Source organism: Podarcis vaucheri (genome assembly GCF_965113315.1).
Source record: "Podarcis vaucheri genome assembly, chromosome: Z".
In the NCBI taxonomy this organism is placed as follows: Eukaryota; Metazoa; Chordata; class Lepidosauria; order Squamata; family Lacertidae; genus Podarcis; species Podarcis vaucheri.
The window spans coordinates 35,431,439-35,503,527 of NC_138758.1; the positions used below are offsets into that span (position 1 = coordinate 35,431,439).

At 45.4% G+C, this 72,089-nt stretch overlaps 1 protein-coding gene and 1 long non-coding RNA gene across 3 annotated transcripts; one reads left to right on the top strand and one right to left on the bottom strand.

The window, feature by feature from the left end:
* Window positions 1-35,051: 35,051 nt before the first annotated feature.
* On the bottom strand, window positions 35,052-44,237 carry LOC309523821. 2 transcript variants are annotated; one of them, XR_014215644.1, is made up of 3 exons: window positions 40,112-40,285; window positions 38,771-39,613; window positions 35,052-35,179 (listed from the first exon to the last, which is right to left on the bottom strand). It is a non-coding gene; the product is annotated as an uncharacterized lncRNA (long non-coding RNA). The 2 variants fall into 2 exon arrangements; XR_014215643.1 differs by lacking the exons at window positions 38,771-39,613; window positions 40,112-40,285 and adding an exon at window positions 43,824-44,237.
* An 18,249-nt stretch (window positions 44,238-62,486) lies between these two features.
* Window positions 62,487-65,912, top strand: IER5L (immediate early response 5 like). The gene has a single exon (XM_082207938.1). It carries the CDS (start codon window positions 62,744-62,746, stop codon window positions 64,061-64,063), a length of 1,320 nt encoding a protein of 439 aa, XP_082064064.1. The 5' UTR covers window positions 62,487-62,743; the 3' UTR covers window positions 64,064-65,912.
* The last annotated feature ends 6,177 nt before the right edge of the window (window positions 65,913-72,089 follow it).

Sequence of the window (72,089 nt, forward strand, 5' to 3'; positions counted from 1 at the left end):
AGTGGTGCACTGCAAGGTGAAAGCATCCACCAAGATCCAGCAGCTTCTAGCAAGAATGGTGGAGTGACTAACACTGCAGGTGTTGGGGATGGGAGCTTCCTTTGGGGATGTTGTTGTTGCAACTCCAAATGATTTGGGCCAGGTAATATCTGGCTCTGTGGGAGACTGGTACTGCAGACAGCCTGAGTGGTGCTATGATTAATTCTCAGAATAGGACCTGGGAGACCAGGGTTCAAATTTCCTCACTCATCTTGAACCTCACTGGGTGCCCTTGGGTCACAGTCACTGCCTCTTCCCCTAACCTACCTCCCAAGGTTGTTGTGATTAAATGAGGGCTAGGACCTGGAAGACCAGGGTTCAAATCATGAAGCTCACTGAGTGATCTTGGGACTAGTCACTCACTGTCAGCCTAACCTACCTTGCAGGGTTGTTGTAAGGATAAAATGGAGAAAAGAAGAAGAATGATGTATGCCACCTTGAGCTCAATAGATGAGGAAAGGTGGGCTATGAATGCAATAATCAAACAGACAGACAGACAGACAGACAGACAAATAACAACACCAAATTCTGAAAGAGCTGGGATTCATTGAAAACACTCATCTGATCTTCTTCACCTCCTTCCCCCACCACTACAAAAACAAAAACTAGCCAGGTACAACCACACCTGGGCAAGTCTAGAAGCCATGCCTCTCTGTCTCCTTCCAACTATCACCCACCCACGCCCCAAATAGGGAAAGAAATCCACCCAGCCGCTCTTTGTTGAAAGGCTAAAACTGCTCTCGCGGAGGGAGAGCGGTGCGGGTGCAGAAAACCCCCAAACAAAAAATTATGAGCTGCGTTGCAGAGATAAGTGACATCCACCGAAGGATGACACAATCTCAGCTCCTCTATTAATTTCAGCTAATTTCCTGCAAGCTCTTTTCCCCTTCATTTGGGGTTTGCTGCTGCTTCTCCTCCTCCTCCCCGCCCCACAGCAGCAGCAGCCGATACAGGACTGAGAAAGGTTAAAGCGTAACCTTGTCTCCCCGCCTTGTGATTCGTTTCATGCAAATATCTACCTACAGCTCGGTAATTAGATGCATTTCCAGAGAGCCAATCAGCTGTCAGCCTGACAGATACTGATCTCCCCGTTTTATTTTTAGCTCTATGCTTCCCCCTCTAGATCCAAAAAAAATATTCTGTTTGTTCCATCTCTCTCCTCTTATTTTATTTTTCTCGTTTTCTTTTTTCCCCCCACAGGCAGCCTCTTTCTGTGCTGTCCTCCTCCCCGCAGTGTTCCTCGGCACAGGAGAGCCAGGCAGTGAGGCCCCGCATAGTGGGGAGTCCTTCCTCGCTCCCCACCACCAAGGTGGGAAAACTGCCCACTCTGCATCTCCCTCTCCCTGTGAAGGAGGGTGGGGTAAGGCAGCAGCTTCAAGCATGAGTGGCAAAAACGGAGGGCACCAATGGTATCTGTTTAACTACAGCACATGCATGCACTTTTCCTATCGGAGGCGAAAAGACAGGAGAAGAAGGAAGGAAGGAAAAGCATCATAGAGAGCCATACAATTGCAGATTTGGTAGGGACCCAAAGGATTGTCTAGTCCAACCCCCTGCAATGCAGAAATCTCAGCTAATACTACTGCCAACTTACTAGGGAGCTTCAAAAAGGCAGAGATTTTTTTCAGCCCACAATCTGATCCAGGTTTTGGCAGTCATACAGACAGGTGACTTATGAGCCTTGCTAGACCTTCCCAAGTGCTAATATCAGCAGAGGAAGCCCTCTTTTTAGTTCCACTGCCCTCAGAGGCTTGGGAGGGTGGTCCAGGAGATGGCCTTTTCTGTGGTGGCCCCTCGGCTGTGGTACTCCCTCCTAACAGAGGTGTGTCTAGCACCTTCATTTTACAGCTTGTGGTGAATGCTGAAGGTATGCCTCTTTACCCTGGCCTTTTGACATTTGAGGTGTATGTTTTTAATACCCACCTTAAATTGTGTTAAATAGTGTGTTTTAATGTTGTAACCTGCCCTGGGGGTCTTAAGGTGATGAGTGGGAAATAAATAAGTAAATAATGTAGGGATACTCTCAAAAGATTCCCCAAAGTGATGGGAGGGGGCTATCTGGGGGATAAAAGAAATAGTTTTAGCAGAAGGGAACTGCTGGACTCCAAAATCAAAACATCAGGGATGGCTAGTTTGGGCACCATCAGGATCCACCTCCAGATGCAAAAAGGAGGGGAGCATCTGCAGCAGTGAAACCAGAACAAGTGGAAGATCTCCAAGGTGGCCCTATAAATCAACCTCTGCTTATGTAAGAGGAATATGCCTAAGAAATTCTGTGCAGGTGGCAGTATACAGCTCCCGCGCATGACATTAAACACCTACAGGATCATTGGTGTAGCAGGGGGTAGCAGGGGGACATCTTTCCACTTGGGACAGCAATGCCCTCCAGCATCCAAATTTTGGATCAATGTCTTTGAAGAAACATAAGAAAACAGTTAAATGCCCCATCCAAGCCTCCCCACAGCTTTTGCTTTTAAACTCATGGGAAGACCAAATAGCAACTTTCAGGTCTAAGGCACTTCTTCCTTGGACCACAGTGAGAACTTCTTTTGCCCAGGAATGAAAGGTGCTGCAGGACTTAATCCTCTCATTATTTTTATGTACAGTGGTACCTCGGGTTAAGTACTTAATTCATTCTGGAGGTCCATTCTTAACCTGAGGTACCACTTTAGTTAATGGGGCCTCCCGCTGCCACCAATTTCTCTCATCCTGAAGCAAAGTTCTTAACCTGAAGCACTATTTTTGGGTTAGCGGGGTCTGTAACCTAAAGCGTATGTAACCTGAAGCGTATGTAACCTGAAGCATATGTAACCCGAGGTACCACTGTATTGCTTATTTGTGACATTTATATCCCACCTTTTCTTTCTCCAAGGTTGTGTACATGGTTCTTCCTCTTCTTCTGGCCAAGGGAGGATTTGAACCCTGGTCTCCCAGATCCCAGTCCAGCACTCTAACCATTACACTACATTGGCTCAGCTCACTGTGATATGAGATTATGTGAACTCCAGCTACTGCAGAAGAACTAACATGCAAATTACACATTTCTAAAGGTAAGGAGGACCTAAAACATTTCTATGCCATTTGGTGGGATTTCATTTCTGGCGTGTGAAAACTAAGTATACAAAAGTCTCTCACCCCCTCCCTCCGATCAAGATGATTTCAAGATGTGTTTTGCTGCTTTTATTTTTCTACATTATCTGCTCTCTGTTCATTTGGAAAATGCAACTTCTGTACTGCTCCTATGTGTTGTAGCTTTAGTTATGGCGTGTGTGTGTGTGTGTGTGTGTGTGTGTGTGTGTGTGTGATTTTACATTAATTAATTTTTATTACTTTTTTTTTTACTCCAAAAAGAAAATCATCCATGCTACAACCCTGCTCTGTATCCCAGAGAGTTAGGGCTTCACTCTGTGGCCGATTGCCTCGCCCTGAATTCTGCTCCAGAACTCTCAGGATCATAGATCAACTGCCAAGGAAAGAAAAGTAGCTATCTAGGTCAGCCTCCTGCAGGAAGAGTGGTGCACCCAGGCCAGCTAATCAAGACTGAGGAATTGCATGAGGAGGCGGGGAAGAAACCTGCAGGCGAAACTGGTGCCAGGAGCAATTACCATCATCTGCTGCCTCTGTGGTCGTTTCATTTGCCTTCTACTCACTGCCTCACTGGGAGACAGCAGAGGCAGGAAGAAGGACAGCTGCAGCAGCCTGGACGTGCCTCACTGGGGCATTTCGGGGATCCTCCTCAGCACCAAACAGGTGATCAGGACCTAGGACAGGGGTGCTCCAGTGTCCTGTCCTCCGTAAGGAGAGGGGGTATTCTCATGGAGAGAGTCCTGAGGGCCAGGCAGAAAGATGTGGTGGGCTTGAGGTTAGCCCTTAAGCCTGAGCTGCCACACTCCTAATGAAAATGTACAGTCATACCTCGGGTTAAAGTAGCTTTGAGTTGAGCTCACGCATGTGCAGACGTTCAAATTGACAACACGTGCATGTTCAGACGGGGCGAATTGTGACCCGTGCGCACGCATAGGCAGGTTGCGTTCGCTTCAGGATGCGAACAGGGCTCCAGAACGGATCCTGTTCACATCCAGAGGTACCACTGTATAACCATGCTTATGAATACCAGTTGCTGCAAGTCACAGAAGGGAAGAGTTATATTGTGCTCAAATCCTGCTTTAGGGTTTCCCACAGACATCTGGTTGGCCACTCTGAGAACAGGGGGCTGGGCTAGATGGGCCTTTGGCCTGATCTGGCAGGCTGTTCTAATGTTCTTACATTCTTAACTACAGAGATCTCACGTAGCTGGTATCCAGAAGCATTACTGTCTTCAACTGCGGAGACAAAGCATAGCCTTCATGGCTAGGAACCCTCTCCTACTCCATGAGTGTGTCTAATCCCCTTTTAAAACCATCCAAGTTGGTGGCCAGAACTGTGTCCTGTAGGAGCGAGTTCCGCGATTTAAGTTTGTGCTGTGTGAAGAAGGATTTTGTTTTATATGTCCTGAATTTTCCGACATTTAGCTTCATTGGATGTCCATGAATTCTAGTGTTTGGAGAGGAGAAAATATTTCCTCTATCCCCCTTCTCCATGCCATGAACTATCAGGTTGCCTTTTACTCACCTTTTCTCTGAACTAAAAAGTCCAGTGGCCCATCTAGTCTAGTATCCTGTTCTCACAGTGACAAACCAGATGCTTGTGGGGAACATGCAAGAGGCCCAAGCACAAGAGCCCTCTTCTCTCCTGAGGTTTTCAGCAACTGGGATTCAGAAGCATTACAGCCTCTGACCATGGAGACAGAGCATAGCCATGGTGGTTGGTTGGTAGCCATTGATAGCCCTATCCTCCTCCATGTCAAATTCCCTTTTAAAGCTATCCAAGTTGGTGGCCATCACTGCCGTCTGTGGGAGTTTAACTACGTGGTGTGTGAAGAAGTACTTCAGTCTATTCTGAATCTTCCTGTGTGTTTTTTTAGGAGGTGGGAATTCTCAAATAGAGCTTCATAATCCCTTCTAGATTTCTCAGCAGGCACCTGGTAGTAGGTGGACAGTGCAAAGCTACATGCCAACATAGCATTCTGTGGAGGGGGATATGGTGGCTCCTATTAGGAACTGCCAATCACTCCATCTACCCAACCCCAAGAAACTTTCCAATAGAGCAAAACCAGTCACCAGCAGCCAAATGTGGAGGTCCAGACTGGTGGGATATTCCATTCTCTGGCATCTTGTCACGACACCATATAAAGCCCATGGGCAAAGAAAGCAGTTCAGCACCATGGACAGCTCCTAGTGAGCCTCATGCTCCAACAAGGTTGGAAATAAATGTGGGGGCACAGGAAGGAGCCTTATACCGAATCAAACCATTGGCCCACCTAGCTCAGTGTTGTCCACACTGGCTGGCAGCTCTCCACTGTTTCAGAGAGGCAATACATCCATAGCCCTCCCTGGAGACCACCTGTCTCCCAAGGCCTTCTGTTTCCTGCCTAGAGTCTCATAGTCCCTTGATATATGTTGAAGGTTGTGTGTGGCAGTATTGTTTGTACCCACATGAATCAGAAGTAAGGGGCTGTGGTTAGTGGGCTTTATAAGACGTGGCAACTTCTCTGTCACATTGTGAATCTTTGTACCTGGAAGACAGGAGGTGACATCCTGTTACCTCCACACACTGCTCCCACTCAGTAGAGAGTCATGTACTACCAACTATACATCTCTTCCTTCTCTGGGGAGTGGCAGGACTCATTCTGTTCACCATATGTTTTACAGCAGCCTCAATGTATTCTGAGGTCTGCAACTTCTGTCATTCTCCTCTGGCCCAGACTCAGTGTCCAAGGTGAAGGCATGGAATCTATTTTGCACTGACGTTGACAGCATGGCTCCTGACAGTCCTGCTTCTTTGTGTCCTTTTCCTCCAGGGGTTCATCTCCTGCAATGGGTGATCTTCCTCCTCCCTAGGGGCACCCCACCTGCTGTTCCAGGACTGTTCACTCCACTCTATCGAGAAATTCCTCATCTTACCTTGCATCTTGAAGTGTGGATAGGCAGGATTCAAGTTTCTGTACCTTCTCTTCCAGTAAGTAAGGCAACCAGCTTGCACTTGCTGCAGGTGTATTTTAGCACATTCTCAGGCAGGAAGACAAACATGGCACAGGTGTTGCAGGTTACTGCAGCAGCTCCCTCGCTGTATAAGTTGTGGGCCCACTGGATCCTACTTTCAACAGAATATGCATTTTCATTTACCCCAGTACAGTATGTGCATTTTTTAACCCATTTCTCATCCAGAGAACAGCTTTGGGAAACATGGAGAGAAGTGTGAATTGTGGAGGGTAGCTGCATTTTGATTCATGCATTGGTGCAAATAGGGCGACTTAGGCAGATTCCATTGAAAATATCTCCCTTACACCCCCCCACCTCCCCTACCAGACAACACTAGAACTCATGGACATCCAATGTAGCTGGATGTTGGAAGATTCAGGACAGATAAAATAAAGTCCTTCATTCAGCGCAGACTCAAACTGTGGAACTCCCTTCCCTGGGATGCAGTGGTGGCCACTAACTTGGATGGTTTTATAATAGGATCAGACAAATTCACAGAGGAGAAGGCTTGCCAATGGTTACTGGCCACAATGGCTGTGCTCTGCCTCCGCAGTTGGAGGCAGCAATACTTCTGAATACCAGTTGCTGGAAGCCACAGGAGGGGAGAGGGCTGCTCTTGTGCGCAGGTCCTGCTTGTGGGCTGGCCACTGTGAGAACAGTATACTGGACTAGACTGGACCTCCTGTGGTCTGATCCAGGAGGGCTCTTCTCATGTTCTCCTTCCATTGCTGGAAGCAGCAATGTTTCTGAATGCCTGTTTCTGGAAAGTAAAGAGTAGGGGAGTTGCTACTGTGCTCAGGTACTGCTTGTGGGTGGCATGTGATTTGCCACAGTGAGAACAGGATAATGGACTAGATGGCCTCTTTTTGTGTTGTCACCCCTAGCATCATCTTGTGGGGCCCTGGCAGGTAGCAACGTCATCCTGGAGCAGCTTGTAGAGAGCGTGTGAGTCAGAGGATTGAGCCCCAAGAGATTCCTCTTGCGTGATATGCTTATTTCTCTCTACCTTCCTTGGCTTTTCCAATATATATATATATACATACACACACACACACACACACACACACACACACACACAGTATTCCCAACTCCCATATTTCTCTGAGTCACCGACTTGGCATTTCACTTTGCTGGGGCTTGTAATTCTGCAGAGCTGCCTCTTGCTCCCTCCCCTCCCTCCCCTCTTCTCCTCTTGGGGCGGATGAATGGGAGACAGGAAGAGGGCGGGTGGAGCCGGCAATCAAAGACAAGCCTCAGCAGACAATCTGGAAGCTGGATAGGCTTTTGCACCTGAGACACCTGGTCTATCTTGTGGATTAGCCATTTAGCTCGCTCCAAGGACTGGTGAGGGGGGGCGGTGCTGATGCTGCTCATGGGGAGAGATCAGCTTTGCTTGCTTTGTGGCAGCTGCTCTGTGTTTTTGTTTTGTTTTTTCCCCAGGCCAAATGGAATTGCTCTGGGTCTTTGTAAAGAGGAGGAGGGCGCCTGGGAAACCTGAGTGGTGGTTTCCAGGAGACACCCCCCAAAAAAACTATCCAGCCAGAACAGGTGCAGGAAGGAGGAATTATCACCTTAGAACAGGTGAAAGAGTTCACCTATCCCTGTGTGTGTGTGTGTGTGTGTGTGTGTGTGTGTGTGTGTGTTTGCCCCAATGTTCTAGGCTAAGCGATGCAGTTTTAATTCTGCTCAGAAATATGACAGAGGCAAACTGCCTCTAGATCATACCAGTTGCTGAAAATCACAACTGAGGAGAGTGTTGCCATTGCATGCAGATCTTGCTTTGGGGCCTTTGGGCCACCTGGCTGGCCACTGTGAGAACAGGATGCTGGACTAGATGGGCCATTGGCCTGATCCAGCAGCCAGGCTCTCTTTATAGTCTCAGCATTTTGCACAGCAAAGGTCCAGTTCAGGTGAAAAAGATAGGACAAGAAGTGATTGGGGATAGGTCTCTCTTTGCTTGAGACCAGAGCTGAATAACATTTTACAGTATGAGGGCCAAATTCCATCATAGACAACCTTTTGGGGGCCACATGCCAATAGTGGGAGGAGCCACAGGCAAAAGTGGGTGAAGCAATGAATGCAATCTTACCTTTGTACACTGGGCTAGTTTGCACATACATTCACACATCCTTCTCCATCCAGGTGTGACTTTTTAACATTGTGCAGTAAAAATAAGAGGGATGTACCTATATGCATAGGGACGCGGGTGGTGCTGTGGGTTAAACCACAGAGCCTAGGACTTGCTGATCAGAAGGTCAGCCGTTCGAATCCCCGCGACGGGGTGAGCTCCCATTGCTCGGTCCATGCTCCTGCCAACCTAGCAGTTCGAAAGCCCGTCAAAGTGCAAGTAGATAAATAGGTACCACTCTGGCGGGAAGGGAAACGGTGTTTCCGCGCGCTGCTCTGGTTCGCCAGAAACAGCTTAGTCATGCTGGCCACATGACCCAGAAGCTGTACGCCGGCTCCCTCGGCCAATAAAGCAAGATGAGCGCCGCAACCCCAGAGTCAGCTACGACTGGACCTAATGGTCAGGGGTACCTTTACCTTTACCCTTTTACCTATATGCATACCCAACACACCCATCTCTCTTTCTCTCCTTCACCTGGGCAAGGAGAGGCATTACACATCCACTTGCAAGAGCTGAAGTGCACATGCCAGCCAGGCAAAAGCACTCATGGAAGATGAGAAGCAGGACCGATGAGTGGGTATGGCCTGAAAAAAAGTAATGAGGGCTAGATACCCTCATGTAGAGGTAGAGAAGCTGGAGGGGGGGATTCAATTCCTGAGGCTGAGGTTTCCCACCTGTTCCCGAGACCCTAGAGAGCTGTTTCCCGTCCTTGTAAACCAGTAATCTTCAACCTTAGGTCCTCATGTGTTGTTTGTCTGCAACTCCTATCATCCTTGATCATGGGCTAAGCTGGCTGTGGATGATGGGAGTTGTATCCCAACATCTTATGAGGACCCAAAGTTGAAGAACAATGGCACAGATGATACAAGACTAGAAGGCCTCACAGACCAACATGGCCAGTAACACTATTGCATTTAGGAAGCTGCCTTGTATGTGGGAGCAGCCAGGCAGCAGGCCAGACATCAACATGGGGTGTCCTTGGGCCCCAAACAGCCTGATGGGGCTGATCACTGCATCTTTCGTGGGTTCCCAGTTACATTACCTCCCACTTGGATGCTTCAATTTCTCAAATTGCAGATGGACCTTTTGGCCTGATCTGACAGGGCTCCTCTTGAGTCTATGAACGCAGCATTGATTACCTAGGCAGTGAACAGTGGATACCTTTCAGGCTACCTGCTTCCTTGAAATAATAAGAAATAAATGCAAAATATTCCTTCTGTGTTTCTTCTTGATCTTGCTGAGAGGGGGGAAATGCAGAGTCTCCTCCTAGAAGGGAGGGGAATTACTCTTCCCCCCCCTTTCCTGCCTGCTCTCTTTGCTTCCTCTCTTGATGGCTAGATAGGAAATGGAGCGGTGATTTGGGTGTACAATGACACCTGGTGTTATTAGACAGTGCAGGACGTCTGGAAAGAATGGATCTCTTCTCTCTCTGTGTCTGCTGCTGTGTTACCCATTTCTGCTGGCAGCTTCTAAAAAAATGTCTCTTGCAAAGGCTGAGAACCTGCAGAAACAGATGTTCTCTCCATCCTTGTAAGTGACGGCTCAGGAACACAACACTTCAATAACTGACTCTCCCCATATGAACCTACCTGGACCCTGTGGACATCATCTGAGGTCCTTTTTCGTGTGCCTCCTCCATGAGTGGTCCAGAGGGTGGCAACTTGAGAGTGGGCCTTTTCTGCAGTGGCTCCCTGTTTGTGGAATGCTCTTCCCAGGGAGGCTCGCCTGGAGCCTTCATTATACGCTTTCAGGTGTCAGGTGAAAATGTTCCTCTTCAACCAGGCCTTAGGCTGATTAACATCCTATATTTCCTATATAAACAGGATATCGCAGGAGGTATGCAAAGATTCACAATGTGACAGAGAAGTTGCCAAGCCTTAAAAAGCCCACTGACCACAACCCCTTCCTTCTGATTCATGTGGGTACAAACAATACTGCCACACACAACCTTCAACGTAGCAAGTGAGTCTCAAAAAGTCTTGGCGCACAGCTGGTCTTTTTGTCACTCCCTCCTGTTAAAGGTCATGGCTCAGGAAGAGAGAGGAAAATACTGGAAGTAAACCACTGGCTGCACAGGTGGTATCAGGGGTGCCAACTTGAATAAAATATTGGGGGAGCCCAGGTAAGCACTGCCACGCATAATTGATCACTTGACATGGTACACACACACAATCTGAATGGCAATACCTATCAACTGGGGGGCTGACCCCCTCAAATATTTTATGGGGGCAAAGCCCCCTCAGCCCCTAGGAGTTGGTTCTTATGGGTGGTGTCATTAACAAATTGGAGAACAAATTGGAGAACTGGGCCAAAACTAACAACATTAACTTCTAAGGTTTTGCACTTAGCCAGGAAGAACCAGCTGTACAAATATAAAGTGGGGAACATGTGAAAGGGATCCAGGGGTCTTAGTAGACCACAAGCTTATTATGAGTCAGTAGTGTGATACAGCAGGGGGAGGGAACCTAGTGGGATTTTTAGGCTTCATCAACAGATGTATACTGTCCAGATGAAAGGTAGTAATAGTAGTGTTCTATTCTGCCTTGGTCAGGCCACACCTAGAGTCCTGTGTCCAGTTCTGGGCACCACAATTTAAGAAGGATATTGATACGCTGCAGCCAAGATGATAAAGGGTGTGGAAACCAAGCCTTATGAGGAACAGTTGAGGGAGTTGGGTATGTTTAGCCCAGAGAAGAGAAGATTGAGAGGAGATATGACAGGCACCTTCAAATCCCTAAAGGGCTGTCACATGGAAGATGGGGCAAGCTTCTTTTTCCTGCCTAACTGCTTTAAGTGAATTCAAATCTTTAGGACCTGATGAGCTGCATCAAAGGGTAGTAAAGGATGCAATCTCACAGGGCCTCTGTCTATAATTTTTGAGAATTATTGGAGAACAGGTGAGATCCCTGCAGGCTTTGGTGGGCAAATGTAGTCCCCGTCTTCAAAACGGAGGGGGAGAAAACCCAGGTAACTACCAACCGGTTAGTTTGATGTTTCTAAGCAGAGGTTGGAGGGCCATCTATGATGGATGCATTAGTTGAGATCTTCCATTGCAGGAGGTTGGATTAAATGACCCTCAAGGTCCCTTCTAACTCTACAATTCTGTGATTCTATAAATAAATAAATGGGGAATGGGGAAAATGTGCTACTCTGCATTTATATTTAGCCCATCTGCAAACCTTTTCAGTTTTCCTTGATTACTGGGCTCTGGGAAGGAGGTGCAAGGGCTCAGACAGAACCCAGAGGCCAGTAAGGAAGGCAATGTCACAAGAGGGTTCTGGGAGTGTTCAAGGGCCCTCCTGCAACCTTCCCTGCTCCTCACTGGGGGGTGGCAGTTCTGGGGCAGTTCCTGACTTTGCATGATTTTGCCTTTGTGTGCGGACCCCTAAAACTGAATCCTTGTGTAAATAGCACACCAACTATACATGCATTATATCAGAGGAAATGGCTTTGCGAAGTAAATGTGCATGTTAGGCAAAATTGCACAATGAAGACTTTATGGGAAGTTTGCACTAAAATGCTGGTGAGTTTCCATGAGGCCTTTTTTTATTTAAAAAAAATGCAGGCCGATGTGAAAGTGTGGGGAACTGAATTTAAGACTCGGGAAATGAGTAACCAATCTCTGTTGCCTGTGGACTGCTTACGCTAAATTGACAGATTCACCCCAAACTGATGGATTCACCTGAAATAGATAGATTTGCCCATCCCTGCTGCCTCTGGGGTGCTTCAGACACAATACTAACTGCTAGGGCCCTCAAGCTGATGTTTTCATTATCTCTCCATTTTATTTAAGCTAGGGGTGTCCAGTGTCTGTCATCTCAGGGGAACAATTTCCTCTCCAGACTGCAGGCCAAGACCTTGGGCAGGAGCAGTCAGATCCATACCAAACACTGGCAAAGCTCAGCAGTATGAACTTTGCCGTAATGATACCTACCACCAGGTGCTCACTGTTCCACGATGCATTTTTTTAAAAAAAGCCAGTAAAAATATGACAGAGCCAATAAAATTTGAAGACAGATTTAAAACAGGCATACATGATTACAAAGTTGGGGGATTGGCAGTATCTTTATTATAGGAGTGAAAAGTCTCAGTGGGACCTAGGTTCTTCAGCATGCAAAGCAGATGATCTGCTACTGAACAAGGCTAGGGCCAGTTATTTCCCATGAACTGTGTGAACTCAGACCTCCAGACAGAGAAGGGATTGGAAATATGCAGCATCACATGCAGGAGCAAGTTCTTCAGTGCTACATGAAGAAGGACTTCCTTTTATTTGTCTTGAGTCTTTCAACATTCAACTTCATTAGATGCCCACCAGTTCCAGAGAGAAGTAGAAAAACTTTCCCCTATCCATTTTCTCCATGCCATGTATCATTTTATAAACTTCTATCATGTTGCCTCTTACTCACCTCTTTTCTAAACTAAGAAGTCCCAAGCACTGCAACCTTTCCTTATAGTGGAGCCATTCCATCCCCTTGATGGTTTTGGTTGCCCTTTTCCACTTTTACAATATCCTTTTGGAGGTGACATGATCAGAACTGGACATAGAACTCCAAATGCAGTAGCACCATAGGTTTGTAGAACAGGTATTGTGATATTGGCTGATTCATTTGCAGTCCCTTTCCTAAGGTTCCTGCCTGATGAAGGAAAGTCATGAAACAGAGATGAAGACACAGCAGATCTGCTGGTGCATTGACTTTGGGCTGCGCAACAGAGTTTCCCCTCCTGCCCCTCATATGCCCCTCGCATCTCTCAACCCCCAGAGCCAATTTGAGGAATGTGTTGGGGGCTTGTGGGGAGGGGGGAAGGAGGGCACTATCATACAAACTGAAACCCTAGCACTAGTAGATCGACTTGTCTGGGTACCACCTGTACTTGTACCACACTGCTGAGAGTCGTGTGTGTGTGTGTGTGTGTGTGTGTGATAACATTCCTGATCCGGAAAGACAAGGAAACTAATCCTTATGAAAATTCAGCAGCATTTTTGTGATTTTCTTCAGATGTGCATCATTGTAGACAATTTTGCCTATTGTGCACATTTTTGCAAAGCCGTTTCCCCTCACACAATGCATTTTAATGCTATTTTTACTAATGTGTTCATTTTTAATGCACACCTTTACCCCAGTATATGCATTTTTGTACACATTACTCGGCTGGAGAACTGCATTGCAAAATTCAAAGAAGCATGAATTTTGATGGATGGCTGGGTTTGGGTTTGTGCATTGTTTTGGAAAGTGTAAATCCCTACCCTACCCCACCCCATAACCCTACATCCCACAAACATAAAAAACATTTTGTTATTGAGTTTGAGTTTTAAATCTATTTCAGACATTGGCTAGAAAAAGCTAGCTGATGAGCAAAACAGGCCAATAAGCCCTGATGGTGTCTGCTGAACAAGCAACTGTGTGTCTCTGAATATTCTGAATATACAGTGTTTCTTATAATTGTAAGAAATCCCAGGGGCCACAGAATGGCACAAGGCTCGTGCATCAGCTGTTCAAGCTTCTGATTTGCTATCCAGAATAGGACCTTGAGCATCATCCTGTAGAGATATCTGTTGCTGGACACCCTAGTCCATGGGTAGCCAACATAGTGCCCTCCAGATGTTTGTTTCTAAAAAATATTTTTACCAAAAAAATAATCAAAGCAGTTAGCAACAATGATATATAAAAATTATCCATGAAATTTAAAATCAGAAATCAGCTAGCTGCCATGGAAATGTGTCTTCTTAATTGCCTGCACAGACCAAGAGGAATATAAAAGTTTTCAGTGGGAGTTGGCACAGAAGGGACTTGCTGGATCTCTATCTGCAAAGGATTCCACAGGACTGGGCCAATGACACAAAAGGCTCGGCTTCTCATTGTCAAATGAGCCTTGCCCAATTGGGGAATGACCAGTGATGTTCCTGCAAATGATCTCAGTGATTGAGCTGGACATAAGAGTTCATGACAACCCTGAGGTACCCCGGACCTAAGTTGCTCAGAGCTTTATGTAGACCAGTACAGCACTGCTGTGCCACAACTCCTATAATTCCTGAGTACTGGCTACGCTAGTTGGGGCTGGTGGGAGTTCAACATCTGGAAGGCACCTGGTTGGCTACTCAAACTATAATCAGATATCTTGCATCTTGGTATAGGTGAGATGCAGGGGGCCCTCTTTCCAACAATGAATCAACATCCCATGACCAACATCCTTTGGATGATTCTGTTCCATGTAAAGCTGGGACTGAAAACCTACTGTCCTCTAGATCTTGCTGGACGACAGCTCACATCATCTTTTAGCACTGTGTGAAGAAGTCCTTTCTTTTATCTTCCCTGCATCTTCCTGCATTGCAGAGGGTTGGACTAGATGACCCTCAGGATCCTTTCCAACTCTACAATTCTATCATTCCAACCTTCAGCTTCAGTGGATGGCCACAAGCTCTAGTGTTTGGGAAGAAAACTTTTTCCTTTTTCCACTTTCTCCATGCCATGCATGTAGCTTTATAAGTGTCTATCCTGTCGCCTCTCACTCAGTTCAGAGATGCTGCAACCTTTCCACACAGGTGAGTAGCACCCCAGGGTCTTGATGTGTTTGTGGTTTCTCCACCTGCAGTTTACTTTCTGAAAACCAGCCACACAATTTCTCTCATCTAGTTTGGCCTTAGTCGCACACTGGTCTCTCCTCAAATTTTGGCCTTAAGAAGCAGAAACCTGGAGCAGGGAGCTAAGCAGCTGTGTAAGGGCAGACTTGCTTCCAAATCACATTATTGCATCTCTCTCCCATCTTTCCCTCTAAAGCAGGGGTCGGCAACCTGAGGCCCATGGGCCATAAGTGGCCCACGGGGGTCATTTTTTAAATTTTTATTATTAAAGATTTTCTTGTTTTACAGAAGTATGTGTAATGTTTCTCGTATTTTTTCCATGCACCATTTTTACAAATCCATTTCATTTGTTGAGACATTAGGAGGAGAAAAAAAAGAGGTGGAGGGAGGGAAGATGGGTGGGAGTGGGGTCGGGTGGCGATGTTTCTGTTATGCTTAATGTATGTAGGGTTTGGTGTCAGCGTTGCTTGTGCTCTTCACTTGTGTTCCTTTGGTGGTGAGAGAGGTTGGGGTTGGCCTAGGGTGTGGTTGTTTGTTTGTGATTGGCTGTGGTGATCTTTGTTTTCGTGTGTGAGTGGGGTGGGTGGGTGTTTTGGATCAGGTTAGCCATATTAATTTGTATGCTGTTGGTGGATTATTGTCATTGTCTTGTTGGGCTGTGTATGTGATAAAGGGGAGCACAGGGGTCATTTTTAACTGGCCCTTTTAACTGGCCCAGGAGTTGCCCCCAAACCAAGCCGCCCACTCAGCGAGTCCCCACACGCTGTGCTAAACTGGCGTTAAACCGGCGCAGTGCTGGGACTCACTTCTGTTGCATGGAAGTTGCATCTGCGCATGCGCAAATGCCGAAAATTGCATCCTCGCAGGTGCCGGAAATCACGTCTGTGCAGACACAAAAATCCAGCCTACAGAGGGATCTCCGCTGGAGTGAACTGGCCCTAGCAAGTTAAACCTTGCCAACCCCTGCTCTAAAGACTCCCTGCCCCTGGTGCATCCTGGAATAACATCCCCTGCCCCCAAGGACTAACATTCATTCCTACACCACAAGGTAAAATTCTCATGGGTAGAACTATTGCAAGGAAAGCAGATCTTTCTCTCTTGGCCCCTGTGATACGTAGACCCACACCAAATATGAAGAGCCTGTGTGGTGTAGTGGTTAGAGTGTCAGACCAGGAACTGGGAGATCAGGGTTCAAATCCCCCAACTCAGTCATAAAGCTCACTGGGAAAACTTGGGCCAGTTGTTGCCTCTCAGCCTGTAACCTACCTCACAGAGTTGTTGTAGGGCTTAAAGGAGGAGAGGGGAAACCCATGGACACCACCTTGAACTCCTTAGAAGAAAAGGTGGACTATAAATGCAATAATAAATAATGGTTTAGGGTACAGGAGAGTATATTTAGGATTGGGATTGGACATATGCCCAAAGAAGATCCATATATTAGGAAGAGGGGAGAAATTCGTTCTGCAAAACTCAGCTGCACTTCCAAAACCAATACACAAACTGTAATAATAATAATTAACAACAGCAACAATTTACTTGCCTTTCATTCCAAGGTCCCAAAGCAAGATACAACATTAAAACACAAATGTGTGCACCCCACAGAATTCAGTTTTCCCTGTTTTGATTTAGCTCACCAACCCAAAAATGCATGTCAAAAAGCAACATATATCTAGGAAAATTTCATATAAATATGTACATATTAGGAAAATACAATGAAAAGCCTTGTATCCATGCAAAAGTATGGAGGGTAATTTTTTTCTATGTTTCACTCAGATGAGACCCATTGAAATTACCGTAACAGACCTGAGTTAGCCACACCTATTCGTTTCAAAAGCTCTGCTATGAGTATCAGGAACACTGGATACATTAGTGCTGCAGCAGTAAAACTGCTAGCACATTTATAAAGCAAAGCAGGGTCTGTACGGTTTCTAATTGGATGGGGAACGTCAAGTTGAGATTCCTACATTGTAGGGGGTTGGACTAGATGACCCTTGAGATCCCTTCCTGCTATATAATTCTAAGATTCCATGAAAAATGTGTGGATGAGGAGAATGGCGCATGAAAATTCATACGCTTCCTGCAAAAAAATAAAATTATACATAAAACTGCAATGTTTTATGTGTTCAGTGTTTATTTTCTTTCAGTTTTAAAGACTTCACTGGGTGGTCAGAACATTTTACAAACAGCTAAACAAATAACCAAGTGGTAACTTGCAGTTACAGATCTGTAATCCCTGGTTAGAGATTACTTTGGAGCATCAAAAAAGGTGCAATCCGAGATCAGTCAAGGAAATATGAATATCATTTTTGCAGAAGCAAATGTGGGGTGGATTTAAGATTGTAAAAAAGAGCAAAAATTGACATACCCAGCTATCCTTGCCATGCATCCTTAACACACCCCTCTGATTTTTATTTTTTTCATTATTATTGTTATTTTTAATTATCCTCTTCCCTTTGATTTATTACATATTTCTTTCCAGGTGCTCCATATAGCAAGCACTCTCCCTGCCCCGACCCACCTCCCCATCGTGCATCTGCTGGTCTCTCTCTCTCTCTCTCTCTCTCTCTCCCTCTCTCTCTCCCTCCATATATATAAACACACATATGTGATCTGGATTTCCTTTAAAAGCTTGTTCAGAAGATAACCTGTTGGGGGCAACCCTGGTACCCGATGCACGCACTGGGTCTTCCTTCTCTCCTTCCCTTCTCCTTACCCTCTCCTTTGTCTCATGCCCTGTCACTCTCAAATCCACCCTGCCAGCCGCGGCCCCTCCGCTGTCAAGTTCCTGCGCCATCCGGAGGGACTCGAATTTCTGGTTGCTCAAAGATGCCAGCTCCTACTATTCAACTTTGCCACCCCTCCCTACACACACACACACACACACACACACACACACACACACACACACACACACAGCGCAAAGAGCTCCGGTAACCATAGAAACAGACACCAATCGAAGGGATTCCTTTGCAAAAAATAAAAATAAAACAAATTAGAAGGTGTTGCAGCGAATAAAAACCTAAGACAGACTCATAGACAGGTAAGGAAGGGGGGGGACCTCTTTATTTTGGCCATTCAACAGCTCTCCCCCCCCCCAACACACAAAATGTAAAGGTAAACAAACAAAGGAACTTTCTTCTCCCCACCCAGGGACACAGAGCAGAAAAATGGAACCAGGATTACATCCTGGTTCATAAATGTATACTTATGAGCAAGCACCAGACTAGGACCTGGAAGAGACCAGGGTTTGAATCCCCACACAGCCCTGAAGCTCACTCGTGTGTCCTTGGACCAAGCACTGCTTCTCAACCTAGCCTACCTCACAGTGTGGTTGTGAGGATGACATGAAGAGCAGGAGAAGTAATGTACTGTATATCAGCCTGGATCTTTTTGTAGAAAAATGTGGGAAATAAATGCAACAAATAATTTGTGGGGAGGAGAATAAGGTGCCCAGTGAGGTTCATATGAGGTTCATGGGGTGAGTTGAACCAGGTTCTTCTCAGTCCTAGTCCAGCACTCTAACCACTGCCCATTACTGTGTTTTGACTAAAATTAAACCTGAAGAAGAGATCGGCCAAACTCAAAAGGCTTCTCAATACTTTGTGACATTTTGGGAGGTCCCTAAAAGGTATGTTTCTGTCTATGAAATATATAAAGCCCTTCAGATCTTGGGACCAGTTTAACTGTGAGATACCACCTACCCCTATGCACGCCTACTTGACTGATCTGTGGAACTGTCACAATCACAGGTGCCATATCAATACTCATTCCACATTTGTAAGAAGTCAATCTTTTAGTGTGGCAGAGCACTCACACTTTGGAACTCCCTGCCTAGTGACACCAGGCAGGCCCCTTCATTGTGCTCTCTTTGGTGCATGCTAAAAGCATTTTTGTTTAGGCAACCCTATCCAGATACATGGAATGTTGATATTTAATCTGGTGTTTATTTTAATTGTTTTTTGACAATACAGACCCCATCTAGTCCAGCACCCTGTTATCACAGTGGTCGACCAGATGTCATTTATGGTAAGCACACAAGCAGGACCTGAGTTCAACAGCACTCTAGTTGTGTTTCCCACCAGGGTCGGCCTCCCCATGAGGCGGACTGAGGCTGCTGCCTCAGGAAGTGGAATCTCACAGGGCAGCGCCTACTGTATCAATTACATTTCTATGGTCTGAGTCTGCCTTTCAGCAAATACAGCTCTATGGTCTTAACCCATTTCATATGTTAACTTACACTGTTCTTGGAAGTTCTGTTTTATCTGCTAAATCTCCCCACTGATCTTGCTGGAAGCCAACACAGCTGCACAACCACAATAAGCAAGGCTTTGATGGAGGAGAGGCTGTACCTTCCTGTTTTGCCTCAGGTGGCAAAATGGGACTTCCCACCCCTGTTTACCACCATCTGGTATTCAGAGGTAGACTCCCCTTGGGTATGGAGGTTCTATTGTCACAGTAGACCTCCATATGGAGAACCCTGTTGGGTTGGACCAAAGGCCCATCAAATCCAGCACCCTGTTATCCCAGTAGTCAAAGAGATGCGCCATTGGGAAGACCTTAGCCCAAAGCCCTAAACAACTATGGAGCATGTTACCTGAAATATGGGGCTTTTGATGATGCGCCTCTTTACACAGGTATTCCCTGGATCTCTCCACCTAAATATCCTGCTTTAATTGCTGTGGGATTTTAATGAGGTTGTTTCATAGTCTATTTTAATTATGCAAACATATATTTTAATGATCGAATGGAATTGTTGTATTATGAGCGTGTATAAGTTAACATTCTTCACTTTCTAAATCCTTCTTGCCCCAAGGGCAGGGCCGTCTTTACCCGGGGGTGCAAGGGGTGCAGGGCACCCGAGCGCTGAATTCTGGGGGTGCCAGGTGCCCACCGCTGAAGCCGCCTAATCTTTTAACTATCTACCTGTTATGAAATAATAGTTTTGATCAAGCTAGAAAAACAAAATACATATATACCTAGGTATTACCAAAATGTATACCTACTCTTTCACTAAAGAACTTTCGACTTTGTGCGCTCATTTACCAAAGACACACCGTCCCAGCGGCGGCGCTTGTCATTCACAATGGCGGCGCTTGTTAAACTCAACTATGGTGCTTGTCATTCACAACAGCGCCGTGCACACAAAATTAACTCTTACATCAAAATATTATGTGTAAGTGTGGTGTCTGACATAAGCATAATAAAAGTTAATTTGGGGGCTAAACTAAATTGGGGGGCGCTGGGTGGATCTTTGCACCCCGGCGGCGCATATGCTAAAGACAGCGCTGCCCAAGGGCCATATTCCATTCTCAACCACAATCCAGGGGCCACATGATAGTAGTGGGTGAAACCAGAGGCAAAAGCAAGCAGACCAATGGATATAAGTTTCACCTTTGCACAGCAAACGATTTTTTTGCACTTGCTCATGTGGCCCTCTCCATCCAAACTAGGAAGGGGCATGATCAGAGTGCAAGGACACATTTATTTAATTATTGCATTTATAGATGATACACATGGTTTGCGCCCCATCCTCATTTAATCCCCAGAACAACCCTGTGAGGTAGGTTAGGCTGAGAGGCAGTGACTGGCCCAAGGTCACCTCCTAGGGAGAGCTTCATAGCCGAGCAGGGATTTGAAACGGGTCTCTCCCAGGTCCTACCCTGCTGCTCTCACCACTACACCACATCAAGCCAGGCCAAAACACTTGGCATACAAAGGGGACCCAGCTCAACTTGTGGTGTAGTGGTACGAGTGCATGACTAGGACATGGGAGACTAGGGTTCAAATCCTCCACTTGGCCATGAAGCTAACGGTGTGAGCTTGGGCCAGTCTCAGCCTAACCTAACTCACACGATTGCTGTGATGATTAACTGTGGGGGAGAACCATTAATACCACCTTGAGCTCCTTGGATAAAAAAGTGGGATGGAAATACAATAAACAAACATTTAAAAACAAGATTTTCAAGGCAGAAGTAGATATCCCTGACCCTGCTTTAGAAAACAGGTGAAGGCTGAGATGGGTTTCCAGTGATCCAGAGATACTTCCTTTCCTGTGAGTGAACCTCATCCCTCACTCAGGAGCGAACAGAACCCTCCCTTGGCTAAACACCAGCACCACTCCCCTTGCTATGATGACAACCAAACCAAGCTGTTTTCTACCAAACAGCCAGGAGCCGCTGTGTTGCCGCTCCAGAAGGACATGGGCAGGCAGCTGATGTCCCAAACAGCCTGCATGGAGGATAAAAACAGATCTTCAAATATTTGCTCCTCCTGACAAACTTCCCCCAGGGCTTGGGGGGGCGGGGTGTCACAGCTGCTGCCTTGACCACACACAAGAAGCTTTTCCCCTGCCAATACTTTTTAGTAGCTTGCTCGCAAGGCCTGGGGTGGGACGTGGGTATGTATACAGGCCAGTTTCAGAGGAAGCAGACACCTCTCTCTTGCTTTCTTCCTACCTAAACTAAAATGTAAAAATACAGGGAATGGTCTTAGGGAAATGGCTGTAGCTCAGTAGTAGACTATCTGCCTTGCATGCAGAAGGTCCCAGGTTCAATCCCCAACAATGGCTCCACATAGAAGTGAGGGGAAATCCTGCTTGAAATGTCAGAGAACTAGATGGATCAGTGGTCTGAACCAGTACAAGGTGGATCCTTGTGTTTCTGTCTAATTCAGTCTTTTATTCTGAACTAGGGTCACAAAGAGTTGGACACGACTAAACAACAACAAATGAGGACAGAATCTTACTTTGTTTTTATGGGCCACAGCTCACTTGCAGAATATTTGCCTTGCACACAGAAGGTCCCTGGTTCTTTCACCACGTCTCCAGATAGGGCTGAGAAAAATTTCTGCCTGAAACCCTAGACAGCCACTGCCAGTCCATGTAGACAGTACTGAGCTAGATGGGGCAGTGGTCTGAATCAGTACAAGGCATCTTCCTATAGGTTACCATGTTTTTTGCACTATAGGATGCACCCGACCATAGAACACAACTTGTTTTAGAGTGGGGAGAACAAGAAAAAAAATTATCCCCCTCTCTGCGCAGTGCCCCTTCAGCGAAGCGGCAGGAGAAACGGAGCCCCTTCCATTTCTCCTCCTGCTTAGCTGAAGGGGCACTGCGCTTTAGCTGAAGGGGCACCTACCCTTCAGCGAAAGGAACCCGAAACCTCCGGAGCGCAGAGGGAGCTCCCACTGTGCTCCAGAGGCTTCAGGCGCTATCTTTGAAGCCTGAAGAGTGAGAAGGGTTGGTCGCACTGACCCCTCTCGCTCTCCAGGCTTCAGTGAAGGCAATCCGAAACCTCCGGAGCGCGGCGGGAGTTCCCACTGTGCTCCGGAGGCTTCGGGTTCCTTTCGCTGAAGCCAAGGAGCCTGCATTCGCTCCATAAGATGCACACACATTTCCCCTTAATTTTTGGAGGAGAAAATGTGCGTCTTATAGAGCAAAAAATACAGTATCTCCAATGCTAACCCTGCTCAGAGCAAACTCCTGGAAATGAATGGCTACAACTCAGTTATGTCCATTGTTAGCTTATTTTTACTATATTTATTTGCTGCTGTTTTCCAACAAAAACAAAACCCACAGCGACTTACCAATAAATGAATATTAAGAACAAGAATAAAACAGTATAAAATGCACGACAAATATATTTAAAAACATATCCAACTCCTGCTAAAAGTAAAATCCACAGGGCTGGGTAATAACATTTTTAGCTAGCACCTCTTGGACCAATTAAAGTTTCAGAGTCAACTCCAAGGGCAGCCCTATGAGGAATGCATTGCAGTTGTCCAGGTGCCCTACAATGCCAATGAATTTTTGTGCAGATTTTGTAAAAAATGCAAATCAATGCAGAACTGTGGCAGACCAAACTTGAGACTGGAAAAAGCACAAAATTGGATGAAACGGAAATGAACCGCCCATCTTTATACTGGATTCTGGTTGAGGCAGCATGACCATGAACTTCTGCAGCAATGGTCAAAGACTTGAATGTGCTATCTCTCTCTGTCTCTCTCTATCCGGAGCAAAGTAATAGTTGCCTGTCGTCATTGCTCTGATTGTAGTCAGCCTTGATGCAGCTGCACCATCTGGAAGGTCTCTTCCTCTTGGTGGCTGTGGGGAAGGGGAGGGTTGTGCTGAGGCAGCTTGTTTCTTGCTGGGGGGGGTGAGGAAGGCTACCTGCACTGCAGTAGCCCCCTAGTCACCAGAAGAGAAAGTTTCCCTCCACTTCACCCCAGAAACTGGGTCCCACATGGATGTGGCAGACCGAGAAACAACTGCCACCCAAAACTGGAGGAAAAAACCACAAGCCTCCTTCCTTTTTACCCTGGGGTAACGGCCGGGATTCTTACACAACACCCTGTGCCTTCCAAAGCAGAACAGAGAAGGCTGCCCATATATGGAGTTGGACCACTGATCCAACTGGCCCAATATATCACCAACACTGACTGGCAGCAGCTCTCTGTGGTTTGAGTCTTTGCCTTGGCTTTACCCAGGAGAGCCAGGGTTGGAACCTGGGACTTTCTGCATTTGGGTATGGCCCTTCCCCCCTAAAAATATAGCAAGATTCTAGTCCTCTTGGGTCTGAAGAAAGGTATGGATTAAATAGTAACACAGTAAGACGCCTCATGGCTTTATTTCTTTTTTTAAAAAAAAATAGGGGTACTCTCATTTTCCTACTCATATTGAAATATTGCCCCACAATGAGGCCAAACTTAGATGCACAAAATGTTTAGGGGTATGTGTACCCCTGTGTACCCCTCCCCCCCCGAAAAAAGCACTGAGAAACCTTATACTAAGTCAGGCCATTGGCCCTTCTAGCTCAGAAATCTCCATATTGACTTGGTGGTGTCATGTGGCAAATGTGGCTGTTTTGAGCAGGGATTTGAAGGACCTGAGAAGCAAAGTGACCCATCTGAATTCAGGGATTGAGTGCCAAGCAAAGGAGACACACAAGGGTCATACAGATCTCCCCCCCCCACCCCCGCCCCGGAAGGTTATGGGCCCAGGAAACGAATAGATCCCAGAATGTAAAAATATTTTGCAGAAATTTTTATTTTACTTTCTAAGTAATTTTTGAACTGAGTTTTGATTGTTTGTTTGTTTGTTTGTTTGTTTGTTTGTTTCCTGGTAGCCACAAGATGCCTTGCTTTGTTCTATTTTGAGAGGATTACCGTAACTCCCCACTCTTTCCTCTACCCCTTCCAATGCAACTAGACAGCAACTAGGCAAAAGAGCTTTATTTTCTTGTCGAGATTTTTGGTGCTTTATTCATTTTATTTTTGACACTTTTTCCTGCCATCATTTTTGTCTTTGGGGGATCTCCCCTTTTTCATTTTTAAAATGAAAAATGAAATAAATAAAATGAATAGCTCAGTTCGTTCCATAGCTGAACGAACTCCTAGACTGCCTAGTTTCACTCAGAGCAATTTCATTCTGTGGAAAAAGTGTTTGGAAGCCAGACTGAGAGTGAGAGGAATTTTGGAAGCAAAACCCAGAGAAGATGGCAACAGCAGAATGATCTAGCACTGTCTAGTATTCTGGATAGTATTTCAGATACTCATACGGTTCACACTAACAGATGTGATACAGGTGCTCAGATAACTGAGAATTTACAAAAGGCTTTTGGATTTACAAGTAATGTTCTCATTGAGCATGGAGGAAATATATATTTAAATTAAAGCTTGAATCCAAGAAGGACTGTACCATCAAGTGATAAGAGTTCCTAGCCATTATTGAGAAGCTAGAACTTTCAGATTTCAAACTGGATAATTAACTGAAAGTTTGCTATTTCCTTGGGGTCACGAGGAAGAAAATTTGAAACTTTTGGCCACTCTCATGGTTGACAAACCAAGGTTAACGCTAACTGGTGTGAATGTGCACTTGAGAGAGGAGTGTGTGGAGAGAAATCTCTCCAGCCAGGAATGGAAAACTCACTGAATCAAACTACGGTATGTGTCCCAGTCTCAGAGGACAGCCAAGGCTCCATCCAAAAGAGGTGTTTCATATGTAACAAAGAGAGACACATATATAAATTTTGTGAAGCCCCCAAACCAGCAAAATCCCCTTCATTTAAGCAACCAAGTCAAAATAAGAGGAGCATAAATATAAAGGAAGCAGTTTTCTGTTGCATGAGAAGAATCTAGCTGCAAACAGTTGTAATGTGAAATCTGGGTCTTCTTCACATAAAAGTTATGATGAAGATACCTGTGTTCTCTTTGCTGCTGCATGGAATAACCCTTGAGTAAGAACTGTGGATTTTGTAAGTAAAGCTTATTAAACTTACTAACAGTGTAGGCTATTCATTGTGAGGGGGATATAAATGGGAAAGCTCTGTAAGCAAACTAAACAAGATAGATAAAAGGGTCTAACAGCCTATTCTTCCATGCTGTAAGGTAAAGGTAAAGGGACCCCTGACCATTAGGTCCAGTTGTGGCTGACTCTGGGGTTGCGGCGCTCATCTTGCTTTATTGGCTGAGGGAGCCGGCGTACAGCTTCCAGGTCATGTGGCCGTTTACCTTCCCGCCGGAGCGGTACCTATTTATCTACTTGCACTTTGATGTGCTTTCGAACTGCTAGGTTGGCAGGAGCAGGGACCAAGCAACAGGAGCTCACCCCGTCGCAGGGATTTGAACCACTGACCTTCTGATCGGCAAGTCCTAGGCTCAGTGGTTTAATGTACAGTGCCACCTTCTTCCATGCTGTACTGCTACTTAACTTGCTGCCTCTTGCCATGGGGTTAGATTAATCCATCATGCCTGGACATTGTGATCCACATGATGTGAAAAGCACAATGGGTTGTGTCTATTTTCAGAAGCTCCATGTCCACCATGATTTTTACCGGCAGTTTAGAGAAAAGAGGTGCAAGAGGTGATGCACTACAAGTTTATAAAATGAAGCCTGGCATGGAGAGACTGGGCAAAGAACCCCCCACACACACACACACACCTTCTCTCTTAACACTAGAAGTCATGAACACCCAATGAAGCTGAATGTTGGAGATGTAGGTCGGAGAAAAGAAAGTTCTTCACACAGTAGAGAGTTAAACTATGGAACTCACTCCTACAGAATGACCACCAAACTCAATGGCTTTTTTTTAATAAGATATTTATTAAAGTTTAAACATTACAAAGAAAAGAGAAACAAAAGAAAAATACAAACAATAAACAATTACAAAACCTCAGAAACAAAAGTCAATACAGTAATCAACAATACAAAAAAGACAAAAAAACAAAAAACAAAAACATTTTAAAAACCCAAAAAAGAACAAACAAGAATAAAAAGAACCCCGTATTTTCATATCCTTATCTTTCATTTGCTTATTTCCTCGACTTCCTCACACCTCCTTTTTTGTATTCTAGTTCAATTGATTATTTCAGCAAGTTCTTTCCCACTTTCTCAAATTTAGTTCCATAATTTATCTTAACACAATTTAGCCTTAAATTTACCCCTTTACCCAATGTCGATCTATTCATACTTAATTCTTTATAGTATTTCTACTGAAGTCATGTAGCTTCTTTCCAGCATCCTTCTAACATTAATTTTAGAATATTTCTGTAAATATACTTTAAATTTTTTCCAATCTTCTTCCACCGACTCTTCTCCCTGGTCTCGGATTCTGCCAGTCATTTCCGCCAATTCCATGTAATCCATCAGCTTCATCTGCCATTCTTCCCTGGTAGGTAGGTCTTGTGTCTTCTAATGCTTAGCGATGAGTATTCTTGCTGCTGTTGTGGTGTACATGAAAAAACCTCTGTCCTTCTTTGGCACCAATTGGCCCACCATGCCCAGGAGAAAGGCCTCTGGTTTCTTTATAAAGGTATATTTAAATACCTTTTTCATTTCATTATAGATCATCTCCCAGAATGCCTTAATCTTTGGGCATGTCCACCAAAGGTGAAAGAATGTACCTTCAATTTCATTACATTTCCAACATTTATAATTGGGCAAATGATAAATTTTTGCAAGCTTGACTGGTGTTATGTACCACCTGTAAATCATTTTCATTAAATTCTCTTTTAAGGCATTGCATGCCGTAAATTTCATACCGGTGGTCCATAACTGTTCCCAGTCAGCCATCATAATATTATGTCCAACATCCTGTGCCCATTTAATCATAGCAGATTTCACCATTTCATCCTAAGTATTCCATTTCAACAGCAAGTTATACATTCTTGACAAATTCTTAACTTTAGGGTCTAACAATTCTGTTTCCAGCTTTGATTTTTCCATCTGAAAACCTAGTTTTTTATCCTGATTATATGCCTCCATTATTTGGTAATAATGGAGCCAATCTCGCACTCTGTTTTTTAATTTTTCAAAGCTCTGTAATTTTAATCTGTCACCCTCTTGTTCCAAAATTTCCCAATACTTCGGCCATTTGGCCTCCATATTGAGTTTTTTCTGGGCCTTTGCCTCCATAGGTGACAGCCATCTTGGGGTTTTATTTTCTAACAAATCCTTATATCTTATCCAGACATTAAACAGTGCTTTTCTTACAATATGGTTTTTGAACGCTTTGTGTGCTTTGACCTTATCATACCTTATCAAATATGCATGCCAACCAAATACATTATTGAAACCATCCAAATCCAAAACATCCGTGTTTTCAAGAAGCATCCATTCTCTCAGCCAGCAAAAAGCGGCTGATTCATAATAAAGTTTTAAGTCTGGCAGGGCAAATCCCCCTCTTTCTTTAGCATCAGTTAAAATCTTAAATTTTATACGAGGCTTCTTGCCCTGCCAGACAAATCTAGAAATATCTCTCTGCCACTTCTTGAAACAGTCCATTTTGTCCAAAATTTGCAGTGATTGAAACAGAAATAACATTCTTGGCAATACATTCATTTTTATCACAGCAATTTGGCCTAGCAACGATAGTTTCAAATTTGACCATATTTCTAAATCTTTTTTCACTTCAGTCCAACATTTTTCATAATTATCCTTAAATAGATTCACATTCTTAGCAGTCATATTAACCCCTAAATATTTCACTTTCTTAACCAGTGTCAGACCTGTCTCCCTCTGAAACTTCTCTCTCTCAATCACATTCAGGTTTTTCTCCGGAACCTTAGTTTTCATCTTATTCAGCTTAAAACCTGCTACCTGGCTAAATTATTGAATCAATTCTAATACTCTTTTTGTACTTGATTCTGGCTCCTGTAAAGTCAATACTAGGTCATCTGCAAATGCTTGTAGTTTGTACTGTTTAGCTCCCACTTGTATACCTTTAACCAATTGGTCCCTTCTAATCATATTTAACAGAACCTCCAGGACCGAAATAAAAAGCAATGGAGAGATTGGGCAGCCCTGTCATGTTCCTTTCTCAGTCTTGAATTCTTCCGTCACTACGTTATTCACAATTAATTTGGCCTTTTGTTCTGAGTAAATTGCACCTATGCCATTTCCAAAGCTTTTACCAAACCCCATCCCCGATAAATTCTTCTTCATAAAACTCCAGGAAATATTGTCAAAGGCTTTCTCCGCGTCCACAAAAATCAGAACTGCTTTAGTGTTAATCTTCACTTGTAACTTTTCTAGAATATTAATTATATTCCTCGTATTATCAGACAAATGCCTGCCCGGGAGAAAGCCCGCTTGGTCTTTATGAATTTCTTCTGCTAACACCTTTTTTAATCTTTTAGCCAAAATGTCTGCGAAAATTTTATAATCCACATTAAGCAGTGATATGGGACGGTAGTTTTTAAGTTGCGTCTTTTCAGACTCTAATTTTGGTATAAGTGTAATGTATGCTTCTTTCCACGACTCAGGTGCCCTTTTCCCTTCCAATATTTCATTACAGACTTCCTTTAATGGTTGTATTAACCATTCTTTCAAAGATCTGTAGTATCTAGCAGTCAGTCCATCCGGTCCTGGAGATTTACCTAGTTGCATATTCTGGATGGCCCCTTCTACTTCCTGATCCGTTATTTTATAATCAAGCATTAATTTATTTTCTTGGGAAATTTTTTGTAATCCATTTATTTCCAGGAAGTTATCAATGTCCATTTCATTCTGCTTTTCTTGTGTATATAATTGTTTGAAATACCTCTGGAAGCACCTTCTAATTTCAGCTGGATTCTGTATATTCTTTCCTTCCACTTCTAGATTCGTGATAGTATTTAATTTTTGTCTTTTTTTCAATTGCCAAGCCAGCAGTTTCCCACACTTATTTGCTGATTCAAATGTCTTTTGTCTCATCTGTTTAATCTTCCATTCTATTTCCTGATTCATCATTTTCATATATTGTACTTGGTAAAGCTTTATTTCTTTTAAAATTTCCTGGGACTTTGGTTTCGCCCTCAGTTTCTTCTCTCTTTCTTTTATTTTCTCCAAAATTTTATCTTTTTTCTCATTTGGCATTCTCTTCTTAATTGCATTCTGTTGTATCAAAAAACCTCTCATTACGGCTTTACTTGGGTCTCAGATTACTCTTTTTTCCACTGTAGTATTCATATTTATCTCAAAATAATCTTTCAAAGTTTTTTGGGTCTTTTTAATAAATTCATCATTCCTAAACAAAGAGTCATTCATCCTCCATCTGAAGGAACCAGTTGGCATTAATTTCATTTCCATCTTCACATCATTATGATCAGATCATCCAGTATTATACCAGCTGCACTGGCTCCCGGTGGAGTACAGGATCAGGTTTAAGGTGCTGGTTTTAACCTTTAAAGCCCTATACGGCCTAGGACCCTCGTACCTACGGGACCGCCTCTCCTGGTATGCCCCACAGAGAAACCTACAGTCTGCAAATAATAACATCCTCAAGGTCCCAGGCCTCAGAGAGGTTAGGCTGGCCTCAACTAGAGCCAGGGCCTTCTCGGCTGCGGCTCCAAACTGGTGGAATGCTCTGTCACAAGAGACTAGGGCCCTGCGGGACCTGACATCTTTCAGCAGGGCCTGCAAGACAGAGTTGTTCCACCAGGCCTTTGGTCAGGACGCAGCCTGACTCCCTCCTCTGGCAACCTGCACAGAATTTTGCTTAATTGGTTGCCATCAATTTGATTTAATTAATTTTTATAATGAAATATTTTTAGATTGTGTGATTATTTGACTGATTATTTGATTGTTGTTAGCCGCCCTGAGCCCGGCTTCGGCTGGGGAGGGCGGGATATAAATAAAATTTATTATTATTAATTTTTTTTATTATTGGACAAATTTCAACCTTGCTGATCTTTGGAGCCAGTCCTCTAGTTACCCAGATTTGGTCAATTCTTGTCCATGTCATTTATGCCTCCGAGAAGAAAGTTCCCTCTCTTCCCAGAGGATTCTTCATTCTCCAAATGTCAATTAAGTCTAAATTTTCAGTCATATCAAAAAATGTTTTTGGTAGTCTTCCATCTTTAGTGATTGTTTGTCTTTGCGCCTTATCCATATTCGTAGATACGACACCATTCATGTCTCCTATTAAAATCATATTGTAATCCAAATAGTCCATCAAGATTTCATGTAGCTTTTTAAAGAATTCCGATTTCCCTTCATTTGGTGCATAGATACCTATCACCAAAAATTTATCTCCTTGAAATTGGATTTCAATTGCTACAAGTCTTCCTTGTTCATCTTTAAAGATAAATTTAGGTGATAGGTTCTCCTTTGCGTAGAGAACCACTCCTCTTTTTTTAACTTTATCCGGTGAAATAAATTCTTGGCCTAATTTTTTGTTGCTTAATAATTTCCTGTGTAACCTTGTCACATGCATTTCTTGTAAACAAATCAAGTCCAGTTGCTCTTTTTTCAATAAATGAAACACTCGTCGCCTTTTCTCTGAAATGTTAAGACCATACACATTCCAGCTCAGGGCCTGCAGCGCCATCCTGAGACTACTTTGGTACTCCCCCAACTGCCCCCAGATCTTGCTCCTCTTCTGTTGGTGGTAGTAGTGTTGGCTCTTTATCAGGGGGGTCCAATCCAAAAGACAGTGATGAAATGTCCAAGGTATCCAAAGTATCTTTTTTGTTGATGCTCTCTTCCGTACTCTTTGCTCCAATCCTCTATCTGGTGACCCTCTTTCCAGTGTTGTTGGCTCTTTTCCGATTCCCTTCTGTAGGTCTTCTTCGTGGTTGTGCAGGAACTTTATTTTATCCTCTACTGATCTTATCTTTATTTTTCTTCCTTTAAAGCTAAAGGATAGGCCTTGAGGAAATTCCCACCGAAAATTGATTCTGTTCCTTCTCAGCAGTTCAACCAAATCTCTGAAATTAAATCTCAAATCTAAAAGATATTTAGGAATATCTTTAAATATCTCCACTCTAAATTGGTGTATTGTCAAGGCCTCCTCGTAATGCCCACTCAAGATTTTATCCCTCTCTTCCTTTGATCGGAGTGTAATCAAACAGTCTCTTATTCTGTTCTTCTCCTTCTTCCCTCCTCTTCCAAGTCTAAAGGCTCTCACAATTTTAAACTCCTCTTTTTTTAAGTCCTGATTCCAAAAGGCTGCAAATTCCTCTGTAAGAAAGTCTATCAAGGAGTCTTTTTCTAGTTCAGGTACTCCCCGGATTCTCAAATTTGTCTGTTTCTCCTTGAGCTCAAACATAGAAAGCATCTGCTTCTGGTCTTGTACTTGTTTCCACACATCTGGGACCTCTATTTCCAATTGTGCTACCTTCGCTTCGACAGTAACAATCTTTTCCTTGGCTTCCTCTGCAGTCTGTCTAGTTGAATTAGATTCCTTAACTAATGTCTCTATAGCTTCTGTGTTAGAATTAACCTTTTGTTCCAAGCTTTTTATACTTTGTGTATTTTGGTCCAATTTTTGTGAATTTTGGTCCAATTTTTTATTCATTTGTTCCAAAGAGTTGTTAATTTTACTTAAAACAAGAGCCCAATCTTCTTCCAAGGGCATTCCTCCTTTTGGTTTAGTATACATTGACACAGCTGCAGAGGGAGCAGAAGGGCCAGATGTAGAAGCTCTCCGAAAGATCCTACTAGATCTAGTAATCTTTTCTTGTAATGAGTCTATTTTTTCCTTCCCATCTGCCATAACACTCAAGGCCTTCAAGGTCAGGTACAGTCCCAGGGTTTTATCTTTAAAACTGGAAAATTCCACTCCTTATAACAGTTTCAAAATCCTCCTCTAGAGGGAAGTAGTTGTTGTTTATCTTTTATTAGTCCAAAGTATCCTTTTCTTTTTGTTTTTCTCTTTAAAAGTTACTCTAACAAGTTATGCCAGTATAGTTAGTATCAAACCTTAACTTTAGTTCAGAAACGTAGTTGAAACTTTTAAGCCAAGAGAAAATAATTGAAACAATGTTTCACTCACTGACAGTCAAATAGTCTGTACCCAGTCAATGCGGAGCTCCACGATGCAGCAATTTTAATGGCTGCCGTTCCCAGGTTCCGAGTGGTGGAAATTTAGCTTTTACCCTCTTTTTCTGCAGGCAAATAATGTCCAGAAATCCCCCCCTTTTCCCCTGCAACCAAGGGGGGGTTGCTATTTTTATACTGAAGATTTAGATGTCAAAAGCAGTCTTTCAGGCTTTAGTTTAAACCTCCTTGCTTCCCACTATTTACAAAAAGAGGAAGGCGGACTTCCTGTTTTACGCCTCCCCCGTTCGTAGCCAAATTCAACTTATTAAAAGTCCAATTTCTTCACTTTACTCACGGGTAGTTACTTTAGATCCAAATGTCCACAGGATAAAAGTCAGCGCTCCCCGGCAATGGCTGTGCAGCTTCACTCTGTGAAAGTAGCAATCAGTTCGCAGCACCGCGCCGCTCACCCCACTTCGCTCCGGAGCCCTTAAAAGGGATTCCCCACGAGTAGGGGGGCGCTCCAGGTGCCCTGCCAAACCCCCACGTTCCCAGGCTTCCTCCACCTGAGATTTCTAGCGGGTCCCCGCCTTCGCCGTGGCGGGCGACCCAATTTTCACGGAGCTAGTTCCTCTGCTTAGAGGAGCTCCGCCATTAGCCGCTGGCGCTGGCCCCGGAAGTCCCAAATTCAATGGCTTTAAAAGAGGATTGGGTGATGTCTATACTCTGCTTCTGAATACCATTTGCTAGAAACCACAGGAGGCATTTTGGGAAATGTTAATAAGGTCCAGCTTTTTTGTGTGGCTGTTCCCTTCCTTACTGTGTTGAGTGGGCTCTAAACCCAACTGGGATAATGAATCACCCCACTCTGAGTCAAGCCATTCCTCTCACTTCCTGCTCCTCATACCTCTGTGTCAGCAGATATGGGGGAGAGGGTTTCAGGTGTTTTTTGGGGGGGTGATTATGCAGCAGCAGACATGCTATGATGAGTAGAAAGGTTTATGACAGTGTCTCATGGATGTTCGAAACTGATCAATTAGCACAGCTAATTCAAGCCCATCTTTCAAAGCCAGGATGCACTGGAAAGAGAGTATTTTATGACTACCTGGGCTTGGTCATGGAGTGGATGGTAGACAATAAACTACCAGTCAATCCAGACATGGTGAAGGCACTCTTGGTAGCTGGTTGGCCTTCCCAGTTAGAAGGTGTTCAACATGCCCTGAATGGGGTTCTACTCATTCTCCTTAAAGGAGCAGGCTCCTTTCCTGGTGGTCCTCTGAGAACCACCAGGAATAGGGAAACTCAGAATGTGCACACACACATAACGATGCAGCCCTTGGTCAGTTCTGCACAATATCATAGAATCATAAAGTAGAATAGCAGAGTTGGAAGGGACCCTGAGGATCATCTAGTCCAATTCCCTGAAATGCAGGAATCCACCTCCCAATGGAGTACATTTCACTGTCGAATGGCTCTTACCATCACAAAGTTATTCCTGATGTTTAGCTAAGATCTCCTTTCTCGTAACTTGAAGGCATTGGTCCCACTCTCCAGAGCAGGAGAAGACAAGCATGTTCCATCTTCCATGTGACAACCCTTTAGATATTTGAAAATAGATATCATATCTCCTCTCAATCTCCTCTTTCCCACCCTAAATATACCCAACTCCCTCAACTGTTCCTCATAAGGCTTGGTTTCCACACCCTTTATCACCTTGGCTGCAACTTGTCAATATGTTTCTTAAATTGTGGTGCCCAGAACTGGTGTGGTGCCCACAGGTGTGGCCTGACCAAGGCAGAATAGAACACTACTATTACTAACCTTTCATATGCACGCTATACATCTGTTGATGAAGCCTAGAATCCCATTAGTTGGTTTGTTTTTTTGCTGCTGTATCACACTGTTGACTCATGTTAAGCTTGTGGTCTACTAAGACCACTAGATCCTTTTCATATGTACTACTTGCAAGTCAGGTGCCCCCCCATCTTATATTTATGCTGCTGGTTATTCCTGGCAAAGCGTAGAACTATACATTTCTCCCTTTTGAAATTCATTCCATTAGTTTGGGCCCAGTTCTCCAATCTGTTAAGGGCATCTTGAATCCTGATTCTGTCTTCTGCAGCATTAGCTGCCCCTCCCAGTTTAGTGTCCATATAGGAACTGGTGAGGAGGCGGCAAGCCCAAACCAGTCACTCAACCAGAGATGCCTCAGGCAGCCTCCTCTGAATCTGCCATCAGCCATAACTGGGAGTGATTGAAAGATCTGAGGATATGTGATGCTGATATATGGCAGATTGGCAGAAGCTGTCTAGGAAGAGGACAAGCCCAGAGCAGAGACTCATGCAAAGACACAACTTGGAAGCCTCCCTTGGGTATTTATGCTGCATCTTTGCACTGGGAGTGCCTGTGTGATCCAATGGCACCAGAGGCCCACAATGCAACTACTTGCCCACCCCAGCAGAAACTGACTGGAAGATGGGAAACGCATAAGCAACATCACCTCACCCAGAGATGCATAGCAGCTTCCTCTGGCAATAAGCAATCCTGTCGCTCTCAGAACTGAACACTCCAGCAACAGTAGAGATGTGGATTGAGAGGGAGAATATAAACCCAGAGCTGTTACTCATGCAGAGACACAATTCGGCTGTTGGCATCTATGTGTCTCGGGAGACAATGGAGGAGTGTGCCTTTGGGGGTGAGGTCAAGCTGTTGGAAGGTTGCAGCGCCCACTGTGGTTGTAGGCCAATATGGGAGAGACATGTTTTGTTGCAGCTGGGGCAGATGAATTTGTCCGGTTGTGCATATGCAGATACACCATAGCATTTCTTCTCTCTGCACTCCTCTCAGCAGTCATTTCTCATCTGGTCACTGCTAATGGATACACAGCTTGACTGCCTCTCCCCAGGCACTGCGGTCGTCTGCAAGGGATTCCAACATGGCAGGGTTGAGGCTAGTGATGCAGAGACACAACTAGGCATGCTCATCTAAAACTAACATTTTTAATATGTGTATTTATTTCTTGTGGCAAAATTGGCCATTCTTCAACATCACTTTAGCCTTCCTTGGCCTGGCACACAGTTTTGGAAGAGCAGCTCTCCCCGGTTGTATGACCCCTGCAATGACAAGAAACACAGCAATCAGGGTCCCTGGTCCACCTGGAGACTTTCAACATAGCCTATTTAGCATAAGATGCAATCCTTTAGGAACATTTGCAGAGAACATTGCATGAGTCAGGTCTGATGCAACAATTTTTCCAAACCTTTATCTTTCCTCTCCCATAAGCAACATACCGTATTTCCCCATTTACTCTGGTTTGGCTAAGAGTTCATTCCTCCTTTCCTCTGCTATTATTTGTTCATCTTCCTGCTGCTGCTTCTCTCCCCCTCTCCCCCTTTCTCTCCCTCTCTTTCTCTCCCTGTGCCTGGCGGCTTATGAGAGATACTACGGCATGAAAAGATATTCGCTCAAATAAAGTTGGATTGAACTATATTATTGAAAAAGTGACCTCCAGTGGTCACTGGGACATTCACTCATCAGCTGCAGGCAAGTAAAAAAAAGCTATTGCCGGGGACTTTTTCAGCCTAAGGGGGGACAGTGCCACGGATGACCGCAATGTCCTCCCCAGTCAACACCCCCCATATATATTAATACTTAAAACACACACACCACGATTTTCAGTCTTGCAAAGGTGTATTTCACACAGGCAGCATTCAGTCCCCAGCGGCACAAGGGTCACGATTGTAAGGTGTCATTCAAAAGGATCACAACACCTTTTATTCCACACACTCTTCCCCTCCCCACCTCACAACCCCCCACTGAAGCCCCATTCAGAAATCTATCCTTCTGGATAAGTGGCTGGTGGCTTATAGGAAACTCTAAAAAGGTAGTTTCAGAGGAAGTGACTTGGTTCACGCCATGGGATCCACAGAAATCAGGGATGTGTCTCCTGCAAGAGGCCAGCATACTGACCAGCATTGTGAATGCTCAAATGCCCAGGAGTCTGTGCTCTCAGAAATGAAATGTTTGCTATTTCCCTTCCAGAAGCGGCCATAATCCCATGCAGCGGGCCTCCCATTTATTCAGATAGTTCATATCATATTCTGCTAGATTGCCTTTGGAATTTACACAGCAGCCTTGTAAGGTAGGACACAGCAGTGCTTGGAATGAACTGTAGATCAGTTTAACAAAGTTCACCAAATTAGTTTGAAAATCTCTGAATGATACCTGAAACCAATTCCAATAATTGCGGAGTGACTGGGACATGAATTAAGTTTGTTTTGGGGAGGAGCTCTGAACAATTTCCATTTCATCTTCAAGTTAATTATTTTACATAGGTTTTTTAGTCCTTTTAGATTTAAGGTCATAATTGTTGGGGAAAATAATTGAAAACATGCACATTCCACTCTTCATGTGTTTTGACGTTTTCTTAGGATGCTTTCAAACAACACTTTATTCCATCTTCCACATCTTCCGAGTTTCACATCTTAAGTGATCTTTCACATGGCACAAAACCACTTCTGGCTTGGAAGGTTCCATGAACCAGGGACCATAAAAAGAAGAAAAGATTAATTCCATTTTTTCCCGTTACTTTGAAAACCACTGTTATGTGTTTGTAGGGTGCCATATACCATGAATCTCTGGATTCAATAAAAACAGAATTAATCAAGGTTTGGGAAGTTAAACTGTGCCAAATTCTGAAGCCCCAGATACAGCTAGGCAAGCCTGGTGATAGCTTGTGGGTCCTTAGGAGAACAAAGCCTAGTAATGGTCTGGGATGTTAAACCAGAATATTAACATCCAAAGAATGTGCTAGTTAGTAAATGGGTGGAGCCCCGTCTTGAGATGAGAGGCAGTTAGCATAACAAAATATGTATTTTATCAAAGTAATTGTTGAACTGAAATACAGTTAAGAAGTAGTAAATTGGGGGGGGGGGCAAGAGAGCGAGGCCCTAAGCTATAGCTTGTTTAGCTTATACGTACCCTATTTTTCTCTCTATAACACGCACCCAACCATAACACACACGTAGTTTTTAGAGGAGGAAAATCCGTAGGCATGCCACCCGTAGGCATTTCCTCCATAACACGCACAGACATTTCCCCTTACTTTCTAGGAGGAAAAAAGTGAGTGTTATGGTGCAAAAAATACGGTAAATCCAGAACTGAGTCCAGCATCCTATTCTCACAGTGGCCTACCCTCAAGCAGGATCCAAGCAAAAGAGCCCTCTCCACTCCTGCTTTTTCTAGCAACTGCTATCCAGAAGCATTACTGCCTCTCTCCACTGTGGGAAGAGCATAGCCATCATGGCTAGTAGCCATAAATAGCCTTTTTCTCCATGATTTTTTCCAATACTCTTTTAAAACCGTCCAAGTTGTAGGCTATTACTGCCCTCTGAGGGAGTGGGTTGCACAGTTTAACTCTGCATTGCGTGAAAAATGACTCCCCCCCCCCCCGGTCCTGAATCTTCCAACACTCAGCTTCATTCACTGTCCATGAGTTCTAGTGTTATAAGAGAGGGAGAAAAGTTTTGTTGGCCACTCTGAAAACAGGATGTTGAACTAGATGGGCCACAGGCCTGATCCAGCAGGGCTCTTATGTTCTTATTATTTCCATTGCTCACAAATTATTTAATTAATTTTTTTATTTGTATAGCTTTATATACTGTTTGAAATCTCTACGTGAAATGGTATAAAATGCTCATTTAAATACAGCAAAAAGCAGAATTTAAAAACAATAGACCCAATAAAATTATGAAAATACAGATAAATTCAATATATTTTTAAAAACCAATGTGCACAATAGAATTACACATCTGGGTGGACTTGCCTGAACAAATGTGTTTTTAGAAGGCGTCGAAATCAACAGTACAATAATATCAATATGGAGGGAGTTCCTAGGCACGGCCACACATGCAAGAATAGATGCTACAGAGAATAAGTGATGCCAAATTGTAGCTCTGTGTTGTTGGTATAATTTGGGAAATTGGGTGGAAGTGCTTGGCCCATGTCTTGAGCAGCCCATCCCCTTAAGAAACTAGCAACCATCTTGAACTCCTTTTTTTAAAAAAAAAGTTTTTCTGACTGTGGAATCTCTCAGTAGCTCCTTAAGCTTTTTGAAATCAGGCTTCTTAAAGTCAAGTGTGCATGTTTGACTACTCAGTTTTACCTTGCCTCTGTAATCATGAAACCCAGGAGGTCATGATCACTTCCTCCCAAGTTTCCCAGTTTAGTCAATCAGTTCTTTCCCCTTGGTGAGGACCAGGTTCAAGATACGATTATCCCCTTCTGGGAAATGAAATTTTCAGCAAGGGATTGGAGGAATTTGTTGGACCTTACAGTCCCAGCAGATACCGCGGCAGTTGAAGTCGCCCATCTCTACTGTAGCTCTCTTTTTTGAATGTTTAGTAATCTGCTCTAGGAAAGCATCAGAAAGCATCACCCAAGTCTTCAGTCTGGTTTGGTGGTCTTTAGCAGACACAGCAGGCCACTGCTGTTTCTCCCCTATGATTTTTACCCACATACTCTCAATCTGCCTTCTGTGCTCCAAGTCATGGATCTCTTCACAAGTGCACACACATCCTTGAACAATGGAAGGCAGCTTCCCTTAGTATATTTAAGGAGTTTAGGGAGTTTACTTGCATATTCCCATAAAACAATCATAACCAATACAAAGCAGTTCACAGATTAAAAGTTCACTCCTGACTTACCTGCTAGTGTCCTCTATTCCTGGGCTCTTTATCAACAGCTCATTATTGGGAAAATCTAGAGCAAAATGGAAGTGATGTGGGTTCTAATAGGATTCAGATCATGTGCAAGAGCTGGGGGGGGTGGAGTTTCTGTCAGGAGCAATCAGATATTTGAAGTGCTCCTTTTGGGGTGTCGTCCATGTCTACACCCAGCTGAGACTCCTGGAGCAAACCATCACACTGTACCGTATTACACAGCAGGAAAGGCTGTCAGAAGGGTGGGTGGGTGTATATATGTTGTTGGTTTTTTGTGAGAACGTGAGACCAGAATCCAGGAAACCAGGGGCGGAAATCATATAATAAGCTACATTACAGGGTTCATTTCAACAGCAACAACAAATTTTATTCTATGATCAAATAGGAATGGGTGCAGAACTCGGATCTGTTCACATCTGAAAGTGAACTGACTTCATTCACAATTGCCCAAACTCAGGGGTTGAGCACCGATAGCTATGGAAGAGAAATGGAGCCAAGAAAAGATAAAATGGAGATATTTATTAGCAGACTATGAGGAAACCAAATTATCTTTATAATGTGTAACTAAGGGGACCAAAAACAACAATAATAATCCATGCTCAGTGGCCACAGAATGCTGACTGACAAAGGGTGGGGGTAACAACAATGCAATGGAGTATCCTGGGAGAGGGTGGCTGGCTGACCTGAACGCCTGAATAACACTCCACGCTGCAATATTTTGTTGCAGCTCTCACTTTTTGTTGCTCTAACTGCCTTATAAAATTGAGGGCACAGGAAGGAAAACACAGCTTTTCCGTTAGTGAAAGAGCCTGTTTTGAAAACAAGAACCTAAGACAGGGGTCTGCAACCCGCGGCTCCGGAGCCGCATGTGGCTCTTTTACATCTTTGCCGCGGCTCCGGGACGGATACTAGCGAGGGGAGGACGCGCATTGTGCGCCCCGACACTCCCCACTGTGGCGGGCGCTGTACTGGCTGTGACATCGCATGGGGGCGGTGCGTGCGTTAGTAACGCACCGTCCCGACGTCACCTTCCCGCCCGCTACATTGTAAGGGGCATGTACACTGGTCACTGCATTGAAAGGGGGCATGTACGCTGGTCACTGTTTTGAAGGGGAGTGAAGAACACACACACACAAAAAGGTAACTTGTTAATTTAACGTTTATTTCTATGAGGAGGAGTAATTCTGAGGGGTCAAACAAAGAAATAATAAAAAAGTGACAAAAAAGTTATTTTTATAATGACGAGTTTTGCGGCTTCCAGTTTTTTTTTTCTTCGGAAACGGGTCCAAGTGGCTCTTTTTGTCTTAAAGGTTGCAGACCCCTGACCTAAGAAGAGCCCTGCTGGGTCAGGCGAAAGGAGGCCCATCTAGTCCAGCCTCCTGTTCTCACAGTGGCCAACCAGGTGCCCCAATGGGAAGCCCACAAGAAGGACCTGAGAACAACAGCCCTCTGCCCACCTGTGGTTGCCAGCAACTGGTATTCACAAACATTAAAAGGTAAAGGGACCCCTGACTGTTAGGTCCAGTCGTGGATGACTCTGGCACTCATCTCACTTTACTGGCTGAGGGAGCCGGCGTACAGCTTCTGGGTCATGTGGCCAGCATGATGAAGCCGCTTCTGGCAAACCAGAGCAGCGCACGGAAACGCCGTTTACCTTCCCACTGGAGCGGTACCTATTTATCTACTTGTACTTTTTGGCGTGCTTTCGAACATTACTGCCTCCAAAAACAAGGTCTAAAAATGTTTCTATTCCAGATTCAATGTTGTGCTTTTTATTTTATTTTTATTTTTAAAAACTATTTGTCACTAGATCCCTTGATACTTGTCCCAGTTAACCCCCACACACCCAATCTATTTAGTTGATTAAAAAAACATATATCTGGACTTTTGAGTCTCAAAAGTTTCCTCCACAAACATCCCAGTTGCACTGGGGTGGTACAAAGTCAAAATTTCCAATGCTAAGAGATGAAAGAATGAATGATGCATTCATCTCTTAAGACTGACAACTCTTGAAATAAAATGGATGGAGAAAATATACTGATTTATGCAGCTTATATTATTACATAGACTGGACATTCAGACACAATTACGTCTGAACAAATTGACCAACAAAATGTCTACTTTCAATTTTGTAAACAACTAGATAAAAAAGAAAAGGCTAGCTTATGTTATGACACATATACTTGGAAACATTTTATTCCTATCTTTTAAAAAATGCAGCTGATTTTTTTTGTTAGTTTGCTATTTTGTTTGTTTTTTGTTTATTTGCTATTTGTATGTGTTTCTGATTTTTTGATTGTTTGATTTTTGAAATAAAAAAATCAGAAATCACAAAAATCAGAAATCATAAAAATCAGAAATCACAAAAATAAAAAAATCAGAAAAATCAGAAAAAATCAAGAATCAGGAAAAATCAATCAATAATTTTTTGTTTTATTTGTTTAGTTTGCTTTTTGCTTTTTATTTGCATTTGTATGTGTGTTTTTGATGTTTTGATTTTTTGAATTTTGAAATCAAAAAATCAGAAAAATCAGAAATCAGAAAAACCAGGAATCAGGAATAAATAAATAAAGCAAGTGAAGTCACTTATTTAATAAAAGAATATTGTGAAACAGAGGGAATGCTAGAATGATTAAGGCTGCAACTCTTCCTACTGGCAATGAAGCTCTAATTTTGTTTGTCTAAATACTTAAGGGAAATTAATGCCCAACAAGCAAACAGAACCAATGTAGATTTCTGGACCCACTCTACATTTGTGGTGCCTAAGACTATACATAATTGGCAAGCACCCTTTCAAAATCAGTTGTTTCATTTCAGCTATACTTGGGCAATGAGCTGAAATCCTTTGCGGGGACAGGGGAGAGAATTGGAGCTGCCATTCTTTTAATTTGGGGGCATTCAAAAAAATATGTGTGTACAGGAAATTTATTTTTATTCTTATTACTACTAAACCCCTTGCCTCCAGGGCACACATCTCCAGTTGCTTTCAGCTGGTAACCCACAGACACATACCCTGGTCCACTCCATGAACTCCTGCTAGAAGCCCTTGCAAAGTCTATCAACGTTTTGTTATGTTCTACACAGTGATCTGTGTCAGAGGTTCTAGCCCACATCTTTGAAAAAGGCAGCGACTGGGTACCGCCAGGCAGCCCTTTGGGAGAGGGATGTCAAAATAAAAATATCATCCTGTCTCCCCAAAGCTGTTTGACGATGGAATGGACTCCCTCGTAAGAAGGCGCAGGCTCGTTTTCTGCTGTTCTGGAGAGTAGGAACCAAACCAAGGGATTCAAATGACAAGGAAAGGAGATTCCAACTAAGCTTTAGCAAGAACTTTCTGAACGTCAAGAGCTGTTCAACAGGGGAACAGACTCCCTTAGAAGGTGGTGGAGACTCCTTTCGGGGAGGTTTTAAGTTGGATAGCCATCTATCCAGGATTCTTTAGTTGTGAATCTTGCATTGCATGGGCTGGACTCAATGGCCTTGGGGTACCTTCGAACTCTACAATCCTATGATTTCCTTCCAGCTTCAGGTATGCAAAAATGAATCTTTCAAAGTTTTGATAACTCTGGGACAGGGGACTTTTGTCAGCTTTCTGAGGGCCACATGTCAACGAGGGTGGGCCAAGTCACTGCAAGGCCAGCTCCAACCAAGCAACTCGCTCCAGCAGCTCTTGCTTGCAGGCTTCTTATAATATCTGGTTGGCCACAGTGAGAACAGGATGCTGGACAAGATGGACCATTGGCTTGATCCAGGATTCCTCTTATTCCCAAGCAAGAGCCAGCTTGCAATATGCTTTTAAAAGCATCATGGCTACACAGAGGTTGAATACATGCACTTCCCTGGGAGGAAATGTATTTCATATAATCATAGAATTGTAGAGCGGGAAGGGACCCCAAGAGGCATCTAGTCCAACCCCCTACAAAGCAGGAGTCACAGCTAAAGAACCCCTGACAGATGGCCATCTGCTTCAAAACAGAGTAGGATTGGCTTTCGTTCTTAGTTCCTGGAGTGCTTTCATCCCTGGAGCCTGCAGTGCAAGGGAACTGAAACTGAGCAGCCAACTAGGGCATCTGCATGCCAGCAGAGGCACACACTGCGTGGGATGGGGCTGCTTTTGGAATAATAATGGGGGTGCTCTGAGCACACCTCTAAGGCTCTTCCAGGTAAAGAAGAAGGGGCATGGAGGATAAAACAAGCAGGCCTTGCTCTTTGATCAGGGTAAGGATGCAGCTCAGCAGCAGGCCATTGGCTTTGAATGCAGAGGTTCCCAGGTTCAATCCCCAAGGGCATCTCCAAGCAGAGCTGGGAAAGACTTTCAAGCCCTAGAGAGCTATTGCCAATGAGTGCATGTGTCGGGAGCAAGATGCAGGGGAAGGCAGCTTCCTGCGATCAACATTCGGAACCATGAGGACTAGAATCTTGCTTTATTTTTAGGGAATGGGCAGCAGCTCAGTGGTAGAGCATCTGCTTTGCACACAGAAGCCCCAATGCCAATGACTGAATCGGCAACCTTCTGCATGCAGAACTGGTACCCTACCTTCCACGGAGCCAGGCTGTTGTTCCACTGACCAGCAGTAACTCTCCAGAGTTTCAGGAAGTTTTTCGCCTGCCTTGCTTGGAATGCAGGAGGGGGGCTGGACCTGGGAACTTCTGCATGCAAAGCAGGTGCTCTACCACTAAGCCAAAGCACCTTCTAGGAACAGAGGGGGCTGCTTTTTACCAAGTCAGACCACTGGTCCAGCTACTTCAGAATCCTCGCTACTAACTAGGGGACCTTCTGCATGCAAAGCAGCTGCTCTGTGGGAGGTGGGGGGGAGAGATCCAAAAGTCCGATCCCTCCTTGCATCTCTTCCCAAAGCTTCTTCCTCCTGGCTGGATCTCTTGCAGTTTTTTCCGTGGGCGAAGGCAGGCGGTTACGGCAGCCTCCCGGAGGCTCATTGATCGCCCAAGGGCAGAACCAACCAAACCAAAAAAAGGGGGAATTTATTAATTTGGGTTCTTTCTTTCTTTCTTTTTCTTTCTCTTTTTCACAGCTCACATTTCTTGCTCTGAAAAGCGTCTTCGGTTGACGCGGAGGCTTCTCTAAGGCCCAAAGTGCAAAGCCCAGCCCGGCTGGCTTCCTCCCCCCTCGCGGCGGCTCCTGCCCATTCCCGCCGGATCCCCCCACGCTCCAGATGTAAAAAGGGAGGCGCCGAGAACGGGCAGAGACTCCCCGGGGGCAGTCGCGAGGAAAGGGGTGGGGGCGAAGGAACTGCAATTCCCAGCATGCCTTGCTGCTCGCTTGCTATGGCAAGCCCGGAGGAGAAAGACCCCCCTCGCTGGGGATTGTAGTTTTTTATTGATGAGGGTGATTTTGCTGGGAATTGTAGTCTTTTATTAATGTTGATTATGATGGGAATTGTAGTCTAGTTATTATTAATAATAATAATTGTAGTTTATTATTATTTTGCTGCCAATTGTAATCTATTCTATGATTCTGCTTTTATTACAGTATTGGGAATTGTAGTCTGTTATTATTATTTTGCTGGCAAGTGTATATTATCATTTTGCTGGCAATTGCAGCCTATTGCTAATTAATATCAATTTGCTGAGAATTGCCGTCTGTCATTTATTATTATTTATATTATCATGGCAATTGTAGTCTCTTATTTATCATTATTATTATTTTGCTTGCAGTTGTGGTCGCCGTCATTATTAGTATTATTTACACGTGTGCGTCCGTGCGCGCGCGTTTTTAAAGTTCACCCCTGGAGGGGAGCGCCTCCTTTGGGGGTGGGGGGCGTCGGAGAGGGGGCGCCGAGAGGGCTCATGCGTTGCAACGCCGCGCAATTTAATTGCACCCCTTCCTCTCCCCCCCCCACCCCCGCGGCTCATCATTATCTCCAGCAGGATCGAAATTAGAAGACGGGGGGGAGAGAGAGGAGGAGAAACAGCTGCATTTCCCATTAAAAAGGGAAGGAGCGAGGCAGGCAGGCTTTTTAACCCTTCTTCTCCCGCGATTTTTAACACCCCATGGGCTGGTTTGGGTAGGTATATTTGCGCTGTTAAGGCTGTGATTCCTTTTGCAGACTTAAGCCACTCTTAATTATCTGTGGATCTTTCTTTTTTCACACCGAGTTGCATGCCTACGATCTTCTTCATATTTACTTCGGAGTAAACATCCGAAGTAAGCTTACTCTGGAGGCAAACATGCCTCAGACCAGACTGCAGACCACCATTCATTTTCATTACTACGTATATGGTTTATACCCCACTTTTCCTCCAACTAGCTCTGTGGTGGCTCTTCTCCTCCCCTCCATTTTATCATTGCCACAGCCCTTTGAGGAAGGCTAGGCTGAGAGGAAGTGGCTCAAGGTCAACATCCAATGAGTTTCATGTTGCTGAGTGGGAGGATTTGAACCCTGGTCTCAGATGTGCTAGCCCAAGACTCTAGTCACTACACTAATCCACACAGCTGTCTTTGGCCTGCCCGAATGTAGTGGGTTTTATTTCGGAGGAGACAATAGCTTGGGTTGGGTTGTAACAAAACCCACACACATTGTCGTAGGCTGGGGGGGGGCAACTCTCCAAATCAAATAAATAAATAAAAATAGCCAATTGCATCACAGATAACTTGGGTCTGCCCGTCCCCAACATAAAGCCTGCCCCCCCCAAAAAAAATCCTGGCTATGCCCATGGCCACACAGCTCCATGAATGAATAAATTGTTGTTTAATTAAATGGCCAAGGGAAATATTGCAAAGTATCAAAAAGTTCTTAAAAATGAATTATCCTTTCTTTTCAGGAAGACTTAAGCCGAAATCCTTATGCCAGTCTGTATATGTACTGATTTTGAAATTGTTTTGAGGTTTTGTTTTTCATATATGGAATAGCTTTTAATCATATATTTATCGTAAGTTTATTGTTCTAACCAAAGGCCATGACAGACTTGAAGTAATGGTATTAATAAAATACAGTGGTACCTCGGGTTACAGACACTTCGGGTTACAGACACTTCAGGTTACAGACTCCGCTAACCCAGAAATACTTCCTCGGGTTAAGAACTTTGCTTCAGGATGAGAACAGAAATCGCGTGGTGGCGGTGCGGCGGCAGCAGGAGGCCCCATTAGTTAAGTGGTGCTTCAGGTTAAGAACAGTTTCAGGTTAAGAACAGACCTCCGGAATGAATTAAGTTCTTAACCTGAGGTACCACTGTAATACAGAACATGACCACACTTGGCTCAGATGGGTTCAAGGAGATGGGTGCACGGTGGGGTATAGCTACCACTACCCAAGCTTCGGGACGCGGGTGGCGCTGTGGGTTAAACCACAGAGCCTAGGACTTGCTGATCAGAAAGTCGGCGGTTCAAATCTCCGCGACGGGGTGAGCTCCCATTCCTCGGTCCCAGCTTCTGCTAACCTAGCAGTTCAAAAGCACCTCCGGGTGCAAGTAGATAAATAGGGACCGTTTACCAGCGGGAAGGTAAACGGCGTTCCGTGTGCTGCGCTGGCTCGCCAGATGCAGCTTGTCACGCTGGCCACGTGACCCGGAAGTGTCTCCGGACAGCGCTGGCTCCCGGCCTCTAGAGTGAGATGAGCGCACAACCCAAGAGTCTGGCAAGACTGGCCCGAACGGGCAGGGGTACCTTTACCTTTACCTATGACCCAAGGCCTATTCAGAATATACCCAAGGATATTAATAAACTTAAGTTCGTCATGTCTTTTTATTTATAAACATATTTCTACACCTCTATTCATAAATTTAAAAATTGGCAGTTTCCCGACAGTCATACCTAAAACCATACAATAAAAAACATATAACATTCTAAAATCAGAAATCAGCTATTCTGGAAATATGTATTCTTTTCATTCCCTTCATAAGCCTAAAGGAACAGAAAAGTTTTCAGAGGTGTTTAAGCATTAAAACAGAAGGCACCCGCTCAATCCTCTGTTGGCAGAGCATTTCACAAGACTCTGATACCACCAAAGAAACATTATTTGCAACTCAGAGCAAAATTGGCTAATCTGCAATCTTCCAACTGATCCTGGATCTATAATTCCATCTCCCCATCCCATTGATTATGCTGTTTGGGACTTTAGCCCAACATGTGGAGGTCCATTCTGCAACATTTTGGTGGGATTTTACTTCTTTTACATCTCCAAGTGAAGATCACACTCATTTACCCATTTCTATGCATCAAATTTGGTGATAAGAAAAAACCCTTTATATTGTTTTCCTGTTCATTCATTTGCTTTCGTTTGTTTGATGCATTTTTATCCCACCTTTTTCTCTAAGGTGGTTCTCCCCCTCCTCACAAGGTAGGCTTGGCTGAAAGGCAGCAACCTGCCCAAGGTCACACCCAGTGAATGCCGTGTCAAACTGGGGATTTGAACCCTAGTCTCCCAGGTCCTAGGCCGATACTTTAATCCCTATGCCACACTGTCTCTCCCTTATGCAACACCCACTGGAATAAGTATTGCTTCCGAAATCAGGACCGTGAAATCTATTGGTTATTTCCAGTGGAGCCAGGTGCCCATTGGTGGTGGTGGGAGTTAGAAAGCCCAAGAGTCACTGGTGCCAGAGCCAGTGGTGGGTGGAGCCAATGAGTGGAAGAGCTAACCACTGGCGGAGGAAGAGGCGCGCATCGCCCCCGGCAGCGCGATCCCGGTGGGGTACCATCGCGGCTCCCTCCCCCAGCACTGGGCACCACACCCCTACGGGTGGCACACCACACCCCCAGGACGCACACCACGCCACACCCCCACCTGGTCTCTGCCCCGCCCTGCCTGCCCCCCCCACCGGTGCCGGAGCATAAAGATCCACCACTGGAGCTAACTAATTCCAGTTTTGTCTCATAGGTTTTCTGCAAGCAACAGCCCTGAGACGGAGGAGGAGTAGGAAACCGAACCCATTGCAATGCCCTAGATTGGTTGTAAATAAGGAGGTAGGAAGGTGGAGGCTGGCTGAGGGTAAACAGATCTTATTTATATTCATTTATCCTTCACTACTGCATTTATGGGACGCAGGTGGCGCTGTGCGTTAAACCACAGAGCCTGGGGCTTGCCAATCAGAAGGTCAGCGGTTCGAATCCCCACAATGGGGTGAGCTCCCGTTGCTCAGTCCCGGCTCCTGCCAACCTAGCAGTTTGAAAGCACGTCAAAGTGCAAGTAGATAAATAGGTACCGCTCTGGCGGAAAGGTAAACGGCATTTCCGTGCACTGCTCTGGTTCACCAGAAACGGCTTAGTCATGCTGGCCACATGACCCGGAAGCTGTATGCCGGCTCCCTTGGCCAATAAAGTGAGATGAGCGCCGCAACCCCAGAGTCATCTGCAACTGGACCTAATGGTCAGGGTTCCCTTTACCTTTTCACTGCATTTATTTCCCACAATTTTTCTCCAAATAGCTCAAGGTAGCACACATGGTTCTCACCTTCCTCAGTTAATCCATACAACAACCCTGTAAGGTTGGTTAGGGTGAGAGGCAGAGGCTGGCCCAAGGTCACCCAATGAGCTTCATGACCAAGTGAGGATGTGAACCCTGGACTCCCAGGTCCTACTCTGGCACTCTAAGCACTACACCATACTGCCCTAATGGACCAGCCTGCACTGGATTGTTCAGATCTTTGTGGCTTATTGTCATCGTGTTGTTGTTGTTGTTGTTGTTGTTGTTGTTGAATAACAGTTTAAAAACAGGGGTAGGGGAGTGGGCATCTAGAGGGCCAGCATGATTGATCTTTTGCTAGTGCATTATTTTAATATTCTGAAATAGTGTTTTAGGAACGAGCAAGCTGTTGCATGGTAGAGCTAGCATTTACACCTAAAAGAGTTCCAGCTGATTACTTTGTGATGGTTTCCCAAAAAACCTATTTAGCACCAAAAGCACTTCCTTGAAAAAGTACCCCCCCCCCACATACACACACCATAAGTTGCTCACCAGATCAATTCAAATCAAGTGCAGACTACCTGCCCGTGGGGTTGTAAACTGAAAAGACATGACGCAAAAGGGAAAAGGATAGAGACCAAGGAGCCGAAGAAGCCGGGAAAGCAGACTTGGGCCAGTCTCTGCCTCTCAGCCTAACCTACCTACCTCACAAGGCTGTTTTAGGGATTAAATGAGGAGAGGGAGTACCATGCATGCCAGCTTGATCTCCTTGGCGAATGCAACAACAACAACAACAACAAGTTTCCCCACCCTGCCTTAGCTGCTTCAGAGCCTTAGAGAACAGGGTCCACTAATTTTTTTTAATAAAATTAAGGAACAAAGAATTGCCACAGTACAAATTATTGTTCAATTTATCTTTTTTTTTTTACATTTTCTTGGCATGGGAAGGGATCAGTTCTATCCCATCCCCAAGTCCATTTACACATCAAAAGTTTAGAACTTTTGAGGGATGAGCAAGGGAGTGTGAAAGGATCCAAAAGTACTTCTGGAGGCTGGCTTAACCATTTCTGCAAAGTTGCAGAGCCTCCCTTTTTTGTTAGGGAGATTGGCTCATTATTTTCAGTTGTTGGCCTTTTGAACAGATTAGGAAATACCTTAAAAGGGCACCCTTCCCTCCCCCCTCCCTCCCCCCCACACGCACACACCTCCTTGCTGAAGATGCTCTGATCATGGTGTCTGCCAGCAAAGAGAAATTGCAGGTTTTGAATCAAAGACATAAGAACATAAAAAGAGCCTGTCTGCTGGATCTGGTCAATGGCCGATTCAGTCCAGCAACCTATTCTCACAGTGGCCAGAAAGTTTATCCACAATTAAATGCTTTTCTTTTGATCTGTTCAAGGTCACACCTGCAGTTTCTTAGTTCAGCCCAAAAGTGAAAGTATCTTCCCACTCCCAAGCTGAACCATAAAATTTTCCTTTTAGCGTCCCCCCCCCCGGCAGTCTTTGCAAAACAATAAGAACTCCAGCACCCAAGCTAGTGCCCAATGTACTGCTCTGCTTTCCTATGGACCACATCAGCAAGGCAGAGAGGGATATTGTGTTGTCTGGGCCACTCAGGACCACCATATGAATGTTCCAAGCTTGCACTCTGGAGAGATCACTTTGGTGCTCCTAGTGCAGCGAAAACAATGCTGGACGCAGCAGTTATGGGTTATAAGCCCACCCTGATTGCTGTAAGGTACAAGTGCTACAGGTTGCCTTCGATGGAGAGATAATCATGACTTACTGATCAGCTACTACCCGTCTTAAGCCAGGCAGCCCTTGGACAATAAATTGCTGAGCTGCCACTGTCCACCTACTTCAATGGGTGCATGCACCAGGCAGAAAAGAAAATAAACAAACCTCTTGCACATAGCAAGCTGTAACGTCAGGACCATATGTCCTGGCTTGTCCTCCTGCAGATCAACAACAATGAGCTAAAAATGTTCAACAATGATGTTGCCACTTTGAAGGAGACCAGACTCACTTCAAATGGCTGCCTCCAAGAGAAAAACTACACCTTTTTCTGGCAAGGGGGACATCCAGAAGAACCATGTAGGCTTCACAATGAAGAACTCCCTACTGTCAGTGATAGAACCGCTGACTGAGGGCTCAGAATACTTGCTTTGCCCCTGCCTCTCAACCACCTCCAGTCCAGTTAATATCTTGAGTGTCTATGCTCCCACTATGTGCTCTGACATACAAACCAAGGACCAGTTCTACAAGGAACTAGACCAGGCTGTCAGGAGGGTCTCAGGCTATGAACACCTATTCCTGCTGGGAGGTTTCAATGCCAGAGTTGGGGGCGATCATCACAAATGGGGCAACTATGTAAGTCACTTTGGTATTGGCAGCATGAACAAGAACAGACAGACTGCTTGAGCAGTGCTTGAATCACAGCCTCTGCATCACGAACACTATCTTCTCTATCAAGGCAAAACACTGAATGTCCTGGATATGTTCAAGGTCAAGGCCACTGGCACCAGCTGGACTTGATAGTCACTAGGTGATCATTCACTCCCACTATGTTGATTGCTACACAGATCACTCCCTGGTGGTGAGCAAGATTCATCTCCAGCCAAAGAGGATCCATAGAACAAAGCAGAAAGTGCAGCCTCAAATCAACACTGCCAGAACAGTCATACCTGAACTTTATGAACACTTCCATCTGATTCCATTCAACAAGGCATACTGAACTGCCCCAGAGATAGTGTCAAAGCAAGGTGGAACTACATCAAAGAGGTAACCTACAACACAGCTATGTCCTCCTTTGGCAAAAGAGAGCAGTAGATCCCCAACTGATTTGAGGCCAGCATGAAGAGCGTGCGGCCTGATATAGCTGCAAAACGTGAGGCTGTTGTGACCTTGCTTGCTGCACTAAGAAAGGCAAGAAGTGATGCCCAGCAGATTGCCAGATGATGTGCCAATGACCACTGGCTAAAGCTGTGTCAGAACATTCAACTCGCTGCCGGCAATAGCAGCACTCACAAAATGTATGAAGGCATGAAGAAAGCCTTTGGTCCAACAGTCAGGAAAAGTGCAGTTCTGAAAATCTTGTCTGGAGAGATCATCACAGACCACAGAAAGCAGATGAAGTGATGGACAGAGAACTATCAAGAACTGTACTCATAGGAAAACATAACACAGGACTCAACAGTATCCAGACTCTGCCTGTTTTGGAAGAGCTGGTAGTCCCCCCCGGCTCCCTTGATGAGCTAAAGAACACCATCAACTCTCAGGTAAAGCCCCAGGACAGGATGGAATCCCAACAGAAGTGCCAAAAGCCAGATTCAATTCCTCCCTCATGACACACGTCCACAGCCTCTTCTTGCAGTGTTGGGAACAAGGATTCATGCCACAAAACATGCACAACTCCAGCATTGTGACCCTCTACAACAGAGTGATCCAATGTATGGCCATGCCAAGACAAAAGTGTGGCTGGTCCTCATCCAAGGGATGTTGTTTGCAGACAATGCAGCCTTGACAATGTGTTCTGGGGGAGCTCTACAGGTGATGAAGACCAATATCTTGGGACAGGACATCTCCAGCACTCCGTGCATCAGCACTGGTGACCATATGCTTGAGGTGGTAGACCATGGGGAGGCAAACTAAGGCCCAGGCCAGGGCCGGATCCGGCCCAATCGCCCGTGGATGGTCTGGGAATCAGCATGTTTTTACATGAGTAGAATGTGTGCTTTTATTTCAAATGCATCTCTGAGTTATTTGTGGGGCATAGGAATTCGTTCATTATTTTTTTTCAAAATATAGTCTGCCCCCCCCCAAGGTCTGAGGGACAGTGGACCAGCCCCCTGCTGAAAAGTTTTCTGACCCCTGTGGTAGACAATTTCATCTACCTGGGTTCCATCATAACCAGCAACCTCTCCATCAACACTGAGCTGGACAGGTGTACAGGCACACACCCACCAATTTACATGCATTCTACTTGTGTGCGACTACATATACGTGTGGCGCCTGGAAATAATTAAATAATTCAATTCATACCCAGAAATGGTGAGAGCTGGAGAGTCCTTGTGGCTTGGGAGGAGACCCTCCCCAGAACTCGAAGAGGATGTCACCAAGGGTGAAAGAAGCCCTGAAGAGACCTGAGGCACAGCAGGACTTTGTTTATGCTGCTCAGTCTCCCTGCCTAACAGCATAGCAGCCACTTTCCTGTACATCCTCCAGCCTCGTGTCAGCCCCAGAGCTTCAGTTCCAGTTGTGGCTATTTTCTGATACAGCTTTCTTTTGGTATGGATTGAAGAGAAAGTGGCAGAGAGGACATTTAAAGTGTGTTTGGAAGGTACTCACTTTACGGAATTTCACTTATGCATGGGGGGACATGGAATGTAAACCCCGAGTAAGCAAGGAGTTGCCTATATTGACAAGACCAAGAAAAAAGCACACCAAGAACTCAGGCCAATGTAAGTTTCAATAGTGGGAGTAGTCCCTACTCACAAATAAATAACCAATTTTAGCAAAAACTGATCCATTCAAAAGTATGTATTCTGACAAGGATTACAAACTCAAATAGAGGATTACAAAGAGATTAATCTCGGTCCTGGAGGTGTTGCTGAACATGATTAGAGACGACCAGCAGGTTAAAGGTGTAAAGGTCGGAACCAAACATTATAAGTTAAGAGCATTCGCAGATGACCTGGTTTTGACCTTGCAGGAGCCAAACACTAGTACAAAAAGAGTGTTGGAAATAATCCAACAATTTGGACAGGTAGCTGGATTTAAATTGAATAAACAAAAAACTAAAGTCTTAGGGAAAAACCTAACAGATATGGAAAAGAATAAGTTTCAAGAAGAGACAGGTCTGACGGTGGCTAAGAAGGTGAAATATCTAGGGGTTAATTTAACATCTAAAAACTTGAATCTGTATAAGGACAATTATGAAAAATGTTGGTCAGAAATTAAAAAAGATTTAGAAATATGGTCAAATTTGAGATTGTCAATGTTAGGCCGAATTGCAGTGATTAAGATGAATGTATTGCCTAGAATGTTATTTTTATTTCAAACTTTGCAGATTATTGACAAGATGGACTGTTTCAAGAGGTGGCAGAAAGATATTGCGAAATTTGTCTGGCAGGGCAAAAAGCCCAGAATAAAATATAAAATTTTAACAGATGCAAAAGAAAGAGGGGGATTTGCCCTGCCGGACTTAAAATTGTATTATGAAGCAGCAGCATTCTGCTGGCTGAAAGAGTGGATGCTCCTCGAGAATACAGATATCTTGGACTTAGAAGGTTTCAATAATGCATTTGGCTGGCATGCATATTTATGGTATGACAAAATCAAAGTGCATAGTGCCTTTAAAAATCATATTGTAAGGAAAGCGTTGTTTAATGTTTGGATGAGATACAAAGATCTGTTGGAAAACAAAACCCCTAGATGGTTGTCACCCTTAGAGGCTAAGGCCCACAAGAAAGTTAATATGGAGGTCGGATGGCCAAAGTATTGTGAGATCTTAGAACAGGATGGAGAGAAACTGAAATTAAAGAGCCATGAAAAATTAAAACCCAAAGTACAAGATTGGCTCCACTACTATCAAATAATGGAGGTTTTTAAACAAGACAGGAAAATTGGCTTCCAGGTGGAAAAATCAAAACTTGAGACAGAATTGTTAGAACCCAATATTAAGAATTTGTCAAGAATGTATAACTTGCTGTTGAAATGGAATACACAAGACGAAATAGTTAAATCAGTTATGATTAAGTGGGCACAGGACATTGGTCATAATATTATGTCTGCTGACTGGGAAAGGTTGTGGAACACTGGTATTAAATTTACGGCATGTAGTGCTTTAAAGGAAAATGTGATGAAAATGGTCTATAGGTGGTACATGACCCCAGTTAAGCTAGCAAAAATTTACCATTTGCCTGATAACAAATGTTGGAAATGTAAGGAAACTGAGGGTACTTTTTATCATCTTTGGTGGACATGCCCGAAGATTAAGGTTTTCTGGGAGATGATATATAATGAAATGAAAAAGGTATTTAAATATACCTTCCTTAAGAAACCAGAGGCCTTTCTCTTGGGCATTGTCGGCCAATTGGTGCCAAAAAAGGATAGAACTTTTTTCATGTATGCAACAACAGCAGCAAGAATACTGATCGCAAAGTATTGGAAGACACAAGATTTACCCACCTTGGAAGAATGGCAGATGAAAGTGATTGACTATATGACATTGGCGGAAATGACGAGCAGAATTCGTGACCAGGGAAAGGAGACTGCGGAAGAAGACTGGAAGAAATTTAAGATTTATCTTAAGAACTATTATAAACTTGATGAAGTTTAGAATGTCGAGATTCTACAGAGAGAAAGGGTTGCAGTAATATAAGATTAGATTAAGAAAGGACTATGATGAATTAGGATGGGAAAAAACATTTATATGTTGCTATAAAACTTGGATATGAGGATGCAGAAAGGGGAGGTATGGGGAAGTCCGAGGAAAGAAGTTTATGAAAGGACATTTTGAAATTATATTTGTTTGTTTGTCTGTTTTTCTTTTATGTTTGTTTGTTATAAAAACTCTTGTAAAACCAATAAAAATTTTATAAAAAAAAATACAAAGAGATTAATCTCTAGTTGAGTTTGTAGTTGTAGTTTCTAGTTGACATTGGCTTGAGTTCTTGGTGTGCTTTTTTCTTGGTATATTTAATAACAAGAACTCCAATTTATTTAACGTTTGTATTGGCAAGGCAGCTATGGCAATGGCTCACCTCTCCAAAAGGGTATGAGAAGATGTGATGTTAACATCCAATACTATTGAAGGTCTGCTAGGCTTAGTGTTGAGATGTGGTGGCAACTTACACCAGCCAGGAGTGATGCGTCAACGCCTCCCACATGTGCTGGGAAGATTTTGGGTATCCCATAGCAGGACAAGCACCTCAAACAAATTTGTGCTCTCCTAAGCCCACATTCCCATCACAAATCATGGAAATGGAAGGTACCCTGACGGTCATCTAGTCCAACCCCAGGCAATTCAAGTATCTCAACTAAAGCATCCAAGACAGTGTTGAGACAAGGAATGACCACTGGGAGGAGCACAGAGAGAAGAAACGCCCTGGTGCATCTGCAGCAGCACAACCGGACACAACAAAGCATGCCTCTCTCATATCTGTCTCTATAGCCAAGACAGGCACTGCGACCTTCCAACAGTTTGACTACATTCCCAAAGGTTCACTCTTCCACTGTCTCCTAGGACAGATGGATGTCAACCAGCCAGGTGCCTGTGGTAAACCCTAAAGTAAAGGTAAAGGGACTCCTGACCATTACGTCCAGTCATGACCGACTCTGGGGTTGCGGCGCTCATCTTGCTTTATTGGCCGAGGGAGCCGGTGTACAGCTTCCGGGTCATGTGGCCAGCATGACTAAGCCGTTTCTGGCGAACCAGAGCAGCACATGGAAACGCCATTTACCTTCCCGCTGGAGTGGTACCTATTTATCTACTTGCACTTTGACGTGCTTTCGAACTGCTAGGTTGGCAGGAGCAGGGACTGAGCAACAGGAGCTCACCCCGTCACGGGGATTTGAACCACTGACCTTCCGATCGGCCAGTCCTAGGCTCTGTGGTTTAACCCACAGCGCCACCCGCGTCTCATTTAAACCCTAAATGAAACATTCTAAATGAAAAAAACCCCAAATGATGTAACTCCTTTTTCTTTCTTTTTTACACATTGGTGTTGTCGACAGAGGGGAAGAGTAAGAGGGGAAGTCCCAAATGTTGTAACCTATCCTCAAAGGAGAATAATAAACAACCAGGGAGCTAGTATGGCATAGCAACTGAAGTGTCAAAGACCAAGACCTGGGAGAGACCAGGGTTCAAATCCCCACTTAGCCGTGAAGCTCACTGGGTGACCTTGGGCCAGTCACTGCCTTTTAGCCTAACCCACCTCACAGGGTTGTTCTGGAGATTAAATAATAATATTAATTTAATATTTTTTTATTTATACCCCGCCCTCCCCAGCCAAGGCAGGGCTCAGGGTGGCTAACAAGCAATAATAAAAACAAGTGGAATGAATACAACTTAAGAACAAGATTAAAACACAACATTGAAATATTGAAACATTAAAATATTAAAATGCAGCCTCATCACAGGAGGAGAAAGGAAAAAGAAAGAGGGGGAGGGAATCAAATTGGCTCCAAGCCAAAGGCCAGGTGGAACAACTCTGTCTTACAGGCCCTGCAGAAAGAAATCAGAACCTGCAGGGCCCTGGTCTCATGAGACAGAGCGTTCCACCAGGCCGGAGCCAGTGTTGAAAAGGCCCTGGCTCTGGTTGAAGCTAATCTAACTTCCTTAGGGCCCGGGACCTCTAAATGAGGAGGGAGAGAACCATGTAGGCCACCTTGAGCTCCATGGAGCAAAAGGTGGAGCAGATATGCAATAAATCAATAAATAAATAACTACGAACAAGTAGCAATCAAGGGGGGAGGGAACTAAGAGTCTTAAATCCTGAACTGCATTTTCTGCATTACAGAATTACAGTGGTACCTCGGGTTAAGTACTTAATTCGTTCCAGAGGTCTGTTCTTAACCTGAAACTGTTCTTAACCTGAAGCACCACTTTAGCTAATGGGGCCTCCTGCTGCCACTGCGCCGCTGGAGCACGATTTCTGTTCTCATCCTGAAGCAAAGTTCTTAACCCAAGGTAATATTTCTGGGTTAGCGGAGTCTGTAACCTGAAGCGAATGTAACCTGAAGCGTATGTAACCCGAGGTACCACTGTACTGGCGCCACCCCTACGGACACGCAAAAATATGTGCTGTCCTGCTCATGAGGAAGGGTGGAACGGATCAGAGAACCTGGGGAGTTTAGAAGGGACCTGAGCGACAGAGCCAGGAGATGGTTATCACCACACACAAAGTCAGGAAATTGATACAGTCACCACTCAACTGGGAGGGTGCAGGATGAGGGCAGCTAACAGCAGACACTCCAGCTTTGGGAAGGAAGCAGGGCAGCTGTCACACTGCAGAGGGACTTCCTGCAGGGGCCTCTGGTGACCCAGGGGGAGGAGGCAACAGCTGCAGTCAAATGAGGATCTCAGAGCACGCTTTTTTCCTGACAGCCTGCAGCACCCTGGATCCAAGTTTGTGCCAGAGCTGAGCTCTGGCGGGAGGACTAGGATCCTGCCACACCTCCCATCGTAGGAACACAGAAGCTGCCTTGTATATCAAGACCACAGGTCCATCTGGCTCACTCTTGCTTGACAGTGGATTTACAGGCTTTCAGGAGTTGCCTTTGCTGAGATGCTAGACCTCATAGTTCTGGATGATGGGCTGGGTTAGCTAACAGAGGAAGCTGCCTTGTACATGTCACATGTTAAGTCCACCTGGCTTATACTGTCAACAATGACCATCACTGGGTTTACAGACAGGGAGTCTTTCCAAGTCCTACCTGGGGATGCCAGGGATCAAACCTTCTGCATGCAAAGCAGGTACAGTGGTACCTTGGGTTAAGAACTTAATTCATTCTGGAGGTCCGTTCTTAACCTGAAACTGTTCTTAACCTGAGGTACCACTTTAGCTAATGGGGCCTCCTGCTGCCACGCAATTTCTGTTCTCATCGTGAGGTAAAGTTCTTAACCAGAGGTACTATTTCCGGGTTAGCGGAGTCTGTAACCTGAAGCTTAGAAGTTGTGGATGCCCCATCTAGTTCTGCATCCTGTTCTCTCAGTGGTCCACCAGACGCCTGTGGGAAACCTGCAAGCGGGACCCAAGCTCAACAACCCTCTCCTCTCCAGCTGTGGTTTCCAGCAACTGGGACTCAGAAGCATTGCCTCCAGCTGTGGAGGCAGATCATAGCCATCATGGCTAGTAGCCATTGATACCCCTTCTCCTTCCTCCTCCATGAGCTTGTCCTATCCTCTTTTAGAGCCAGCTAGGTGGCTGGCCATCACTGCCTCCGGTGGGAAGGAGTTCCATAGTTTAACTCTGTACTGCATGAAAAAGAACTTCATTTTATCAGTCCTGGATCTTCCAGCATTCAGTTTCATTGGATGTCCACCAGTACTAGTGTTAAGGCCCTGTTATTGATTAGTAAGTCGTTAAAGAACAAGAAACAGAGAGAAAGAACTGAACTGGACAGTTCTCACAATGGAAGGAGGTCAAACCCCATTCCTGCAACTCTAATTTGTTTTAACAGTTTTTAATACAGCACTGTTGTAACCCACCCTGGGACCTGCAGGGGAAGAGCAGGTGTCTTTGTTTTTAGTTTTTTAAAAAAAGATTGGCCCCCAAAAGAGCTCAATAAAATGGATGAATAGGCAACAAATTAGGAGTGCATAAAGACATATCAATGAATGTTGATGGGGGTCTGAGACACACAAATGTTAGGGTCACAGAAGATAACCCAATAAATAATGCAGTTTACCCAGCTGTGAAATGGGCAGATTCCATGTTAGGGATCATCAGCAAAGGAACTGAAAACCTAAATGCAAATATTGTGATGGTGTGACTAACCAGACTTGGAACATGACAAAAAAATCCTGTGGCACCTTAAAGGCTAATGCGCCTGCTAACAGGCATAAGCTTTCATGGACTCAAGCCCACTTCTTTAGATGGGTAAAGTGAAATCCTAGTAGGCAGGCATGCAGGAGAGAGGAGTTGTTAGGTGCGAGTTGAATGGCAAGCAAGATCCAAACATTACAGTCGGTGTGATAAATGGAGGTGAAACGTGTGCTTAACATACACTGCCTTTACACTGGCAGATTAGTGATAATTTACTCAGCATGGCTGATAAGGTTGTACGTACTCATTCATGTTATGGGAACCGTTCACCAAGAAAATATTCTGGCATTGGTAAGCTAATTCCCACATGCAGCACAAGAAGAAGAAGAAGAAGAAGAAGAAGAAGAAGAAGATTTAGAATTATTTTTTAAAATCTGTTTTTTAACTCACAGGTGGACTGGAGCAACTCCACTACAAGGAAAGCTTGCAAAATTTGGGGTTTACCACTGTAGAGGGGAAATATAGGACCCCCCTCCCATATATATATATATATATATATATATATATATATATATGCAGGTTTTGGTGTCTTCGGGTGTCTTCCCGTGTAAGAGTCGGGGTGTCTGTGCGACGTTTCGACGAGGTCTCACTCGTCATCTTCAGGCTGGTGCTTTCGGCTTCTTGTTACTGGAACAGAGCAGAATCTGGTGTTTGAGTTCCTATAAATACTGTTGAGGGGTGTGGTGTATAGCCTCCAACGTTCTGGGCAGAGAGGAAGTTCCTAGATTAGTGTGCCTTTTCTTCTTTTGTTCCTTAATTACTTGAGGGATATCTTGGGTGATTTCATGAGTGATATTCTGAATACCACTGGGTGGGTCATTAAGTGTAGATTAGTTGCTAAAGCTTTCGTGTCTTGACCTCTTGAGCTTGTGAAGAGTTTTTCTGAGAAGATGGCTGTGCTGCATTTAGTTGTGCTCTGGCTTGGCTTCGTGTATAGGGGCGAGCTGTGGTTTTGTGCCTTGTGCCAGCCAGATCTGTGTAGGGATTGCAGGGGGGTGCAGCATCCGGAGGTGCCACTATAGTTTGGCTACTGGATGGAGTCTGTAATATGTCTGTGGAGAGGGTCTGGGTTTGGGTCTGGTGTGGTTGATTGGTGACGGCGTTCTGTGTGCCTCTGGTTCTGGTGTCGGTTTTTGTGGGGAGGGCTAATTTCCAGATGTCTGGCAGGCGGGACGTGTCGTCACGCTTGTTCATGTTGTGAGGGTGTTTCTCTATCTCGATGGCTTCCATGATTATTCTCTTGTGGTGATGTTCCATGTTAAAGAGCAATTTGGAATCTGCAAAATTAATTTCGTGTCCTGTTTCTTTCATGTGTTGGAAAAGAGAGGAAGTTTTTTCTTCTTTTTTGACGGCATTCTTGTGTTCTGCGATACGTGCATTTATTCGTCTGTTTGTTTGTCCAATGTACGTGGCTGGGCAGACTTTGCAGGGTATTTCATAGACCCCTTGGTTTTCCAGCTGGATTTTGTCTTTTGGGTTTCTGAGGATATTGGCTATTTTTTGGTTGGTGCAGAAGGCTGTTTTGATATTGTGTTTATGGAGGATTTTGCTGATTTTGTCTGTAGTGCCCTTGATATAAGGAAGGAGGGCCATGCCATTGTTTTCTTCTGTGTCTTGGTTTTTGGGGGGTGTTTCTTTTTGGATTAGCTTCGTAACCCTGTTTTTCTGGTATCCATTGGCGATTAACACATTTGAGAGATTCTGTAACTCAGTTGTCAAGTGGTCTTTGTCAGCCAGGCGTTTGGTTCTGGAGATGAGAGTCTTGGCTACGGAGTTTATTTGTGCAGGGTGGTGGTGTGATTGTGCATGTAAGTAGCGGTTGGTGTGTGTTTTTTTCCGGTAGATAGTGTGTCCTAGGGAGCCATCAGGTTTTTTGTAGATTAGGACGTCAAGAAAGGGGAGTTGGTTGTTGTCTTCTATTTCCATAGTGAATTGTATTTTGGGGTGTAGGCTGTTGAGATGTGTGAGGAAGCTATCTAGTTTTTCTTTCCCGTGTGGCCAAATTACAAAGGTGTAACACCAACCGCTACTTACATGCACAATCACACCACCACCCTGCACAAATAAACTCCGTAGCCAAGACTCTCATCTCCAGAACCAAACGCCTGGCTGACAAAGACCACTTGACAACTGAGTTACAGAATTGAGGTAGTGCCAAAATCTGCCCTCTAATTCCTCAAAAGTTTTCTTCCTCTGTAAAATAGTGGTTTTTTTATTACAGTATTTTCCTGTTTGCCATGCAATCATCTGAAACATTGCACAACACATTGTTCCGGGTGTTATGTTCAAGTTAGGATGAAGACAGGTGTGTACTGATGCTGCTTCAATGGTCCCTTCTGAGGAGCCCTTACCTGCTGCTTCCCCTATGAGGGGAGTTTATAGACTTTAGAGAAAAGACGAGTAAGAAGAAACATGACAGAAGTTTATAAAATTATGCAAGGCACAGAGAAAGAGGATAGAGAAAAGTTCTTCTTCTCTCACAACACTAGAAGTCACAGACATCCAATGAAGCTAAACATTGGAAGATTCAGGACATAGAAAATAAAGCACTTCTTCATGCAGCACATAGTTAAACTATGGAACTCACTCCCTCAGGCAGTAGTGATGCTTACCAACTTGGATGGCTTTCAAAGAGAATTAGACAAATTCGTGGAGAGGACTACTAGCCACAATGGCTATGTTCTGCTTCCATAGTCAGAGGCAATAAATGTTGCTGGAAGCCACAAGAGAGAAGAGGGCTCTTGTACTCAGGTCCTGCTTGTGGATTCCCTGTTGTGGCATTTGGTTGGCCACTGCGAGAACAAGATGCTGGACTAAGTGGGCCAACTTTGTCAGGATCCATCAAGACTCTTTTTATGCCCAGCTAAGTTTTTGGGGTCCACGAGTTCCTTTGCTTGCAGCTTCCTATATCTCCAGTTTTTGGAAAGTCCTCAACAAAGAACTCCAGAAAGTCACTCCATATCTTTTGGAAGTCTTGTTCTTTAATTCCCCCGCTCTCCTGCCTCATGAACTGCTACTTGCAGGGTGTCTTGAATCCAGCTTTCTGCACTTGGTATGGTCTGTGGTTTCCAGTGCCAGAGCTTTGTTACATACAATGGGATTTGAAGGAAAATGCAACTTAAGTTACTCTAGAATAAAGTATTGGCGCACTCCAAATTGTTTGCCATGTACCTGCACAGAAAATAGCAATACAAAGTAAATGATAATGATGATATTCCCTAGAGAATCACTTTCATTTTTATTATAAAAAAAATCTTTTTAAAGTTCTACCTGTGTTTGTTTGTTTGTTTCCAGGATCTGGACTCATCCCTTGAATAAATTTTTCATTTCTTGAGCCATTCTGGTGCCAACGCTTTTGCACCTGCTTGCCAAGCGGAGGGGAAGAGAGACACGGAGGCGGATCGCTGGCTCCAGAGGCCCCTCCCCCTCCGAGGCCCCTCCCCCTCGCCCTTCGTCCACATGGCGAGGGCCTCACCTGAGAAGGGGAGCCAGGCGTCCGGGGAAGCGCGCACATTCTAGGTGGGTGGAGGGCTATCCGTGGATCGGGCCCTTTCAACCCACCTCCGACGGGGGCTCTGATCCCACCCAGGCTTCCCCGCTGGCCCGGCTTCCCCGCTGCTCGCTCCCGTCTCTCTCTCTCTCTTTCTCTCTCTCCAGAGAACCTTCCAGCCGTGCCAAAAAAGCCTGCTAGGTATTTGAATAGCACAAAGGAACCGCCGCGCCTCCATTGGCCGGCTGGTTCTCGGCGGGGCGGGCGCGGGCGCCACTCGAGCCGAAAACCGTGCTCCCATAGGCCGGGGGGCGGTGCCAAAGAGGGTGCATAAATAGCGGGGGTCGGCTAAGCAAGGGCTTATTGCCCGCTGCATTCGCCAAGCACGGCCGACAGTGGAGGGCGGAGAGCGAGCGAGCGCGAGAGAGAGAGCGCGCAAGGAGGGGTGCGGCTCTGCGCCTGCCCGGGGATGGTGAGCTGTGCGCCGGGCTGCTAAGACGGAGAGAGAGCCCCGCTCCAGGCCGGGCTCGGGGTGGATGTGGGCCCGGGGACGGGAATGGAGTGCGCCCTGGACGCCCAGAGCCTGATCAGCCTCTCGCTGCGCAAGATCCACAGCTCGCGGACGCAGCGCGGCGGCATCAAGCTGCACAAGAACCTCCTGGTCTCTTATGTGCTCCGCAACGCCCGGCAGCTCTACCTGAGCGAGCGCTACGCCGAGCTCTACCGCCGGCAGCAGAGCCACCACTACCACCACCCCCAGGAAGGCGGGCTGCTGGCCATGTCGCCCGTCGGAGGAGCAGGCACGCCCGCTTCGCTGGGCGAGATCGCGGCGGATTTCAGCCCTCTCCACTTGCCCGTCGAGGCAGCCGACGAGGCGGACGACGGTCTCCAGCACGGGCAGCTGCGGGGCTGCGCCTTGGCTAGAGGGGGCGGCGAGTCGGCTCTAGAGATGTCCGGGTGCGCCCAGGACGAGGAACCTTTGGCCGGACTGCCTTCCCTCATGCCGCCCGCTCAACCCCCGGTAACCCTCTCGGGGCTCTGCAGGGACTCTCCTCTGGCTTTCTACCACCGCGCCGCCACGCAGCCGGCGCCCGGGCTGCTTTACGCAGTGCCGGGGAGCTGCGACTTCTCCAGCGGAAGCAACAGCGCCAGCACAGGCTCTGCTGTGCCGTCGGGGCTGGTCCCGGCTCCGTCCCCCTCCGCCTCTCCGCACTGCTCCAGCCGCACCACTGTTTTGGACTTGGACACGCACGTGGTGACCACGGTGGAGAACGGCTACTTGCACCAGGACTGTTGCTCGCCCTGTCCTTGCGGCGGCGGCAGCAGCCCAGGCGCCGCGGTGATGGGCGTCCCCCCCAGCCCGGGCTACAAGCGCAAATACTACCCTGGTCACGAGGCCGTGGAGGAAGGAGAAGAAGCAGGAGGCGGTGGGAGACGGGGAGGGGGGTTGGTCGTGGGGACGGCGACCCCCATTGGTGGTGTGGGCGGTGGCGGTCCCCCTCCTCCGTCTCACCCCGCCTTCGCTCCCTGCCCCAAGCGCGCCCGCTTCGAAGATTTCAGCGCGGAGCACCCCCCGACGGCTCCTTCGCCGCCGCCACCACCACTTCTGACGGCGCCCCCGACGGCGTCTCCTCCCCAGGACTCGTCCAACATCTCCAACTTGATTTCCATCTTCGGCTCCGGTTTTACCGGGCTGGTAAGCCGGCAGCAGCAACAGCACCCCTACCAAGCCCACCAGCAGCAGCAAACCCACCACCAGCAGACGCCCCAGCAAACGCCGCAGCCGGACCCCGAGCAGCCCTTGAACGGGCAACTGTGTAGCAAGCAGGCGCTGGCCAGCTTGGGGGCTTGGACGCGGGCAATCGTGGCCTTCTAGCCGGGACAGGGAAAGATCCGACGGGGCGGGAAGGAAGAAAAGAGCCTGCTGCTTGGCTCTTTTGGTGGGGGTGGGGAGGTTGGGGAGACCCTGAAACAAAGACTGAAGTTGTGGGGAGGGGGGTGGCTTGGGGCACTTGACAAGCCAAGCGAATGTTTGTTTTTTTTTCTAAATTGTACCATAGAATTTACTTCGAAGATTCTTGCGCCTTTATTTTTCCAGAGATGATGAAGAAATAGTACCTATTTAAACAAAAAGCCCCAACAACAACAACAAGAGTTCTTTTGTGTCTTCCCCCCCACCCCCTGGATGGTGTTGAGTTGTTTCGTTTTTTTCTTTAACTCTTTCCAGGCTTTATTGTATTTCATTTTTATTTGCCCCCCAAAAACATTGGTGGGGAGGGGAGGAATGCAGGAGGTGAAAAGATGGATAAGGAGAATAAGCTGTGTGAGAGAGAAAAGAGTTTACACCCGAGGTTAAAGTGCTCTAGGGAAAAGGTAGTTCTGGCCATTGAATTGTGACTCTCCAAAATTAGGGGAGAACTTAAATACCTGAAGCAACTCCTATCTCCCTCCCACAAGAAGTGTTGTAGAACTTGACACGTTGCCTTTTTCAGTTGAGCCCAGTATAGTCTGCAGAACTATGGGCTGAATGGGGGGCTTTTACGCATTATTATAATATTATTATTACTATTATTATTATTTAAAAAACATTTAAACCAGAAAACTGGCTGTGTTTCTTTAGCAATCTAAACTTTCCAAAATGCATTTTAAAAGGGGTGGGTTTCTATAGCTTTTCTTCTTCCCCTTCCTGTCCCCCAAAATAGACACATTTGTATGGGGCTGGGCTGCTTCCCTGTGTAGTCACTTGAGTTCTTATAAGGGGAAGGTGGGGTGGTCCTTCCTAGTTCCTGCTAGGGGTTCATAGGAGTTTTGGGATAGTGGAACAGACGGGGTGGGGTGGGGGGTGGACTCTCCTTCCTTGACCATCTGTCAAGGATGCTTTCGCTATGATTTCTGCATTGCAGGAGGTTGGAGTAGATGACCCTTGGGGTCCCTCCCAACTTTACAGTTCTATGAAATTCCCCCTCCTAAATAATAATAAAAACTTGCTAACATAAAAAAACATAGTTGAAAACATCAACAGAATGTACAACTTTTCCTAGTTGAAATCTGGATGATGTGATTAGGTATATGTAGCCTAATTTCATGTGAGGGTCTCTTTCCCCTTTTGTACTATTTGCCATTCCTTGAAGTATATAGTTCTGTCCAACACTGCTCTTTAAAAAAAAAAAGTTTGGGGGAGGAAAGGTGGGGAGTGATGAGATCTCAACTACTTTACCCATCATGCATAGCGCTCTCACAGGTCCTGCCTCCCTCCCTTCCCCCCAAATGTGTGTGTGTGTGTGTGTGTGTGAATGCCACAAGTAAATGTGTTAACACTATTTTCATGTCTTTAAATGTGGTGGGTGGTTTGTTTTTCCCCCTTCTCAAAATATTTTGAACTCTCCTGATGCAACCAGCAATTGTTTGGTCCTATGTGCAAAACAAGGTCTGTGTTTCTGTAACCCTATTCTTTTTTTCTTTCAAATAAACTTTGTGTTCTTTTTATTAAAGGGAGAAAATAAAGAACCTTTTGTTGTAAAAAGGTGGATTTTTCTGCTTTTGCCATCCAGCTTTCACATTAAAGCACTGTGTGTATTAAAGGACGCGTCCCTAAGCATTATTTTTCCCCTCTTTGTATCTCTGTATATTTTTGTGTGTGTGCATACTGAATTGTATATCACCGGGTAAAACTGTTCAGATTTGTTTAAATTTATAATCTTAATAAAAAGTCCAATTATAAAAAATGTTGAAGTGTGTGTACCTTCACAACTCAACCCTGAAAAAGACTGGCTATAGATGACAATTTTTAAAGACTTGGTATCCAGCAGAGTTCTCAGACAGATTCAAAACTCCCCTTCCCTCTTGGAGTTAGCTGGATATAACCCCAATGAGATCAGAGTTTTAACTGTGGGAAGACCCACTGAAATTAATGGACCAAGGGTATTCATGTTCGTTGATTTCAGTGGGGCTACTCTAAGCAGAGCCAGCACTGAATCCAACCCACTAATTACAAAAGTGGCTACTCTCAAGTAAAGTTTCTTACTACAGTGGTACCTCAGGTTAAGTACTTAATTCGTTCCGGAGGTCTGTACTTAACCTGAAGCTGTGCTTAGCCTGAAGCACCACTTTAGCTAATGGGGCCTCCTGCTGCCACCGCACCGCCAGAGCACGATTTCTGTTCTCATCCTGAAGCAAAGTTCTGTAACCTGAAGCATATGTAACCTGAGGTACCACTGTATACACATTTTTGGAGTGTCTTCTCCCTTGATCTGAGTTAAATAAGCATTGGGTCAGGATGTTAGGAGAGTATTCTTTGAGACTTTTAAATCCAATAACTGATTTGTGAAGATTTATTCCTGAAACATCTGTGATGTTAACTTTTTTTTATAAATTACACCTTTTGTGGAAAGACTGAACGCATCACAAGATACAGGCAAAATATTTGCTCACTCCAACTGCTTAACCAGAGTTCCCTTGGGGTGGGAGAGTTTAATTCATCACCCAATACTTTTTAACAGGGGCTCTCTTATTTGTAGGGGATCCATCAGCAGGGAAAGGGGACAGAGAACTGTAGAAAACTTTCTCAACACCAGGAGGAAAAACCCAGTCTGCTTCCCCTGATCCCAAACATGTTTTCTCCAAAAAAAAAAACACAAAAAACAAGCCACCAGCAAAGCAGCTTACTCCCAAGTAATCTCAAAGCTTGCTTTTTTTGTTTTAAAGATGAATATATTTGTAAAGTTAAATCAAGGCGTTTGCAGGGAAACCTTAGAATCATAGAATCATAGAGTTGGAAGAGACCACAAGGGCCATCGAGTCCAACCCCCTGCCAAGCAGGAAACCTTAAAATGCCATTTGCTCCCTTGTGTCTTAAGATGTACTTCTGAAGTTTTAGGCATCCTGAGGTTTTGCTTTTTTTATAGCTGGTTAATCTCTGCTCTGTGCCACTTGGTGGTGTATACGAGTGTGTTCCACAGATACACGCGCACACCCCTCTTCCAACCAAATGAATGAAGGTAATAAAAATATTTTTCTGACCACCTGCAGGCTGACCTCAGAATGAATTTAATTTTAATTTTATTTAAGCTCTGGCTTCTAGAGCAGCTTCAGAGGATATATTCAGAGGGGGGTATTTTTGTTCTTCGGCTGCTCCAAATTTAAAGGTAAGAAATTGCTGCCTTACCCTAGGTGTGGGGGTTTTTTGCGGGGCGGGGGGCGCTTTTATTCTCCGTTGTTTTGCACCAACCGCGTTTGCATTTGAAAGTCTGTTGTGAAGATCTTCCTACCTTGCGCACACACGCAATATTTGAGGTGGAAAAAAGATCTTCCTTAAAACTGAGGTTTTCGTTTTTTACAAAAAAATAACTTTATTATATAAAATCTCTAAATTGTAATAGGGTTGATTTTTATCGCAACTAATCGCCTGTTTTTGTTTTTTAAAGCAAGATTTGTAATTCCCTTCCCTTTTTTAAAAGTCGGGATTTATTTTTTAAAATAATAGTTTGTTTTTCTCCAACTAAAATCTTTTAACAGCGGCGTGGGCTGGACGCCTCTAGGTGGTTGGCTTAACTAAGGTAGTTGCTAGAGCTCCTCCTAGCGTCCAGCTCTGGGAATGGCTGCAACTTGCTTTTTCAGGTAGAAAGGACCGGGGCGTTCTTTTCCCACCCCAAAGCACATTTTTGCAGAAGGATGCTTGGGTGAGGTTGGGGGAAGCTGGAAGCAAACGGGATTTTCGCTTCAGTTAAGACTGGAGTGAATATGTTCAAAGTAAAAAGTTTACCCACCTCACCCACAAAATCTCTCATATAAATTGCATTTTTTAAAAAAATAACAAAAAAACACGACTTTCCAGATCAAATGAATGAAAGTGGTCCGGGAGTTTGGATGAAACTTCTCTACAGCCTGGCAATTAGGAATTGGTTAGCACTCCCAGCACCCCTAACCATTGGCTGCTGAGAGTGACTGATAGCTGAAAGCCCATGGAGGGCAGCAAGTTGAGGAACACTGATTTAGGTGTATCCCTTTCCCATATGTGCTAACACCTTTGAAGAATCAAAGTGATAATGTGCTTCTGAGCACACGAATAATATTTCAAGCAAGTATGCTGAGTGCCACAGTCATATATTTTGAGAAATTAAAGCACTTAGAATCAGAATCATAGAGTTGGAAGGGACCCTGAGAGACATCTAGTCCACCCCCCTGCAATGCAGGAATCTCAACTAAAGCATCCAACCTCTGCTAAAAAACCTCCAAAGAAGGAGAGTCCATGAAATATACTCAGAGTCCTGTAGTGATTTCATGCTCTTTATTGCAGCTTGAATTGCCCCCCAAACCTTAGGCTTTTATATACATTATTTACACAATGAGTCCCGTCTGATTGGCTGATTCTGCTTCCCTCCTGGAGCCTGACTGGTCTTTTCCTGCAAACCAATCAGTTGTTGCATTCTAGGATCCTACTTGCCTATTGTTCTAGGATACGAGCTTAGTACATAACACCCCTCCCCTCTAAGTTCCCATTGCGCCCAGGTTAGCATTCGTAGTCGTTGAGGTATGCCAGTCGCCTACATATGTGTTGTAGTCTCTGGTCTCTCTCGGTAGGGGTTACTGGTTCTGGCTCTTATTCCGGGGCTGCCAGCTGTGACGGGGCCATTGGGTTACGCGCTGCTGGTCCACTCGGTCGTGGTTCTGGTTTCTGTGGCTGCTCAGCCTCGGGGGTCACTTCTGGACTTCCTAGTTCTGCCTCCCTTACCTGCTCCTCCTGTTCTATGAACCTCACCTTTCTGCTATCCCCTTGGGATTCCTTTGTCCAGCCCTCCCTGGGAGTGTTTTGTGTAGGGCTATGAGGACCTTTTGGCACAGAGGCTGGGGAACGACCACCCTGCTTCCCCATAAGAGGCACCCCTTGTGGGCTGACAGTTCATGTTTACGGGTCGTATAGCCCGAACTTCCAGCCAAGGTTTGCTACTGGGCCATCCTCACCACACCCAGTCCAGGACCTGGGAGATGACCCTGTCCTTCATGGATTGGCGTGCTACTTCCGGCGCCTAAATGGGGCGGTCAGGAAGCTGTTCCAAGCTTGTGACCTCATGTGCAGGTGCTGGGTTGGGGCCAGTCTCAGGTAGTGGTGATCTGCTGAGGGCGTCCGTGTGGCCCATCGCCTTTCTGAGCCAGTGGACCAGTGTATACTGGTAGCCGGTGAGGAAAATTGACCACCGGAGGACGCGGGGTGACAGTACTTGAGGGGTCTGCTTCTTGGGGGCGGGCGAATAGGCCAAACAGCGGCTTGTGGTCGGTCACGACGGAAAAGGGGTACCCTACAAGAAATCATGAAATTTATTTACTCCCTTCACGATTGCCAGGCCCTCTTTGTCTATTTGCAAATAGTTCCTCTTGGCTGTGGAGAGGGTCTGGAAAAAGCAAGCCACCGGCACCTCTCTACCATCCAGACGTTGGTGGCTTAGTACGGCGCCAACACCATAGGGCAAGGCATAGCATGCCAGCACCACCGGCAACCTCTCGTCAAATTGCGCCAGGACTGAGTTTGAGATGAGCAGATCTTTGACTGCTTGGAACGTGGCCTCCTGGCACTGCCCCCACATCCAAGGGGCCCGCTTGTCTAGGAGTCTGTGTAGGGGCTCCACTACCACTGCCTTGTGCGGTAAGAAGGCATGGTAAAAGTTCAATAGTCCCAAGAAGGCCTGGAGTTCCACCTTACCCTTAGGTGCTGGGGCATCACAAATAGCTCGCACCTTGTTGCCGGTCAGGTGGACTCTGTCTGCGTCCACCGTAATTCCTAGAAAATCCACCTGTTGCACTAGCAGACACTTTTCCCGCTTCACCTTGAGGCCGGCCGTTTCGAAACAGTGCAGGAAGGTGCGGAGTCAGTCCCCGAACTCCCCCAGCATGGCCCTGGCGATCAACACATCATCGAAGAAGGGGGTGACACTGGGAATTCCTTTGAGGAGAGAGTCCATTAGATTTTGGAATATGCCTGGCGCCACGCTGATGCCAAATTGCAGCCGCTTGACACGGAACGTGTCCCTGTGCGTTACAGTCGTCTGGGCCTCGGCAGTGGCCTCGTCCACTGGCAACTGCTGATAGGTCCAGCTTGCCAAAAATCTTAGACCCCACCAGGGTGGCGAGGACACGGCTGACCACTGGCACCAGGTATGCATGAGCCATAAGGGCCTTGTTTATGGTACATGTGTAGTCTGCACAGATGCAGACTGAGCCATTGGGCTTGACGATTGTGATGATTGGGGTTTCCCAGGGGGCATTAGGCACTGGCTTGAGCAATCCTTGCTCCACGAGCCGGTCTAATTCCTCCTTGATGCGGGGTTTAAGGGCAAATGGGATCCAGTGGGCCTTGAACCTGATGGGTTGTACAGTTGGGTCTAGTTGTAGGCCAACGGGGGGGGGGCTGTATATCGTCCCAATGCCCCATCAAAAACCTCTGGAAACTCTTTGCAGATGGCATCCACATGTGAGCTGGTGCAGTTCACCCCGGTGATGGCTAGCCCCAGGGCCCAAACCACGCCAACCCCAGTAAGCTAAGGTAGGGCCCCTTGACCACGATCAAGTCCAATCGCCACTTCCACCCTCTATATTGTACATTGAAGGTTCCCACCCCCATCATGGGGACCTTGCGTTTTTGGAAGTCCCAGAGGGAGAATGGGGCTGGCCTAAACTTGGGGCCGCCACTGGGACACAATTTCCTTAATGTCTGTGCCGAGATTATGGACAGGGTTGAGCCTGTATCAAGCTCCATGCGGCACGGGGCTCCCTCTATCTGTACCTTGATGTAAATTTTTTCCAGGCAACTGGTATACCTGACACTCTGTGATCTCCATCGAGTTGCCTTGGTGTGTCGGACCACAGGGCCTGGGGCTCTTGGGTCGGTCATCTGGTTCGAGGCATCAGGTGGGGCGGGCACGGCACACCAGGGCAATGTGTCCCACTTTTCTGTATTGTCGGCATTCTGTGTTGCGGAAACAGCAAGTCCTCCACTCATGGCTCTCCCCGCAGCTTGTGCAGTTCCCCTCTTCCGGATGAGGCTGTCGTGGTGGGCGGGCAGCTCGTGTGCGCTGCTGCACTGAGTGCACATCCTCCCAGTCGGATTCTGAGTCGTCAGTGAGGTCCTCATGGTGGACCCTCGGTTGGGAAGACATGTTTGACTGGAATCCTCGCTCTAACCACTCGGAGGCTTCACTTGCTAGAGCCTCCTCTAGGGTGACCTGGAATGTCAAGTCCTTCTTGGCATAGAGGCACCGCTGCAACTTCTCATCATGAGGTGCTCACAGAGCATGTTCTCTAGCTCTGTGAAGTTGCAGAGCCAGGCAGCCTGGCAGAGGGAGGTCACATACCCGGTTATGGTTTCTCCGGAGCCTGTTGCTTTGTGTAGAAGGCATTGCGACACACCATCATTGAGGGCTGTGGCCGTTCCATTATCATGTTGTAGGGGACAGTTGCAATGTTTGCGAGAGTGAGGAGGGCTCAGGCGATCTCGAACGTTTCTTCTCCACAGAAGCTAAAGAAGGTCGCACTCTTCTTGGCTGCATCAGTGACGTCTTTTGCCTCCAGGAGGAACTGGAAGCGGGTGGCGTATTCTTCCCAGTCTCCTGAGACTGGGCTGAACGGCATGAAGCTGTTGTCTGTCGCCATTCTGGGTCCTTGGGTCCTGGAGCTGTAGCCTGGATGCTGTGGTGCGATGCTGTGTTGCCTGTGGCGGCTGTGTGCGGTGCGCGGCAGACAGCTCAGCAGGATCCCACCTTCATCGCCAGTGAAATATACTGTGGTGATTTCATGCTCTTTATTGTAGTTTGTGAAACAGTGTTTGAATTGTCCCCCAAACCTCAGACTTTTATATACATTATTTACACAATGAGTCCCGCCTGATTGGCTGATTCAGCTTCCCTCCTGGA

Excerpts from the sequence above, each read along its gene's own strand:
- IER5L (XM_082207938.1), top strand. The coding sequence starts at position 62,744 with ATGGAGTGCGCCCTGGACGCCCAGAGCCTGATCAGCCTCTCGCTGCGC.